At 41.6% G+C, this 71,507-nt stretch overlaps 2 protein-coding genes across 3 annotated transcripts; both read right to left on the bottom strand.

Moving 5' to 3' along the window:
* Positions 1 to 20,004: 20,004 nt before the first annotated feature.
* NACA (nascent polypeptide associated complex subunit alpha) lies at positions 20,005 to 34,202 on the bottom strand. Of its 2 annotated transcripts, none has more exons than XM_044677317.1 (8): positions 34,124 to 34,202; positions 33,740 to 33,811; positions 24,828 to 24,913; positions 21,716 to 21,793; positions 21,180 to 21,326; positions 20,958 to 21,086; positions 20,399 to 20,521; positions 20,005 to 20,130 (listed from the first exon to the last, which is right to left on the bottom strand). In XM_044677317.1, exons 2-8 carry the CDS (start codon positions 33,807 to 33,809, stop codon positions 20,116 to 20,118), a joined length of 648 nt encoding a protein of 215 aa, XP_044533252.1. In that variant the 5' UTR covers positions 33,810 to 33,811; positions 34,124 to 34,202; the 3' UTR covers positions 20,005 to 20,115. The 2 variants fall into 2 exon arrangements, with proteins under 2 accessions (XP_044533252.1, XP_044533251.1); XM_044677316.1 differs by lacking the exons at positions 33,740 to 33,811; positions 34,124 to 34,202 and adding exons at positions 26,157 to 27,169; positions 27,296 to 30,811.
* Positions 34,203 to 50,033: 15,831 nt separating this feature from the next.
* Positions 50,034 to 64,214, bottom strand: PRIM1 (DNA primase subunit 1). Its single transcript, XM_044678268.1, has 14 exons — positions 64,112 to 64,214; positions 61,764 to 61,921; positions 58,196 to 58,302; positions 58,048 to 58,121; positions 57,504 to 57,640; positions 57,044 to 57,102; positions 56,590 to 56,699; positions 55,892 to 55,983; positions 55,829 to 55,831; positions 55,366 to 55,504; positions 54,022 to 54,091; positions 53,753 to 53,847; positions 51,064 to 51,162; positions 50,034 to 50,505 (listed from the first exon to the last, which is right to left on the bottom strand). Exons 1-14 carry the CDS (start codon positions 64,212 to 64,214, stop codon positions 50,486 to 50,488), a joined length of 1,266 nt encoding a protein of 421 aa, XP_044534203.1. The 3' UTR covers positions 50,034 to 50,485.
* Between the last annotated feature and the right edge of the window lie 7,293 nt (positions 64,215 to 71,507).

Raw genomic sequence — 71,507 nt, 5'->3', positions numbered from 1 at the left:
TGTACAATGTTCTCCTGGTTCTGCTTATTTCACTCCTCATCAGTTCAGGTAGGTCTTTCAAGTTCTTTCTGAAATCATCCTGTTCATTATTCCTTAGAGCACAATAACATTCCATCACCATCATATGCCACATTTTATTCAGCCATTCCCCAATTGAAGAACATCTTTTTAGTTTCCAATTCTTTGCCACCACAAAAAGAGCAGCTATATTTCTTTTTTTTTTTTTTTTTTCCCATCACTTTGGGATACATACCTAGTAGTGATATTACTGGATCAAAGAGTTTGCCTTCTTTTATTTAAATTTGAATTCTTTTTTATTTGCATTCCTTTGGGCATAATTCTAAATTGCCTAGGAGTCCAGTTGTACCTGGAATCAACAGTTCAGAGAGAGATTAATGTGAGATGATTTTCAGGTTGTTGAGTTTGGAACTGCTGCGGTTACATGGGCACTGTGTTTTTGTACGGGGTTAGCTTAAGGCTCCCTAATTCCCAGCTGAAGTATGGTAAGCTCTCTACCAGCCCCACTTTTCTTCCTACTTGGCTGGGGATAGATGGGGCAGAAAGAGAGTCTGAGGTTTGTTCCTCCTGGCTGTTAGCTAAAATTGATCAGTTCTCTCTTGTTTTCTATACTTCCTGAAACTCCATCTATATTCTTTTGCAAGTCTACATGTCAGATGAATGCAAGATTGTGTGTTTAATGCCAGTTCAGATAAAAATCTGAGAAGAAGTTTTGACTCTTTTAAAGAGAAGGGAGACATTATTCCTCTTTTTGTGTGAGCTGAAGAAAAAGTAGAGAAGGGCGTAGATGTGAATTTCCTGGCTGTTGATCTAAGTGGGAAGATGTAAAAACAGAAGCCATAATTTATAACCTATATCTCTAATCTAGATAATTTGAAGCAAACAAAACCTTAGAAAAGCCAGGTTTCATATGGGATGACATCGAAGAATCTTGAGGGATATCTACCTACCTGAATTGCTATTCCTCCAGGATGTTGATGAAACAAGCCCTTTTTGAATGTAAGAGATTTTATCTATTATACAGGTTTCTTTGTATTTTTCATACTTGCTTCTTATACTACACTGAGATTTCATCATATTTATATGTCACAATTTGCTTATTGATTTCCCAAGTGATAGACATCGAGCTTTATTTCGACTTATTTGATATCATGAAAAGTACTGCTACAAGTATTTTCACATCTATGGGAACTTTAACCTTTTTGGGACATGGCCAGCTCTGGGTTACCTGGGGCAGTAGCTATGAACTATATTAGTCATTTTCTTAGCATAATTCTGAATTGTTTCATAGAATGGTTGGATGGTGGAACCATTTACAACCCACCCAGAATTGCTAGCTAATTGATTTTAAAATGCCCTGATCAACAGGTCTGAAAGTTACAGTAAAATTGATTATAGATTGAAAAAGATAAGCAAGCTGACCATGAAAGGGGCAGCAAGGTGGTACAGTGGATAGAGGGCCAGGCCTGGAGTCGAGTCTATCCTATAATATAAAGCTACCAAAAGAGGAAAATAGCCCTGAAAAGGGCTTGGCAAGCCCTCACCTTAGAGGTTTCCTAAATAACTTGTATGCTCCAATGGCTAAGCTACTCAACATACTCTGTATAACCTTCCAACCCCTACTCTACCACATATACAAACATCAAACCCTTCCAACGAATATAAATACTTATGCAAAATCAATTATTGTGTTTTTTAATGTATTTCAAATGTAAAAAACAATTTGGATTATTTACCATTTCCCTGAGCACTGACTATAGTCCAAAAGTACCATGCTGATTTTTCTGGCACATTTTGTACCCCAGCCACTCTAGATTTCCAGTTCTTTCTTCAATAGCTGGAAGCTTTTCTTACCAAAGCCAAAGCCCAATTTTCTTGTGGCAGGGTGTATACGTATATGCCTGAGAACCTGTTTTCCCAGTTGGTTCAATTCCAACAGATGTGGGAAGATAGACTCAGGACAAGATGAGACACATTGGTGTTTTCGGGCTGGCAACTCCTGGGAAACAAATCCATAGTGAATGAGCAAAAAAGGATCTTTGAGTTTTGAGTTTTCCATTTCACTAGCTCTAGGGGAAAAGAACCCCTGGATTGAATTATCTAAGATGAATTAAAATCAGCCTGATCTCTTACCATCACAGCTTCTTTCAAGTGATAACCTCTCCCAGCAAAAAATACTTCCATGTTTCTGTCATTCCCTTGTGCTCTATGGCTTCTGGCTTTCTTAGGAAATAATTTCCAGGAGATCAAGAACCATGTCTTTCTTGAATTTGTATTATTCCTTACATCAACTACATTAATCTGTGGGAATTAAGCACTTAATAAATATTTGATGAGATAAATGGAATTCGGAGAACAGTGGAGGGACAGCTAGATGGTACAGTAGATAGAGAGCTAGGCTGGATTTGGAAGAACCTGGATTCCAATCCGTCCTCAGATACTTCCTAGCTGTGTAACTCTAGGCAAGTCACTTAACCCTATTTTCCTAGCTTTTACTCTTTTGTCAAAGTTATCATTAAGACAGAAAGTAAAGATTTTTAAAAAAAGGGAGAAATAGAACCAGGGACTGCAGAGTCAAAGATATCTAAATGAAACTAATAATCATTATGTAACATTTTAAGATTTGCAAATTTGCAAAATGCTATATATATTATCTTTTTAAAAAATGTTTCTATTAATGATAATTTTGATAATTTTTGCATCAGCTGATGCAAAAAAAAAAAAAAGCCTGGGTAGCAATCATGATCTCAGATAAAATTCAAGCTAAAATAGATTTAATTAAAAGATATAAGCAGGGTAACTACATGTTAAAAGGTACCATAGATAATGAAGTAATATCAATACTAATCCTATTTGTACCAAATATTACACCATCCACATTTTTAAAGGAAAAGCTAAATGAAATACAGTTAGAAATAGAGAGCAAAACTATAAGTGAGAGACTTTAACCTTCCCCTCTCAGAACTAGATAAATCTAACCAAAAAAAAAAAATAATAAGTCAATAAAAAAAGTCATTGAAACATTGACATTTCCTAAAGGCTTCATTTCCATGAGAACTTTGTCTTATAGCAAAATACTATACTGCCAAGGAAAAACGTCTAATATATTGGCCATGTCAACCAACATATGTTCCTCATTCCTCACCTATAATCTGTTGCCTCTTTGTCAAGAAGAGAAGGACATCCTTCAAAATCATTTCTCTGAAATCAAGATTAGTCATTGCATTTTTTAAAACTTACTTTCTGCCTTAGAATCAAAACGTAGTATTGGTTCTAAGGTAGAAGAGTGGTAAGGGCTAGGCAAGGGGGGTTAAGTGACTGCCCAGGGTCACACTAATAAGAAGAAGTCACTGCATTCTTGAGAGTCTGGATGTCTTTAAATGTTTTCTTCACAGTATTGTGACCATCTTGTATTTCTCTACTTTGAATCTGTTAATACAAATCTTCATAAGTATAAGGTGCTGAGGTTCCACCCTCACATAATTAAATGTAAGCCTCACAAGTCCAGAATGTAATCACAAGCTTTACATGTAAGGGTAGTCACACAGAACAAAAGTTCAACATGTAAAAAAGATGAGTCTACCTCCTGTGATCTCTTTGTGAGATGCAAATCTATTTGGGTGAAGAAGTAAAAACAATTCATGACTGAAGACAAATAGATAACTATGCCTTTGAGGTCTTTAAATAGGTATAGGAATTTCATCAGTTAGCAAATGCAGTGATGGACCATTCCAGATTTGGAAAAGTTCCAATTCAGAATTCAGAGTCATCAGTGTGAAAATTAGATCGGAAGAATAAGAAAATCAAGTGTGGAAGGATGGACTTTCTTCCCTCTTCCTTCTCTCCATATTTACCATATTTGAGAAAAAAAACTTTTCAGTTTTATATAATAAAAAATTGTCCATCTAATTTGCTGTGAATCTGTCTATTCCTTGTTTGATAAAGAACAAAGTTTGACTAATAATAATAATCTAAGATAATGAATAGGCAGCAAGGTGGAGAAGGGAAGAGAGCACAAAGCCTAGAGTCAGGAAGATCTGAATTCAAATCTAGACTCAGACACTTATTTATAATTACTTAACCCGTTTGCCTCAGTTTCCTCAAGTGCAAAATGGTGATAATAACAGCCTCTATCTCATAGGGTCAAATGATATAATATTTGCAAAATGCTTAGCATGCTTAGCACGGTGGCCAATACATAGTGATATACAAATGTTTATTACTTTCTTTTTCTCCATCATAAATAGCAAATATTGAACAAATCTAATTATCTAAGCCAACAGAAACTGGAGAAATTAATGCAGATTAGAATATACCAAGTAATACATAAGAGAATAAGCTCTTTAGATGGGAGAGATAGAAGAACTTGGTTCAAACCAGGAGAAAATAAATAACTTCCTCCAGCGAGGGTCTCTTCTAGTAGATTCTAGAATTTCAAGCAAGTCCAGAAACATGAAGAGTCCACTTCCCATGTTCTCTCCCATTCCAGAGTCTATTTTTCTCTACTCCCCAGTGTGTCCTTTTGTTCCTGTGTCCCAAAGAAGCTCAGGAAGCCATTCTGCAAGCCTTTCATGCAGGTATACAGAATTGAGCTCATCATTCTCTGGTCCTCTCTAGGGTTTCCTCCACATACACAAGAGAATGTGAAATGCCCCAGGTTTGGGAAGAGACTAGGTTACTCAAGAAAAACAAAAAAACCATCTGTAGCCTCCAGTGCTCTAATCCCTCCACCCACTGCTTTCTCACATTCTGTGGCATCAGTTCTTGGGAATAGTCCTATTACTACTGGCCCCAATTTCCAAGTTTAGTCCCTCCCAATCTGTATTTTAGTACCCTAGTAAGAAGAGTGAAAGATTAAATGACTGAAGAAACAAAGGTTTGAGCCTCCAGGCATATCAATTTCTTAAGCAAAGTATGCCAATTGTCCAACAAATCAAGACTAGTTTCCTTCTAAAGCTTTGGCACTGGACCTCAAATACAGAGGAAGGCAGGTTTTTCTACATTAAAAACAACTAAAGACCAAGTAATTAAAATGAAACAATTAACCAGAATACAATATTAGGTAATCTGATTTGTGAGAATTTATTTTTCATATTCTGTATATTAAAGAGAATTTCAGTGTCAGGGTCCTGAAAAAGGAGCTCCCTCTGGTCTACTGCTTTTCACATATCCTTTGTTCTTAGGAATTCCAAGGAATGTGCTTTCCTTTTAACAAAATCTGGTTTATAGAAAAGGGAGACAATGATTCTTTTGCTGCCTGTGTGACCTCCAATACTACAGTGTGGAGAAGGGGTCAGAGTTTGATGGAGCACCTCCTAATTAGCTATTTACAAATTAGAGATGTCAGTGGAGGGGCTGAACAAAGAGCTTCTAAAATTGTATTTATAGATCTGTCCGGAGGAGCTTCAGGGTCTTTGGACTTCAAAGGAGTCACTGACCTATCAACCTATTGGTTATAATACTACCCTAGTCAATAAATTGTTATTCTTATGCATAAAATGATCTCTCAAAATAATTTTCATTATAACAAATTTCGAATTGGAGTAAAGATTAGGGACTTTTCAAATTGGGAGAGGGAGAGTTAATAGAAGCAATTCCTTGAAATCAGAAAAATCGATTTCCCACCAAGTGGCTCTATATGATCAAAGGAACATGAAAATGATAGTTGATTCACCAGTATGTGACCAATTTTTCTTTTCTTTTCTTTTCTTTTTTTTTTTTTTTTTTTTTAACCCCCTACCTTCTGTCTTAGAATCAATACAAGTATTGGTTCCAAGGCAGAAGAGTAGTAAAGGCTAGGCAATTGGGGTTAAATGACTTGCCCAAGAACACACAGCTAAAATGTGTTGGAGACCAGATTTGAACCCAAGACCTTGTGACACCTAGCTTTTCACTATTTCCATTGAGCCACCTAGCTGCCCCACGGGCATAAGACTATGAGATAATACAATTGTGAAAAAACTTACATTCAGTCTTTGGGTCTGACTGGGTTTCTGGTCAGCATAAACTAGACTCCCTAAACAGCTGAGAGAGGTGTTCCAGTTTCTTAGCCATGCAGGGCTAAATTTAGACAATGCAATAAAATTTTCTCCCAATAAAGTTCTCTCATAAGACAGAGATTAGACTAGATCCATAAATGAATAGAGAGGGAACTGAGCTACCTCTAGAAATAAGTCACAATTTGTAGTAAGGGTTGTTTCAGCTGATGCAAAAAAAAAAAAAAAAAAAAAAAAGCCTGGGTAGCAATCATGATCTCAGATAAAATTCAAGCTAAAATAGATTTAATTAAAAGAGATAAACAGGGTAACTACATGTTAAAAGGTACCGTCGACATGGAATCTAGAGTCCCCAAACTTGTGGCTTAGTGAGACCTAATGAACCCCAAGTTTTAGAAATAGCTTGTAGGTGGGAGACCCCAAAGCTTGTACTTGTTCCCAGTTCCCGTGAGAATCCACCCAGAAGGGAATCTCAGACTAGCAGTTGCAGACTGAATAATGGACCCTAGGGTAAATGCTAAATACCCTTTTGTCTTGGGTAGTCTTCCCCATTGTATCAGGGACCCTTACCCAGGAGGAAACCCCAGGGCAGGGACCATCCTTTAGTATCCATTGTGTAAGCAGCCCCTTCCCTTACACCCTAGCCTCTAGCTATGATTCCTTTCCCAAGCTTGATTGTACCCTGTCAGTATAATGTCAATCATCTCTCCTAGACCCTGGATCTTCCCAAATGGTATATAAGTTCCCCAATTTCCTTTGTTCCTTGGAGTCAGCATCTTCTACAATTTCCTTTGTTCCTTGGAGTCAGCATCGGGAGTCAGGGAGCAGAGTGAAGCAGTGTTCAATTTTTAGACTCTGCACAAGGCGCAGCTCTGCCAAAGAGGCCAGGTAGCCCTAATCCCCCTTTTTCCCTTGATTAAAGAGTGATTTTATGACTATTTAATAGTTCTGCATTTTTTCTAAGTTAACAGTACCATAGATAATGAAGTAATATCAATACTAAACCTATTTGTATCAATTATTATTATTTGTATCAATTATTATTTTTTTTTATCCTGGGACTCCATTCTAGGAACATAGGGCCACAACCAGTAGGCAATGTAATATCAATACTAAACCTATTTGTATCAATTATTATTATTTTTTTTATCCTGGGACTCCATTCTAGGAGAATAGGGCCACAACCAGTAGGCAATGGGACACAGCTGGGAAGTGTCTGAGCCCGGACTTGAACCTAGGACCTTTTGTCTCTAGGCCTGGCTCTCAATCCACTGAGCTAGCCCAGCTGCCCCTACTTTAGGTTGCAGTTTCTTTAGCAGATGTAGTTTTTACAGGGTGGGGTTGCTAGCCCTACGCCCAACCCTCCTCCTTTTTTCATCTGGGCTAGGGACCAGTCCTTGTCCCAGGAGTGGTAAGGTATCAATTATACCATCTGCATTTTTAAAGGAAAAGCTAAATGAATTATAGTTGGAAATAGAGAACAAAACTATAATAGTGGGGGACTTAACCTTCCCCTTTCAGAACTAGATAAATCTAACCAAAAAAACAAAAAATAAGTCAAGAAGATAATTAGAATCTTAGATAAGCTAGATGTGATAAATATTTGGATAAAAACAAATGGAAATAGAGAGGAACAGACCTTTTTCTCAGCAATACATGGTATCAGTTTACAAAAATTGACCACATATTAAGGTATAAAACTTTAAAGTTAAATGCAGAAATATTAAATGTATTCATAAAATCATACTGAATAAAGAATTATGTAAACACAGATTAAAAACTACTTGGGGACTAAACAACTTAATCTTAAAGAATGAGTGTCATAGACACTAAATAATTTCATTAAATAATATAGCTAGAATATCTATGATAGATATAATAACTATAAAAATTTACCTATCTATAAAAATAATAGAATGATAATGAGATAACATACAAAACTTACAGGGTATAGCAAAAGCAGTAATCAGAGGAAAAATTATCTCTAAATCTCTAAATATTTATATAAGTAAAATAAAGAACAGATCAATGAATTATTATGCACTTTTTAAAAAAGACTAGAAAAAAGCAAATTAAAAATTCCCAATTAAAGTCTAAATGGATTCTCAATCTAGAAATTGACTGATATTTAATCTAGAAAAGATGACACCATAAACAAATTAGGGAAACAGAAAAGTTTGCCTGTCAGAGTTATGGAAAAGGAAAGAATTTATGACCAAACAAGACATAGAGAACATTACCAAAAATGCAACAGGTAATTTTGAATACATTAAATTTAAAAGGATTTGTACAAATAAAATCAATGCAACTGAGATTAGAAAGGAAACAACAAATTGTGTGTGTGTGTGTGTGTGTGTGTGAGTGAATTTTAGAGCATGAGCCTCTGACAAAAGCATAATTTCTCAAGTATATAGAGAACTGAGTCAAATTTATAGGAGTAGAAAACATTTTCCAAATGAAAAATGGCCAAAGTCATTGAAAAGGAAGTTCTCAGAGGAAGAAATTAAAACCATTCATAGTGTTAACTGGGAAAAAACACAGAACTGTTAAATAGTCAGAAAAACCACTTTTTAATCAAGGAAAAGGGTTCAGTACTAAATTAAACCTCCACACAGAGCTACTTGCCACACACCCACATAGAGTTCTGAGGATTGAAATTCTGGATGCTATGGTCAATGACCCCAGAGAAAGCCAACCTCCGAAGAGCCATTAAATTGGGAAGATTAAATACTTTTCTAGGGGGAACATGGGAGCTAAGGATGAATGGAATAGTTGATTGACTTTACCATGGTAACAAAGGAAAATGAGGAGTCCCAGACAGGAATAACCTAGAGGGCCGGATTTACAATGGACACAAAAGGGAAATATCCATCCAAGTGCCATCTAGGTAAAGGGCTTTGGCCTAAGGGGAGAAACCATTGGGACAAAAGAGATACTTAATACCTGATGGGATTAGCCATCCCCACCTAAACTACTTTAAGGTCTGTTGTTAGTCTGAGACTCCCAAAGTTGGACTTCTCCCCAGAGAGGAACTCTCATGTGACAAGGTCAAACTGGAAGCTTTCACCTTCAAGCTAACTAAACTGGGGATCCTCAAATCTTATTAGGCTACAAATTTGGGGGCTTCTAGATTCCACAATGACAATAGTCATATAAAAAAATACTCCAAATCACTATTGATTTAGAGAAATGCAAATTAAAACAATTCTTAAAAACCACCTCACACCAATCAGATTGGCTAACATGACCAAAAAGGAAAATGATAAATGTTGCAGGGGATGTGGGAACATTGAGACACTGATACACTGTTGGTGGAACTACGAACTGATATAACCATTCTGGAGAGCAATATGGAACCAGGCTCAAAGATTCATAAAACTATGCATATTCTTTGAACCAACAATACCACCACTGGGTCTGTATCCCAAATTGATCAGAGAGAAGGGAAAAGGATCTACCTATAAGAAAATATTTTTAGCAGCCCTTTTTATAGGCAAAGAATTGGAAACTGAGGAGGTGTCCATCATTTGGAGAATTTGGATGAACCAAGTTGTGGTTTATTGTTGAAATGGAATATAATTGTGCCCTAAGAAATGATGAACAAGATGAGTACAGAAAAAACTGGAAAGACTTATATGAATGGATGCAAAGTGAAGTAAGCAGAACCAGGAGAACAGTATCAGAAACATTATCCAATGATCACTTATGAAGTTCTAAACCATTATCAGTAAAGCAAGTATCCAAGATAGCCACAATGGACTCATGGTGAAAATATCATCCACAGCCAAAGAAGGAACTACTGGGGTCTGGTTATAGATCAAAGCATGCCATCTTCCACTTTATTTCCTTCGTGAGATTTCTATTATATTTGTGATATGTGTCTTCTATCATGACATGAACAATATGGAAATATGTATTGCATGAAAGTACTGGTATGATCTATGTCAGACTATTTATTACCTCTGGAAGTGGGGGAGGGTTTTGAGGGAGAAAATCTGAATTCTAAAATGTCAAAAAAGAATTGTCAAAAACTGTTTCTACATGTAACAAAAAAATTTTTTTAATTATTAAAAAAAAAACAACAAAAACAGAAATTGGACGGGCCATAAGTAAGCTTTCCAAGAAAAAAACCATAGGGACCAGATGGATTTACAAGTCAATTCTATCACATATTTAATTATCAGCTTATTCCAATATTAAATACATTATTTAGAATAATAGGCAAAGAGGGAGTCCTACCAAACTCCTTTTATAAAACAAATATGGTGCTGATAACTAAACCAGGTAGGATAAAAACAGAGAAAGAAAATTATAGACCAATTTCACTAATGAGTAATTAATAAAAGTTCTAGCTAGGAGACTACTACAATCTATCACAAAGATTATACATTGTGACCAAGTGAGATTTATTGCAAGAATGTAGAGATGAGGGGGCAGCTGGGTAGCTCAGTGGATTGAGAGCCAGGCCTAGAGCCAGGAGGTCCTAGGTTCAAATTTGATCTCAGACACTTCCTAGCTGTGACCCTGGGCAAGTCACTTGACCCCCATTATCTAGCTCTTACTGCTCTTCTGCCTTGAAGTCAATATTGACTCCAAGAGAGAAGGTAAGGGTCTAAAAAAAAAAAGCAGGGATGGTTTAATATAAGGAAAACTATTTACATAATTGATTATATAAATAACAAAATGAACAAAAATCATACAATTATATCAACTGATGCAGAAAAAGTTTTGACAAAATACAACTCTCGTTCTTATTGAAAAACTTTAAAAAACATTTAAAAGAATTTATTTACAAGTGTTTCAGTTCCTCTCTCCCCTCCCCAAATCATAAAAGGGTTAGAAAGCAATCTGGCAGAAAGCAGGTATAAGCCAATATCTTACACAATTTACCAAGATAAAGTCAAAGTGATTACATTAACTAGACATAAAGGAAGCTATCATAAGTAAATTAGAAGAACAGGGAAGATATTGCCTATCAGATTTATGATAAGGAGAATTTATGAATGAACAAATGATAGCATTGTGAGATTTAAAATGAATAATTTTGATTTGTTAAAAAGATTCTGAGGGGCAGCTGGGTAGCTCAGTGGATTGAGAGCCAGGCCTAGAGACTAGGTTCTAGGAGGTCCTAGGTTCAAATGTGACCTCAGACACTTTCCAGCTGTGTGACCCTGGGCAAGTCACTTGACCCTCATTGCCTATCCTTACCACTCTTCTGCCTTGGAGCCAATACACAGGATTGACTACAAGATGGAAGGTCAGGGTTTAAAAAAATAAAAAAAGAATGAAAGAAAGTAATATGTAGAATTTATTATTTAAAAAAGCAAGCTGTAAGAAACAGATTCAGTTTCATATGTAATCCTCTATGTTCTGTATGGAAAGGCTCATTTTTTGGGGGGTGTTTTAAGTTAAAAGGTTCCATGTGCTGTTTAAAATTAATTGTGGGGGACAGCTAGGTGGCTCAGTGGTTCAAATATGGCCTCAGACACGTCCCAGCTGTGGGACCCTGGGCAAGTCACTTAACCCCCATTGCCCACCCTTACCACTCTTCTGCCTTGGAGCCAATACACAGGATTGACTACAAGATGGAAGGTCAGGGTTTAAAAAAATAAAAAGATTTTGTACAAATAAAACCAACATAGCCAATATTAGAAGGAAAGCAGAAAATTGATGTGGGAGGAGATTTATAGATAGTTTCTCAGATCAAGGTCTCATATCTTAAATATACAAAGAACTAGGCCAAATTTATAAGAATATGAGTCATTTCCCAATTGATAAATGGTCAAAGGATACTCTTTGAATTTTATACTAATCACAGTTAAAACCTATATACAACTACATTCAATTAAAGAAATAATAAATCAACATTTAGGTAATACTTAACATATTCTAGTCACTGTGTTAAGCACCTCACAATCATCATCGTACCATTCATTTGGATCCTCACAACAATGTGGAGAAGTTTTATTCTTATTTTCCTATTTATTTTATTATTTTTCCTCTTATTATAATTATTTTTCATTATTTTTTTCCTTCTTACAGTTCAGGAAACAGAGGCAAAAGAGATAAGATAATTTGCTTAAGATCATTCAAACTAGGGGCAGCTAGGCGACTCAAGCTAGACTTGGTTTGAGAGGCAAGTCTAGAGATGGGAGGTCCTAGATTCAAATTTCACCTCAGACACTTCCTAGCTGTGTGACTTTGGACAAGCCAGTTAACCACATTGCCTAGTCCTTACCTCTCTTTTGCTTTGGAACCAATACACAGCATTGATTCTAAGATGAAAGGTAAGGGTTTAAAAAAAAGGCTACTCAACTAATAACATTTCTGAGACTGGAATGTGACTCAGGTTTCCCTGTGTTTTCTCATTTTTTTTGATTGTCATTCAATGCTTTTCTTTGGGAACCTGATCTGAGATGAGAGGGGTAAAAGGGTCAGATAGGGAGGGTCCCTGAACTAGAGTAGGAGTCAGGGAAAACTGTTGGGATAGAAATCAGCTTTCCTGGCATTGAGGGACTCAGAGGGTCTCTGACCTGGGATAGAGGTTCTTGTTCCCCTTCTCTGAACTTTCTTTCTCTAGTGTCAATGTTCTTCTAAATTTAGTATTCAGGTCATTCATTCATGAATTCTTTTAACAAGCACTTATTAAGTACCTGTTGTATACCAGGCAATGGTGCTAGGTATTAGACAGCAAAGAAAAAAGCAAAAAAATCAGTAACGGTCCCTAAACTTAAGAAGCCTATGTTCTATTACAGATACAGGACAAAATGGAGTATTTTATTCATCTGGGGATGAGGAAGAGTGAAACATAATGGTAGAGTTCCAATTGTTATGACTGGTATGCAGTCAGCATTAACTTGATTTGAGGATAAAACACCTTTAAAATCCAATCTGTTTCCCTTCTCCACCAAAACAAAACAAAGCAAAGCTAGGTTCCTGCTGATAGGGCCAGGAAAGTATCCTTCCATTCAGTTTATCAGTATGTGTGGCTGGGGGTTGACTGAACCAACGATTTTTAAAATTGAAAACATATTATTTATCCCTTTGAAAAGAAAGATTAAAAATTAATCTGAGACCATTCATTGATTCTTGGGAGAAAAAGAAACAACACTAATATTTTTCAGTTGTGTCTTACTCTTCTTGACTGCATTTGGAGTTTTCTTGACAAGGATACTGGAGTGGTTTGCCATCTCCTCCAGTTCATTTTTTAGATGAGGAAACTGAGGCAAACAGGGTTAAGTGACTTGTCCAGGGTAGTAAGTATCTGAAGCCAGATTCGACTCAAAAAGATGAGTCTTTTTGACCCCAGACCGGGCACGTTATCCACTATACCACCTAGCCACCAAATGGTAGTCTTAGGGAAAATTAAGTAGTCACTAGTTTAGTGGCCTCATTGTCCTATTTCTCTTGGCTGGTTGAAGGAAAGTGTTTTAGGGATCAAGAACCATTAAACAGAAGAATTGAGAAAGAATATGAAGGTCAGAATCAGAAAGAAAGAGAAGACTGGTCTCTTGTAATTCAACACCTCTACCTTCAGCCATAGTTTTTTCTATGTATCTACATATCTGTCTGTCTCTCTATATTTTTCTCTGTCTGTCTATCTATATATCTACCTATCTATCCATCCATCTGTTTATCCATCCATCCATCTGTCCATCCATCTACCTATCTATCTAATCTTTCTGTGTATCTATTTTTTTATCTCTGCCTATCTCTCCTATCTATCTGTCCGTCTGCCTGTCTCAGACAGAATAGAATGAAGGAGCTCTCCCATTGGGATTAAGGTAACTCAGCTCAACCAAACGTCCCAGATCTCACCACGGGGAAATTCCCTGAAGGGTCCAGGGTGCCAAGCTGAGGACAAGGACATAATGGAGGTGCCGGCTCTGCTCCCTTCATGCTGGTTCTTTCTCAGAGTCTTTTCTTTCAGAGATTTAAAGTGGGGTTGGCTTTGTCCATTCTCCCTGACCCTCAGGCAGCCTCAAAGCATTGGTTTCCACCAAGGAGGAGAGAGTCCTATACCAATGGGCTTTGGGCCTGGTGTTACAAAAACAAATGACTCTGGACTTCTTCCTGACAAAATCTAGGAAATGATTTGGATTTTGGAAATAAAGAGATCAAAGTCTTCAAAGCAGGGCATTCGAATGGACCCAGAAAGGACTTCAGAGTGCGATGTTACGTCCTGATATTTTCCTCAAGATTTAAAACCAGAAAGGGGAGGGTTAATCAGCTTTCACATCTATAATCTCCACGAGTCGAAGTCATTCCCTTTTTCAAGGCTCAACTACCTCTGTATCTCTCAATCCTCCGAACCCCTTGGCTGTCTCCTATGTGTATATTCTTTCTGCCCTCAAGGAGTTCACGGTTTAGTATAGAACAAGTCCCAAGTCGCTCTCATTATATTTGGTAACCATATAACCTAACTGTAAGAACATAATGCTTCCGGTTAAAGAACTAGATATTGATGGGGGGGCTGAAGAGGAAACCAGAAAGAGAATTCTGAGGGAGAAAGTGCATAGAACCAAGTGGAAACCAGGCTGGGTTTAGTTTCTGGAAAACTGCCCTGGAGATCAACAAAGGTTTTCTCCCGCAGCCTCTAAGGAAGAGAGGGAGGGGAGGTACAGAAGCTTCCAAGGCCCATGTTCTAACGGCTACAGCTTGGGCCTCTCCACTGTTTATTCTGCTTAGGACATTCTGTTCTCCTGCCAGTGACCAGAATGATGGAGTTCCTCAGGGTTAACCACACATCCTCCTCCTCCCTCCCCTCCTTCTCCCTCTAGTTGGACGTTCTTGGCTTCCATCTGCCATTGCTGCTCCAAGGGTGAGGATGGCCTCTCTAGACTTGGCTGCTGAGCAAAGCCCAGGGGAAAAGGTTTTCCTCCTTTATCTTTTCAGAGACTGTGATCAGGAGCCATGATTCCATGAAGCTCAGGCGGCAGAAAGCAAGTGAACTCAGAGAACTGGCTTAGGAGGAGGAGAAGGGTTGTCTAGTCCAGTCCTATTTGTCCAACAAGGAGCCTACCTGTTTGGGTCAGTTAGGTGGGATGTGCTCCCTCTGGCATCTGGAAAGAGCTGAATTCAAATCTGACCCTATTAGACACTAGGGAAGGAAATAGCAAAGCATTCCAGCATCTTTGCTAAGAAAACCCCATGGAAAGCATTGGTGTGCTACAGTCATAGGGTCATGAAGAGTTTGACATGACGGAAAGACTGAAAAACAACAAAACTGCATAACTCTGAGCAAGTCACTTAACCTCTGCCTGCCTCAGTTTCTTCAACTATAAAATAGGGATAATAAAAGCAGCTACTTCTTTTTTCTCTAGTTAAATTTAACTTATTTTCCCCCAATTACATGTAAAAAGGTTCTAACATTTTCCCATATTGTTCAGTTTTGTAAGTGAATAGTCTTATAAAGACAAAATTCCAAAATGTATACCCCCCCCAAAATAAAACAAAATAAACAATTGAAAAATTGTCTGCTTTCATCTGCGTTCCAATAGTTCTTTCTCTGAAGGTGGAAAGCATTCTTTGTCCCAAGTCCCTCAGAATTGTCCTGATTTGCTGAGAGAAGCTAAATCTATCACAGTTGATCATTCTAACGTTTTTCAGAGAATATTGAATCTCAGATAAGAATCTGAAAGATCCCTCCCACATCCCCATTGTGCTGATAAGCAATGTCATATAGATTTTATATGTGCAATCATGTGAAACATTTTCCTATATTAATCCTTTTCTGGAAGGAAAAGGACAAGAAAGAAAATGGAAAAAAAATTTGCTTCGGTCTGGATTCAGACTCCATTAGTTCCTTCTCTGGAAGCAGATGGCATTTTCTCTCACAGGTCCTTCGGGCTTCTGTCGGATCATTGTATTGCTGACAATAGCTGTTATCCACAGTTGTTCATCGTACAGTATTCCTATCACTGTGCACCGTGTTCCGGTTCTGCTCATTTCACTCTGCTTCTGTTTGAGAAAGTCTTTGCAGGTTTTTTGGAATTGCACCTACTTGTAGGGGTTGTTGTGCGGGTCAAAGGAGATATTTGTGAGGTGCTTGGCACAGTACCTGGCACAGAGCAGGCACTCTCTGAAGGGTTCTTATTACCTGCAGAGCTTCCAGGAACAGGAACGTGATAGCCCCTCTGTTTTGGTCCTTGGAGTACTGTGTTCGGTTCTGGGCATCCCAGTTAAAGGATAAGCTGGTCTGTGAGTGCTCAGGGGCAGCCAGGGTGAAGGACTTTGAATTTGGGGTTGGGTGAGGATTAATTGGGTGGGCACGTTTGGCCTGAAGAAAAGATTTGAGGGGAATATGATGTGAAATATGGAAGAACTGGACATTTTATGTGGCCCCAAAAAGCGAAGAATCAGGAGCCAAGTGTGTATGTGTGTAGGGGTGGGTATTGGGGGAGGGAGGAGTGGTTGCAAAAATGTATATGTAACTTCGATGTTGGGAAAAACTTTGTAACAATGAGAGCTGTTTAATTTTTTTTCCCATTTTTTTAAATTTAAACATTTATTAATAATCATTTTTAACATGGTTACATGATTCATGCTCCCTTCACCCCCCGCACTCCCCCCACCCATGGCCGACGCACATTTCCACTGGTTTTGTCATGTGTCCTTGTGATCAAGACCTATTTCCAAATTGTTGGTGGTTGCATTGGTGTGGTAGTTTCGAGTCCACATCCCCAATCATGTCCACTCAGACCCATGCGTTCAAGCAGTTGCTTTGTTTAATTTTTTTTAACCCTTACCTTCTGTCTTAGAATGGACACAAGTATTTTGGTATAAGGGCTAGGAAATTAGGGTTAGGTAACTTCTCCAGGGTCATACAGCTAGGAAGTGTCTGAGGTCAGGTTTGAACCCAGGACCTCCTGACTAGACTTTCAATTAGAGAGGCTCGTAGGATTAAAAATCTAGAGCTGGAAGAGACTGTGAGGCCATTCCGCCCAATCTTCCCCATTTTACAGGTTGAAGACCAGGAAGGTAAGTGATTTGCCCAAGATCACAGGTTTGAACTTAAGTCTTCTGATTCTAGTCCTTCAAGGAGCCAAATGACTTAAGAGCATATCACTAAGTAGACAGAACTAGATGAGAATGTATTCTGGGATAGTGCAAGATCTTTTTATTCCCCTTTGTACCCTCAATCAGACTTCGTTCAAGTTTTACAAAGGAATCCTCTGCTGGATAGAAAATCCCAGTGTTTGTTGGGACCATCTCCTTTATAAACTTCTTTTGCCCCAAGGACAGAGGTGGAAAAACCAGCCTTTTATTGCATCCAGAAGGTCTCCACCAAAGACTAAGTCCTGGAGTGGTTTGCAACCTTCATAGTAATAGAGTATTTATAATGACTGGGTTAGGGGTAGGTGATCGCTGAGTTTCGTCTGGAAACTGACTCATTTAGGGATTATTTGATAATTGCTATCAATTATATAGCACCTACCATGTGCCAGGCACTGTGCAAAGCCTTTACAAACATTACCTACCTCATTTGATCCTCAGAACTCTGGGAGGGAGGTGCTATTATCATCCTCATTTTACAGCTGAGGAAAACTGAAATCTGAGGTGAAAGGTCCAAGGTGATATTTTAATTTGGTTCATTCTGACTCCACCTATTGTCACCCAGCTGCCTTACTAGCTTATTTAATTAAAATAATAATTTAATTAAAAGTCTAGTACTACGGGCATGGTTGGCTCTGGACTCAGAGGAGCCTCTTGAGCTCTCTATTTACGGCAATGTTACAGTCCTAAGGAGTCTGGTTATCTTGATTCTAAAATTAAGTCGGGGTGGCGGTGGGAGAGTTGGGGGGTAACTGTGCCAGGGCCCCTCTGTGCTGCAGAATGGCTAATATTTTCTCTGGAGCGTTTAAAGATTTGCTCCTTGCAGAAACACAAGATTATGAAGGACAATAACAATGACCCTGTCTCATCAAGGAAAGGTTCAATTCTAGAAATTTTATTTATGAACAGCAGACATTTACATAGCACTTTTTAAGGTTTGCAAAGCCTGTTACATATTTCAGACAGGAAAGCAGATAAGACAATTATAAAATTTGTGTATCATGGGCTAAATCTTCAGCGGTTTCATAAACTCAGCTGGCCAGAATATCTCTTGAGATTTCCAAGTGTTTGAGGCCCTCTTTGACTTATCTGAAAAATAATTTTGATGCTTCTGTCTTTACAGTATATTAAATGAAAACAGTTCTCTTGTACTGAGATCTCATGGAACAGAGATTAAAAAAAAAAACCAGAAAAATGGTCATTTATGCATTTTCCTTCTCCCTCATTCCCCCAATTGTGTGTATAAGGGATGGCTCATTGTGTACAGGATGGGATATACGTGGAAATGTAACATCAATAAAAGTTTAAAACAAGTTCAGTAAAATCCAATGCCTCAAAGCATATGTACTATTAAACATCCATAATCCCCCACTTTGGCAGTAAGGGGAAGAGAATTCTTACCTCTTCTCCAGGACCAGACTTTGCCATCTTTTTTGTACATGGTTTACCCAATTAGACTTCATTTTGCATTGTTTTGTCTGTGCTTTCAAAATTCTTCACATTCATTATTTAAGAGATCAAGATTTTTATTACTTCATATGCCTTTTGCTTAGCTGTTCCCTAAGTGACAGACATCTTGTTTCTAGCCCTTTGCAGCTATGTTTTGATATTTATCTCATACCTTTGACCCTCCCTTTGGGTCTAGCAGGATTGGGCATTAAAGTCATTTTCTAAACAAATGGTTCCAGGGGGCAGCTCAGTGGATTGAGAACCAGGTCTAGAGAAAGGAGGTCCTGGATTCAAATTTGGCCTGAGGCACTTCCCAGCTGTATGACCCTGGGCAAGTCACTTAACCCCCCTTACCACTACCCTTACCACTCTTCTGCCTTGGAACCAAGACACAGTATTGATTCCAAGGTGCTGACATTGATTAGCCCCAGCTTTTGATATCTGCAAATTTGCCGATTGTGAAATCTCACATGTGGATTTCCATTTGCCTTATTAGTAACTGGGATGATTTCACATGGTTTGCAAATTCTTTAGAACTTTAGGATTCTTGCTAGTTAGTAGGGTTATCAGATCATTTAAGAGTCTTGATGCAAAAATTTCTTCCCAGTGACAGCTTCCCTGCTTCTCCTTTTTCATGCAAAAGCCTTTACAGTTCTGGTAGACAAAATTCTCCATTCTCCGTAATGCCTTCTTTGTGTGCTTAAGAATCCTCTCCCCCGCCATAGCTTCTTTGAAAGTTAACTATGATGGGGCTATTTTTTAAAATAGCGGGACCCTTACAATTCAGACTTCATTTCCATTTTGAGATTACCTAAGGTATAGCTAGTGTAAACCCAATTTCTGCAAAACTGACTTCTAGTTTTCCTACTAGTCAAAGAGGGAGTTCTTCCTCAGTTCATTTATATTCTCAAATGTATGGCACTTCTGACTGAGAACGATTGTTTTTTATTCAGTTGCTGGCTCTTATTAAGTGATTTATATAGTCTAGTTAGTATGTTCCCAAAGACCATTTTAGCTTTACTGTATAATCCCTCTAAGCTCCTTCCCTCCACCACAGCACCAACATAGCCCTTTGTCTTCAGAGGATGAGACCATCAAAGAATTGTTCACAAGACAAAACAGGGAAGAATTTACAAGATCTTTTAAGACTATGTATGCCACACACCCCCCCCCCCTGGAACTGAGATGATGATGATGTAGGTAGGGCAGCATTCACCGGCAAGACATTTAACTAGGAGCAACAAAACTGAGTCGGCAGAGGAAAAACACGTCTAGTAAGAAGATGTGTTCACAAGAAAAGACCCCCTCTCAACCTCCCCAGGTATCTTACAGAAAGCAGGAGGGCCTACGACATGAACAAAGAAATTCAAGTCTGCATTTCTCCAACTGGGGCGGATTCAAGTACTGGTACTAAAGTAATCTGTATTTTAGGCTCCTGACATCTCCACACTCTTGGGGGGTGCGCGCAGAACAAGCAGCTACTGGGTTCATCCAACAAGAAGCCACAACTTTATTGATAGAAACAGTACAAATTTCAAATCAGGTTGCATTTAATCTTCTCTGAAACACTGAAAAAAATGTCTTCGTCTCCAGATTGTTACATCGTTAATTCCTGCAAAAGAAAAAAAGATAATCAGAGGGAGGCCAATTTTGAAGACTAGAACAACAGAAAGGAATGGGTTTGAGAATGAATGTCTTCCTGATCAAGCATGGAGGCAAAAAAGCAACATGGGAATTGATAAGGACCCCTGTTGTAAAGGTGGTTCAATGGCTCAAAACCTGCATTTAAGGTTAATGGTAGAATATCTAGATTTCTACAAGAAACCTGCCACTGAAGTTCAAGGCAGAGGGAACAAGAAAGGTCACACATACATACTCACCATAATAGCATTTACAATATCATTACTGTTGTTCTTTAGGGCTCGGACAGCCTTTGCTCTGGATACGTTTGCTTGGGACATGACCAGTTCTATGTCTTTCACCTCCACACCTGTTTCATCAACCTGAGAAGAAAAGAGAAAACTCAGGGTAGGACAAAACCTGAGGACTAGAACCACCCCTGGTCTCCCAGGCAGATCCCATACCCAAATTCCTGCCAGCAGCAAACAGTAGCTAGGTGGAATAGAATATTTCTAATGAGGGCAGTTATTCACATAATATGAATCAAATTAATGCTAGATGATCATAAATGTAGAACAGGAACGATTTCAGACCTCATCTAGTCCACTATCTCCTCCCTCCATCTTACAAGTAAGAAACTGAGGCCCAGAGGTTAAGTGACCTGCCAATCTGATGTTCTATGCACTGAGGTATTCTGAGCCTAGGTCAAGTGTTTGGGAAAGAAATTCTGAGAACTGTCACCACCAATTATGACCCAGAAGCCCACCAAATAAGCCTTTTTACAATAAGATCTTTACAAAGACACCCCCCCCCCAATACCTCTTCTTCTTCACTTTCTTCTTGTACGGTTGGAGTCTGTGTATTTTCCTGTATGTTTGAGACGGCTTCACCCTGAACTTTGAATTTTTCAGCAGCAGCTAACTGTGCCTGCTGAGAGAGATCTTCAATCTGCAAAATGAGAAACCAGGTAGATACTCATCAGCTCGGGACATCAGGCTAGATCAGCCAGGGAGTCTAAGACAAGCCCAAGTACCAGCTCACCTTGGCTTCCCCAAAGACGATGTAGGTATCTGAAGCTGGGCTCTTGTAGACATCTGGCTTTGTGATGACAAAGAGGATATTCTTAGATTTCCGGATGGTGACTCTAGTAACACCTGTCACTTGTCGAAGTCCCAGTTTGGACATAGCCTACAAAGTGATGGGAAATGAATGGAAAATGTATCAGCACCTCCGGGCTCTTTGGTCATCTTTGATGTACATCAAGTTAGGAATGTTGGAGAAGGAAGTTAACTGGAGAGAAATATCCCAGGGCTGTGATGGTGAACCTATGGCACACATGCCAGAGGGGGCTCCATTGCCTCAGCACAGAGTTCACCAGAGTTTGTTACTAGGAAACCAGAGGGATGCTGGGCCAGAGCTGCTCCCCACCCTGCCCTGTATAGGCACCTGAGGACATTTTGCATATCGCCTACCCCCTAGAAGGTTCACCATCACTGCCCTAGGAAATCAGGTTTGCTAACATCATTCTCCAAAATAATTTCAAGAAAAGTCCCAGTTCCCTCCTGGCTCCCTCATACCTTTCGTGCTTTCTTTTCACTTCGACTCTGTTTTGCTTTACTGACTGGTTCCTCATCGATCTCAGCGGCTGCTGCCAGCTGGTGAGAGATAAGTAAGAGTTGAGTGGACTCCACATGAGCAATCACATTCCCTCACAGGGTTGATGGTCAATTCTTTCATTTGAGGATCCTGCTTCCCAACAGGATTCTCTGAAGTTGATTCTAAAATGACTCTCTTCTTCTAAGGGGACAACTTAAAAATAAGTTTCTATCGATAGTTTCAGTTTCTTAAATCACTCTAGTATCCTATGTATTCCTCCCTGCCCCCTTCCAGAAAGCCATCCTATATGACATCATAAATAGTATTTTGGGGGGAGGAAAAAAAAAGGTAGCACCATTGATTGATGCATTGAAAAAGTCTGAAAAGATGTGCATTATGTAATACCTATCTTGGGATGTCTTCTTGTATCATTTTAATAAAGTCGGCTCCATCTTTGCAATTGTGTTGCAATTACTTTTGATTTTTTTGTGTATTTATTGTGTATATTGGTTTCTTTCTTGGCTCTGCTTTCTTCACTCTTCATCAGTTCATACAGATTTTTCCATGCTTTTTTGGGTATTTATTACGCACATCATTTCTCATAGTATCCCATTACATTCATGTACCACAATTTATTTAGCCATTCTCCAGTCCATGGGCATCTACTCTGTTTCTAATACTTAGCTACTGCAAAAAGTGCTATAATAAATATTTTCAAGAATATGGGTACTTTATTCTTATCGATGACTTCCATGGGATATAAACCCAGAACTTGAGCCTTGTCAAAAAGGCATGGATCTATATATTTCCAACACATCACAGCAGCAAGAGGTAGAAAGAGAAACGCCATTTAAAATCACCCTAGACAATATAAAATACTTAGGAATCTATCTACCAAAACACAGGAATTATATGAACACAACTACAAAACATTTCCAAACAATTAAAACTAGATCTAAACAATTGGAAAAACATTAATTATTCATGGGTAGGACGAGCTAACATAATAAAAATGACCATTCTATCCAAATTAATTTACCTATTTAGTGCCATACCTATCAAACTACCAAAAAAAACCTTTTTACTGAATTAGAAAAACCTATAACAAAATTCATTTGGAAGAACAAAAGATCAAGAATATCAAGGGAAATAATGAAAAAAAAAAATTGTGAAGCAAGGTGGCCTAGCAGTACCAGATATTAAACTATACTATAAAGCAGCAGTCATCAAAACAATATGGTAGGGGGGCAGCTGGGTAGCTCAGTGGAGTGAGAGTCAGGCCTAGAGACAGGAGGTCCTAGGTTCAAACCTGGCCTCAGCCACTTCCCAGCTGTGTGACCCTGGGCAAGTCACTTGACCCCCATTGCCCACCCTTACCAATCTTCCACCCATGAGACAATACACCAAAGTACAAGGGTTAAAAAAACAAACAAAAAACAAACAAACAAAAAATATGGTACTGGCTAAGAGACAGAAGGAAGGATAAGTGGAATAGACTTGGGGTAAGTGACATCAGCAAGACTATCTATAATAAACCCAAAGAGCCCATTTTTTGGGGACTAAAACTGTTGGGAAAACTGGAAAACAACATGGGAGAGATTAGGCTTAGATCAACATCTCACACCCTACACCAAGATAATTTCAGAATGGGTGAATGACTTGAATATCTTTAAAGAAGGAAACTATAAGAAAATTAGGTGAACATAGAATAGTATTACCTGTCAGATCTATGGGAAAGGGAAAATTTTAAAACCAAGCAAGAGCTAGAAAAAATTACAAAATGTAAAATAATTTTGATTATATTAAATTAAAAAGTTTTTGTGCAAACAAAAACAATGCAACCAAAATCAGAAGGGAAACAACAAAGTGGGAAAAAAATCTTTATAACAAAAAACTCTGACAAGAGGCCTAATTACTCAAATATACAAGGAGCTAAATCAATTATATAAAATGATAGAAGGGGAGAGTAATGAATGTTGGAGGGGATGTGGCAAAATTGGGACATTAATGCATTGCTGGTACAGTTGTGAACTGATCCAACCATTCTGGCTGGCAATTTGGAACTATGCTCAAAGGGCTATAAAAGAATGTCTGCCTTTTGATGCAGCCATACCACTGCTGGGTTTGTACCCCAAAGAGATTGTAAGATAAACAGACTTGTACGAAAATATCTATAGCTGCGCTTTTTGTGGTAGCAAAAAACTGGAAAAGGAGGGTATGCCCTTCAATTGGGGAATGGCTGAACAAATTGTGGTATCTGCTGGTGATGGGAATACTATTGTGCTCAAAGGAATAACAAACTGGAGGAATTCCATGTGAACTGGAAAGACCTCCAGGAATTGATGCAGAGTGAAAGGAGCAGAGCCAGAAGAACATTGTACACAGAGACTGATATACTATGGTAAAATAGAATGTAATGGACTTCTGTACCAGCAGCAATGCAATGACCCAGGACAATTCTGAGTTACTTATGGAAAAGAACGCTCCCCACATTCAGAAGAACTACAGGAGTGGAAACACAGTCGAAAAACAACTGCTTGAACACATGAGTTGATGCGGGCACAGTTGGGGATGTAGACACTAAAAGACGACAGCAATGCAACTATCAATAATATGTAAATAAGTCTTGATTGATCACACATGTTAAAACCAGTGGAAATGGGGGGGGGGGCCGCCATGGGCATGAAGGGGAAAGTAAAAACAAGAATCATGTAACCATGGAAATTTTTTTCTAAAAATATTAAATATTAAAAAAAAACACTTAAAAAAAAAGGTATGGACATTTTAATCATTTTATTTGCACAATTCAAAATTGTTTTCCAAAATGATCGTACCATTTCATAGTACCACCAAAAAGGTATTGTGTGCCTATCTTTCCACAACCCCTCCCACATTGACTGTTAACATTTTTGCAAATTTGCAGGGTTTAAGGTATTCTCGGTGTTATTGTGATTTACATTTCTTATTGCTGGTGATTTGAAGCATTTTTCATGTGATTGTGAATACCTTGCAATCCTTTTGAGACCTTTTTGTTCTCATCTTTTGACTATTTAACTATTACCAAGAGGGAATTTATAAGAGAAATATGCTGACCTGGGCCTGTTGCGTGGTTGCCTGGGTAGAATCCTGTTCTTCAAGCTCTGGTACTGATTCATCACTGTCAGATTCTGTGCCAGACCCTGTGAAGGTAAGAAAAAAACATTCATTTTTTAATAGTTACTTTGCATAAAGTGCAAAGAGGAGGTGGAGGCAAGGGTAGCAGAAGCCACTTACCATACCCCAGACCACAGACTAGCATATTATGCTGTTTCTTTTGCTAGAAGCCAACTCCAAAGGAGATTTCTATGAAGCCAGCTAGGCAGGCCCTAACTTAAGGGTGACTGTGGGTATGTACACACAATTTTTATTTAAAGGATTCAACCCCAGAGAGGAAGGCAATCTGATGGATGCAAATTGCTTTCCACCCTTTTAGATTTCTCACTTGGCAAAGCCCACTTGCTGCTGATCTGGTCAACTCCAACCTCATTGCATCCTTCCAATCGTCCTGGAACAACCTTTGCAAGCAAGGCATGGTATATATAACCCGTGACCTAATGACCCATGGGAAGCAAATTTAAACTAGCTACACAGTAAAGGGCAGCAAGCCAGGCAGGGCATTTTCTCCCTCTCTTCAAACAGGCAAGGAAGCATAAATAGCTGGTACAGGAGTTTGACAACTTGAAACAACTTTCCCCAGGAAGTTTGTACTAGTTTAGTTAAAATTTCTCAGCAATGCCAAATCACAGCCTAATTAGTAACACTTGCACTAATATGGAAGCAATTCTATTCTTTCTCTTATGACCCCTCTGAAACCCCTGGTATTTTAAAGATAAAAATTTTCCCAACAGAAAGGCAAGCACGATGGAAACTACTGGAGAGCAAATCTGCTGTACCATCTTACAAAGGGAAAGAGAACACAGACCCAAAGTCCTAAACCCACTATGGATTTACGAGGGTCCCTGGGCCATAGTCACTGAGCAATCTTAATGTGACATGGTACTAGCTGGAGACCCCAAACTGTCATACAACCCTAGGCCCAGGGACGTGTTAGTGACACGGGCAGAGATTAAAAGCAAGTGACAGTGTTGTGGGTCTTGGTTTTCAAAGTCAGACTAGGTAGGCAGGGAAAGGAGTTAGGAAAGGCACATTCAAGAGTCTATTTTAGTGACCATGAAGTTGCACACAGGGCAAGTCCGAGGTGATGAAAACCAAGAACCCACACTATTTTCCCAAGTCTTCGCATTTTAGAATCTCATTCTATGATCTATGTTCAAACACAAGCAAGGATAGGGGACGGTGGCACGTCCTAAGGTTAGTATTGGTGGGTGGCCCTGAGAGGGGTGCGGGCGACACACCATGCACACGGCAAACCAAGGCGAATACCCTTGTTGTTCTTCAAAACGGGCTGCTTGACAGGAGGGACCGGGGCAGGGACCCCAGCAGGTTTGGGGGTGGGTATGTCCACCAGGACCGGCTGGAATGGCACTCCCCCTGAGGGTGGTTCCGGGGGGATCAGAGGCGGCAGCTCGTCCTCATCAGCTGGGGCTTGGGGCTTAGAGGGTGCTTCGGGCACCAGCCCAGGTGAGGACGGCAGAAGAGGCTGCTGTTTAGGGAGCAAAGGGGAAGGGGCTGGGGAGGGAACGAGAAGCAAAGAAACTGGTGGGATGGGAGCTGGAGAGAGAGAAGCTGACTCAGCCTTAGTAAGGTTGGATTCAGAGGCAGCAGCTACTGAAGGAGAGGATGGGGCTGGAGCAGGCACCATGAGATCCTTTGAAGAGGAAAAAGGTCCTTCTGCCCTTTCAGTAAGAATTGGGGGACCTTTAGGGGTCTGGGGGGAAGCACCTTTTTGGCTTAGAGGTGCTCCTGTAGTGCCAATCTTAGCTGAGGGAGCAGAGGAAGCTGCTGGGGAAACAGGAGTTGCATGGTCTTTTTTGCCCAATGGGCCTTTTGGAGTTGGGACAATAGGTGTACCCTTGGGAGCTATAGGAGCCACAGTTGAAGCAGTGGAACCCTTCTTGGCTGGGAGCCCTTTAGGAGCTGGAGGAGAGGCAGTGGCCTCTAAAGGAGAGACTCCTTCAGATGTGTAATCACTGGCCCCTTTTGGGGTCATAGTCAACACTGTGGAAGGAGAAGCTGATTTGGGAGATGGAGGAATGGGGCCATCTTTGAGGGGTAGAATCACATCTGAAGGAGTTTCTTTGTGAGCCAAGTCAGAGAGAGCAGCAGAGCTCTTTTGGGGTACAGACCCTTTAGGAGTTTGAGGCGAGAGAGTTGCTTCTTTAGGGGATAGAGGAGTGGGGGCATCTTTAGGAGCTGCAGGGGAAGTAACAGAGCCCTTCTTGGCTGGAGGTCCTTTAGGAGCAAGAGGAGAGACAGTGGCCTCCAAAGGAGAAGAGACTGGGGGAGTGGGGGCACCTTTAGGAGCTGCGGGGGAAGCAGCAGAACCTTTTTTGTTTGGGGGTCTTTTAGGAGCAGGAGGAGAGTCAGTAGCCTCCAAAGGAGAAGAGACTAGGGGAGTGGGGGCACCTTTAGGAGCTGCAGGGGAAACAGCAGAGCCCTTTTTGTTTGGAGGTCCTTTAGGAGCAGGAGGAGAGTCAGTAGCCTCCAAAGGAGAAGAGATTGGGGGAGTGGGGGCATCTTTAGGAGCTGCAGGGGAAGTAGCAGAGCCCTTCTTGGCTGGAGGTCCTTTAGGAGCAGGAGGAGAGTCAGTAGCCTCCAAAGGAGAAGAGATTGGGGGAGTGGGGGCATCTTTAGGAGCTGCAGGGGAAGTAGCAGAGCCCTTCTTGGCTGGAGGTCCTTTAGGAGCAGGAGGAGAGTCAGTAGCCTCCAAAGGAGAAGAGATTGGGGGAGTGGGGGCATCTTTAGGAGCTGCAGGGGAAGTAGCAGAGCCCTTCTTGGCTGGAGGTCCTTTAGGAGCAGGAGGAGAGTCAGTAGCCTCCAAAGGAGAAGAGATTGGGGGAGTGGGGGCATCTTTAGGAGCTGCAGGGGAAGTAGCAGAGCCCTTCTTGGCTGGAGGTCCTTTAGGAGCAGGAGGAGAGTCAGTAGCCTCCAAAGGAGAAGAGATTGGGGGAGTGGGGGCACCTTTAGGAGCTGCAGGGGAAACAGCAGAGCCCTTTTTGTTTGGAGGTCCTTTAGGAGCAGGAGGAGAGTCAGTAGCCTCCAAAGGAGAAGAGATTGGGGGAGTGGGGGCATCTTTAGGAGCTGCAGGGGAAGTAGCAGAGCCCTTCTTGGCTGGAGGTCCTTTAGGAGCAGGAGGAGAGTCAGTAGCCTCCAAAGGAGAAGAGATTGGGGGAGTGGGGGCATCTTTAGGAGCTGCGGGGGAAGTAGCAGAGCCCTTTTTGTTTGGGGGTCCTTTAGGAGCAGGAGGAGTGTCAGTGGCCTCCAAAGGAGAAGAGGCTTGAGGAGTGGGGGCATCTTTAGGAGCTGCAGGGGAAGTAGCAGAGCCCTTTTTGGTTGGGGGTCCTTTAGGAGTAGGAGGAGAGCCAGTGACTTCCAAAGGAGAGGTTGCCACAGATGAAGAATCAGAAGTGACTGTGGGGGTCAGAGGAGTAGAGACTAGAGAAGTGGGGGTACCTTTAGGAATTGTAGGGGAAGTAGCAGAGCCCTTCTTGGTTGGGGGCCCTTTAGGAGCTGGAGGAGAGGCAATGGCCTCGAAAGGAGAAGAGGCTGGGGGAGTGGGGGCACCTTTAGGAATTGCAGGGGAAGTAACAGAGCCCTTCTTGGCTGAAGACCCTTTAGGAGTTTGAGGAGAGCCCGGTACAGCTGGAGCAGGGCCCCCTTTAGGGGATGGAGAAGGAACAGCTGGTGGAGTGGTGGGGACCCCATTGGAGGATAGAGAAGGCACAGCTGGTGAAATAGGGGCCCCTTTGGGGGGTGGAGTAGCAACTTGTGGAGCAGGAAGCCCTTTAGGGAGTGGAGTTGTAGCTGATGGAGCAGTGGGGGCCTCTTTGGGGGATGGTGGAGCTGTGAGGACTTCTTTGGGGGCTGGAGGAGCAGTGGGGGCTAGAGGCACAGCTGGTGAAGTAGTGGGGGCCCCTTTGGGAGCTGGTGGAACTGCAGCTGGTATAGTGGCAGGGGTCCCTTTGGGAGCTGGAGGAGGCACAGCTGGTATAGCAGTGGGGGTTCCTTTGGGGGCTGGAGGCAGCACAACTAGGGTTGTAGGTGACCCTTTAGGAGATGGTGTGGTTATGGCCAGATCAGAAGCAAGGAAGGAAATAGAGTCCTTTTCAGTTGAGATACTGTTAGGAGGGATGGTGGCCTCTAAAGGAGAAGTGGCTACTTCTGGGGAATCAGGAGTCTTTTTGGGAGATAGAGCTGTAGGAGCTGCTAAAACGGATGGAATTGGTACACTCTGAAGAATAGTGGAAGCTAGAGTCAAGGAAGTGGGGATCGCAGTAGAACTCATCTTATCTGGGAGCACCTCTGTAGTCTGAGGAGTGACTGAGGTCCCCAAAGGAGAAATGGCTACAACCGAAGGAATATGGGAACTTTCAGGAGATGATGGGGTCAAAGGCAAAGAAGTAGGTGCAGCTGCAGGGTCCTTTTTAGCCTTATGCCCTTTTGGAGCTGCAGCCGAGAGAGAGGGTGGAGTAGCAGGATCTTTCTTTGTTGTGGAGCCCATCTGAGCTGGAGAAGGGGGACCCTGAGGAGAGGCAGGAGAAAGATCCATTTTGGATACAGGGACTTTTGGAGGGGCTGAGACAGGAAGAGGGGATCCTACAAGATCCTTTTTTACTGGGGTGGTTTCTTGACATGGAGAAGCAGGTGAGGATTTCAAAGAACAAGAGGAGGGACTTTGGGAAGCCACGTGGGCCAAAGGTAATGTAATAGGAACTTTCTGGTTTGGAGAATCTGTTTGGATTGGAGCTGAGACTCTGAGAGGAGCTAAAGGGACATCTTGGGAATCTTTGAGATCTTTCAGAGCTGGAGAGATAGGAGCCTTGAGAGAAGGAACTGTAACCTGGGCAACAGAAGGATCCTTAGGGACTACAGCAGATAAAGGCAAGGTTGTGGGGAGAATATTGAAATCTCTCTTAGCTTTGGGGTCTGCTGAATCTGAAGGAATAACAGGTTTACTCAAGTTGCTTTCCTCAAGAGAAATGGACACAGTAGCAGTTCCAGTAGGGGGAGTAAGCATGGCTACCTGTGTGGTTGTTACAACAGGAGTAGGGGTTCCTTTTAGGGATGGATTCCCAAAGGGGGGGGCTTTGGGTCCTAAAGATGGAACAGGAGGGGACAAGGGATACGTAGGGGATACTGGTGGAGAAGGGGCAACAAATGGGGATCCAGAAGATATTTTAGGGACTATGCTTATAGAAGAGGGATCTTTTTGAACAGAAGGAATTGATAAGGAAAATGGGCTCCCCACAGGAGAACCAGACATAGCACGAGAAACCAAAGGGTCTTTAGGAAAAAGAGGAGTGCCAGGGGATCCTAGGATGGTAGAGGAGCTTGAAGATACCTGGGGAGAGATATCTAGAGGAATGGTGGTTGGGGTAGGGCTTTTAGGTTTTAAAGAAGTTTCAGAAGGCATCTGAACTGTAGCTCCAGAGTCAAGAGAAACAATCTGCTCTGCAGGTAATACAGGAGGACCCAGAAGAGGCATGAAGGCAGAAGAGGGAGGTTTGGGAGCCATGCTTGCCAGATTAGGGGTGGACCCAGCAGCAGCTTGGGCTGTTTGGTGAATAGGGTTTGCCTTAGAGTGAACAGTGCCTCCACCAGGAGGTGTGGGAGTGCCTTTTAGGTCAGGAGACTTAACAGTGGCAGAGGTGGAAGCCCCTTTGGGGTTTGGAATTCTGGGATTAGGAGGAGTTGGCAGAGATGCGACTATCCCAGGTGTAGTTGGGCTCACAAAATTGGGTGAAGCATCCAGGCCCTTTTGAGCAGAAGGAGGGGCCAGGGCCACCAGAGACAAAGGAGCTGAAGAAGAGGGGGTTCCCTTCAGAGCTGGGGAAATCATGGGGGAAGCCAGAGCTAAGGCAGCTGGGGAGATGGGAGGTCCTATTAGATCTGGGAGAAAGGCTGGTGTGGCTATGGAGGAGGAAGGTGGCAAAGCATGAGTGGCTGGAGCTTGGGGAGGTCCAACCCCTAAAGGCAAGGTTGTCAAAGGGGATGACTGGGTAAAGGGTGCTACAGAAGGCCAGGAGGTTCCTGTGGTTAAGCCAGGGGCTGAAGGAAGAGAGAATGGGGAGGGTTGGTCAGGCGTAGTGGAAGGACAAAGAGGCTGGGGAATGGGAGAGAAAGGGGAGAGGGTGGGAGGAGGAGGAAGGGGAGGAACAGGTCCAGGCTGTCCCAAAGCAGCACTATAAGACACAGAGGGCATAGCTGGAAGAGAAACAAGGGAAGAGAGAATAAAAGAGGGAGGGGAAAGGAAAAAACAAAGTTGAGTTATCCAATCCCATTCAGTGAAACATGCCTCAGAGAAAATACTTTTTGTTTTACCCAAGTATCAAAACACTTTACACGAAAGCTCACCTAGTGTTATGGGAGCAACATACATCAACTTTCTCTAACACAGAGCACCACAGGGATTTCCCACAAGGATTTTGCCAAGCTCCCACAACAGAAATTCTAAGTCTTAGGAGAGGGAAGAGCCCCTAAAAAGTGTTTTCTCCCCAAAGGAAGTGCTGGGACCCCAAAATTCAAATGGCCTCTATTCTCCATTTCTAAGGGCTTCTGCATAAAAAAGATCCTTTTCTCACCTGCACTTTCTTTGATGTTGCCTAACCAAAAATAATAAACAAAACCAGGTTCAAGTACCTGCCACTTGGGTGATGATAAACCAAATGAGCAAGAATATAGTTCAGCCTAAATCTAAGGATGCTACCAGATCAAGGAACCATCCTGTCACTCGTTCCAGGGCACAGATCTCCAAGTTAGCAAAACAAGAAGCCTAGAATCTTCTCTATCCTCACTTCAGTTCAGAGAAGTGTGGCTTCACAGCAACAACATGGGTTCTAGTTAGCTGACACCATATGAGCCTGGACAAACATTCTGGGCTCATTTCCTCATTTGTACCAGAATGACCCCATGTCTTACCCTTCAGTCTCTAGGATTCTATAGTTATAGGGATATATGCTGGAAGAGCTATATGCCCTTATTTCGGCAATGTTTGGCTCTTTACAGAGGAATGAAGATTAATCATATATTCAAGGGATCTAATCTTCCGTCATCAGGGTGTAGACTGTCATACAACTGTGGCTCAACTTGTCCAACCAGGCAGACTTCACTTTGGAAATAGGGGAGGATATGGAAGGTGGGGGGAAGGAAAGAGGTGGAAATGGAACTCCATACCCCTTACATAATCATGTTTTGATCTCCAGCCTTGAAATGAGGAATTAGGGTGAATATTAGGGACAAAGTAAGGTTCAGTCAAAGGGTTTTCTCTCAATATTGGACCAGCATGTCCAATTCAGCAATTCTGGGAAGTATCAAATTTGGACTAACAAGTGATAATCCCTGGAAGGGAATCCACTATCCAGAAGCCACAGTATTATCCACATAAATTCAACGTAATCCCAAAGCGCCTCTACCAAGTCAGGGTCCCAACTAGCCCTCAAGGCTCATAATTGGGATATATGCACATCCGACAGGAATGCAGGTCAGAAATGGAACAAGAAAGTGCACAATTCCTACTTTAGCTTGAAATCTGGCCAGCATTTTGTCTCTGGCTACCTGGGTTATTCACTCCAGTGATTCCGGCTGCATTGTTTAGTCATACAAAGTCCACAAATCGTAGGCATCCTTCATCATTGAGAACTACTGTTCTAACTCAAGTCTCATGGAAGCCTGTCAGGAATAAGAACAAATGGGACAAAAAATCCTGGCCATGGACAAGAAAATCAGAAGAATTGGAGTCAGACCAATAAAAAAATTTAAGGAACAAACTGAACTTGACAGCTCAGATTCAAACAGTGCCTTCATCATATGCTTCCCTGGTGCTATCTTAAGGAAAGCAGAAAATTGTACTACTGATTCTTTGGAGAAATTCAGAAGTCATTTTCTCTTCTTGTAGGCTTTCCTGTCTGTCCCCTTTCCAACCAAGGGCCCAGCTTTTTTTCCCTGGCATGGTGGCAGCTGCATTTAATCCCTTCAGCTGTTAAAAGGCAGCCTGGAGGGGAGGGAGACTTTTACCAAACCCCTTATACTTTGGGGTTCTCGGGCTGGAGGGCTATAGAAGTATATATATTTTTTAACCAAAAAGAAAGGTCCATTGTAAAGCAGGGAATGGGAAGGAAGAAGTTGTAAGGATGAGAAGGAGCATATATGTTACTCGGCCTGATCACAAAACACTCATTCCTATTTCTTCCCTTTTTTTAACCCTTACCATCATCTTAGAATCGATACTGTGTATTGGTTCCAAGGCAGAAGAGGAGCAATGGGGGATCAGTGACTCACCCAGGGCCACTCAGCTAGGAAGCGTTTGCAGCCACATTTGAACCTCAAACCCCTGAGCCATCTAGCTCCCCCTAGTCCTATTTTAGCCTTCACCTCCCATATAGTAACTAGCACATTTGCCTTTACGAGTCTGAAGACCAAAGAAAAAAGCAACTTGATCCGACATCCGGGCCCAAACAAAGTTCCATTAGGTAACGTCTGCGGGAGAGCTGCTGCAACCCAGTAAGCCCGACGTCGGCCAGGGACACCTCCTCCCGGGGGAGAGCTCCAAGCCCCACTGGAGAGCGTCTAATCCCGACATGTGATGCAGGCCCCAAGCCAAAGGACATCTAAAACTTTGCAGCCACTTCCTGGCTGGGGCTTCCTCGGCCTACCCGGGTGTCCGCCGCTTCCAGCAGGGGGAGAAGCCCCGGACACGCTCGGCCACCGCAGAGCCCGGGGAACCAGGCAGAAAGAAACCACACGAGCTTCATCCACGAGACGTGCCCGGGACCGGGCCCACTCCCCGCCTCAAGCCCCTCCCCCGTCACGCGAGCCTCCAGGGCTCCTCCCGGACCTCGGGCACCTACCTGTCTCAGCCTGGGGCTGGGGCAACTCTTGCTCTGTGGCTGGGACGGTTTCTGTCGCTTCGCCGGGCATTTCTGGGGGGACAGAGAAGATCCTGAGTTACCAGGGGGCTGCGTCTCCGGGGGCCTCCCCGCGGTTCCGAGACCCGCCGGGCCGCCGCGGGGGGCCTACAACGGCCTCGGTCCCCTCCTCCAGCTCGGCTAGCTGACCCCATCTTGTCTGGGGGACCCCGGGTTCCCCTCTTCCCGAGGGTCCCCGTGTCCCCTAGGGGCCCCGCTGGCCTCCCTGGCCCCCTTGCTCCGTCCCAGGCGGCACGGGATGGAGGCCTGGCCCTCGTAGGGGGCGGATGGCGGCGGATAGAGAGCGGAGGGAGAGGCGGCACTTACTGTGAGAGGAACGCGGTTCCAAGATGGCTGCAGAAAGAGATCTGGAGCGAGCGTGACCGGCCCCTTCTGCGGCGGAAGCTCGGAGCCAAGAGGGGCGGGGCTAGCGCGAGCGCTTCCGGTTCAGCTCCCGGAGTGGGGCACCCGGCTGACGGGGAGTGGCTGCAGGCTGTACCTGTCACTCAGAGCCTCGGAGCGGATGTGTTCTTTGAGCTCCTACTATGCTCCAGGCTGTGAGCGCCGGAAACGGGCTTGGAGAGGTACAAAACCTCAGCCTCTTGGCGGCGCAAATGGACGAACCGTTGGGCACAGGCTTGCTTCCCACAGGAAACTAGAATTCTAGGCACTAGAGTTAAGAGGGTCAGAGAGGGGTCTCAGGGGATAGAGAGCCACGAGATCTTGGATTCGAATATGACCTCAGACTCTTCCTAGGATTGATTCTGCGAGTGAAGGGAAGGGCTTAAAACCCCCAACAAAAACCTAGGGATTGAGGAAGGCTTCCTGTAGAAGGCCGGATTTTAGACATAAAGGAAGCCAGGAAGTTCAGTAGTTGGAGCAGGGGAGGGAAGCGCATTGCCAGAATGGGGGACGGTCAGAGAAATGCCCCCAGTCTGGGCGTGAAAGGAATGAGGGGGCTGGTAAATGAAGGCTTTGAATGCCAAACAGAGCATTTTGCATTTGCTTCTGGAGGCAGTAAGAAGCGCTGGAGTTTACTGAGTGTTGGGTGTGTATGTGCTTTAAGAAAATCACTTTAGTGGCTGAATGGAGGATACATGGGAACAGGGAGAGACTTGCGGTGAGCAGACCCACCAGCAGGCAATTTGCAGGTGTGAGCAGATGGTAATGTACACTAAGCTGGTGGCAGTGTCAGAGGGAACTTATTAGAGAGCTATTAGAGAGGTGAAGTTGATGGGCTTTAGTAACAGATTGGGTGTGTGTGTGAGCAAGAGGACTTGGGGATGATTCCTAGGTTTCCAGCTTCAGGGACTGGGAAGATGGTATTTCCCTTGACAGTTGGAAGGGGGAAAGGTCTGGGGAAAAGATAATGAGGTCAGTTTTGGAAATTTTGAGTTTGCAATGTCTATTGGACATCCAGTTTCAAGAAATCTTATGGACAATTAGAGATGTGAGTGAGGGGGGTGTCAGGAGAGAAGTCTGCATAGTGAAGATAATTAATTAAATCCATAGAAGCTAAGATCACTAAGTTAAATAACATATATAGAATAAAAAGAGGGCCCAGGTAAGAGCCTTGAAAGATATAAGCAGTTAGAAGGTGTGAATGAGAGGAAGGAGAGTGAGGAACAGTAAGATAAGTGGGAGAACTGAGACAGAGTGATGTAAGGAAAACCTGGAAAGAAAAGTTTATTGAGTAGAAGAGACTGTGGTTGATAGTCTAGTGAAAGATCAAGAAGGAGGAGAGCTGAGAAAAGGCCATTAGACCTGGCAATTAAAAGATGATTAATATCTTGGGAGAGGGCAGTTCCAGTTGAATGGTGAGTTTGGAACATTTTAAGTGGATAAGAGAATAAGAGGAAAGGAAGTGGAGGTGCAGATTGTGAGGACAGTCTTGTTGAGGAATTTAGTCACAAAAGGAAAGAGAACTAGAAGACAATGGTTGATGGACATAGATGGATCTAATGAGGTTTTTGATGAGGAGGGACAATTGGATATATTATGGACATGTTTGTAAGTAATAGGAAAGTTGTTGTTTATCCTTAATTTTAAAAGAGGACCAATGACATCATGAGGTGATGTCTTGGCTTGTTAAGTCAGGCAGATTTGTTCAAGGTCAGCAGCTTCACTCTCTCTTCCAGAGTCATTTAAAGTCCAGTGCTGAGTCAAAAGTCAGGACAACTATTGATGGCCCAAAACACAGTGGAGGACATTGGCATCTTCCATGTCTCACATTGGAACAAATTGTTCTTACTCACCTATTCCATCCAAGAGAACTCTTCACATGTTTGGGGTAGATGTCCTCTCAACCCCTGATGGATTTGAAGCCTGTTGATTACCCTCAAACTGATTAAGTCCTTCTCCAGAGATGGTTTTACTTGTGAATGCTGCCACAGGTGACAAATGGACAAAGATGGATGAGCAGCTCTGTTCTAAACCAGCAGTATTAGCTCAGCAGACCATAGCAATTCATTAAATTGTATGTGAGAGTAGCGCTTTGATAAGACTGCCAATAACTCCTTCCCTTCAAACAAGCGGATTTTCTGTCTATTGCAGTCTCTCATACCCTCTCACTTTCCCTTGGTTTCTGGAATTGTAGGAAATACTAACTAGTCTTGACCTTTTCTCCCTTGATGGACAGAAACAATATTCTTTTTTCCCTAACCTAGAAAGATGGCAATCTCTCCCTTGAAATGCTTCTTAATGAGAGCCTCATGTCTCAGTGGCATATTTGCTAGGTAGATATATATCTCATCTTAGGAATTTTTATTATTCCTTTATAGATGAGAAGACAGAGAGTGATAAAGTGACTTGCCCCACGGTCACACAGCTAGTTAGTATCTGAGGCAGCATTTAAACTCAGCTCTTCCTGACCATAATTTTTGATGTTCTCATATGTTATAAAAGGCTCAAATATTAAGGAAACAACTCTGCGTTCCCTTTTTGATCCACATTTGTGTTACTGGAAGAAAACCAGAGATGTGGATAATCTTATCTCTGCTGGATGGCAGAGAGTGTTTCTATCTTTGTATCATATCCAGTGCTTTCTTAGCATGATGTTAAGATACATCACGACTGCTAAATGTTTGTTGAATGAACGACTCTTCTATAAATGTGGGTACTCCTCTTGGTGAAGAAAGCAAAGGAGCCTATCTCTTCCCACTCCCCTTCTCCAAATACCCCTACCCACTCTGCCTACTTGAAGCTAGGCCTAACTCAGGTTAGGACTGCAGTGAAATAAGACACCTCAGATAACCAAGAAGCTACATCTAGGGCCTTAGAGCCTTACTGCCCTGGACCAATTAAGCCCCCAGGACAGTTTCATTGCCTTTTTGGGAAAAAGACTAATCTCTGTGGCAGGGCTTTCCAGTCTTACTACCATAGATCCCAGCCCCTTGTTGCTCTTATTATACTAGTCCATCTATGTGCTATCATTCAGGTAATATACAGTATTTTGCATTCACTGTGTTTTTGCAGTATGAATGATCAGACAGGATGTCTTTTGATCAGTTATGGTCTCATTGAAGAGACTATATTCTTTGGACCAAAAATATTTAAGGAAATATTACATTCAGAAATATCCTTTAGGAGTCATAGCCACCCACATCCCTTCCTTGAGGCTACCAAGTAACTGTGTTCTTTGATAGGAAAGAATACCTAAAATGACTATCACATTTTTTCCTAGAGCAAAGAGCTCCCTTGGGGAAAAGAAATGTTTTTGGTCTGTCATTTTTGTATAGTGAAGCTAAGGCTCATCCATAATGATAAGTTTTAAAATTCTCCCTCTAGAGATGAGGATAGTTGCTAATTCTCTAGTTAAACAAAAATCTAAGCTTTCAATGAAACTGTTGTGGTTGGAGTAACAGAATAGGGACTAAAGTCTGCACCATGTAGGAGCGGCTATTTTTTCCCTAAAAATATAGTGAAATGGTCCTTGAGACTTCACTGCTCCAGTAAACTAGGGCTCTGGCTGTTGTGACATGATTTCTTGGTGGCCTAAATACTAAATTGAGCCCATAAGGAATTAGAGGCTCTTCCCTTAGGCTTAGCCAGTGTGCTTGCAAGGCCAACCCTGAGGCAGAGGATTCAAGCTTGCCTGAATCAGTACTCTATCCTTGCTGAAATCAGTCTTTTCTGGGCTATGGTTAAGTAAACCTCTCTTTGTTAACTGTTAGATAATCTATGAGTATTCCATTTTTTTAAACATTTATTAATATTCATTTTTAACATGGTTACATGACTGATGCTCCTACTTTCCCCTTTGCCCCCCGCACTCCCCCCACCCATGGCCGATGCACATTTCCACTAATTTTGTCATGTGTCCTTGATCAAGACCTATTTCCAAATTGTTGGTAGTTGCATTGGTGTGGTAGTTTCGAGTCCACACCCTCAATCATGTCCACCCCAACCCATGAGTATTCCATTTTGTTCCAATCCTGAACACGAATGATTAGACAGATCTGAGACCAGCCTGACTTACAATGTGTGCCATTTTAGCTAAAAATACATACATATATATATATATATATATATATATATATAAATTTTTCCCCTTTTAATCTTCAGAGAGGGAAAAGGCCATAGATACTTCCTTTTCCCCCATCCCATAACTCAAAATTCATCAAAATCATCTCATTCTCTCCTCTTTTGATGCATTCTCTAATGTTGACAAAGCTTTTCTTCTCAACAAGGCAACTCCTATCTGTGCTTTTTATTCTATCCCTTCCAAAAGCTTGCCTCTTCCATTATCTACTATCCTTTTCCCCCAATCTCTAATATCTATTGGCTCTTTCGTTAATATCTAAAGACATAACCAGGTTTCCCCCATACTTAAATCCTTTTTCTTTTACATTATCATGCTCTCAAATTCCCATACCACAATTTGTGTAACTATTCCCCAGTTGAAGTGTACTCACCTTGTTTTCAGTTCTTTGCTAAAACAAAAAAATGCTGATATAAATCTTTTTTGTACTTATGAGTTCTTTCCCTGTCTTTGATCCCTGTAGAGTCTATGCCTAGAGTGAAAACTGATTTTCTTTGTATGGTTCAAATTATTTTCCAGAATAGTTGGACAGATTCTATCAACAGTGTGTTAGTGTGTTGGTGCTCCCATCCTGCAACAATGATAATTTTTCAAATGTAACCAGTAAAATCATTGTTTTAATTGATGAATAAGTTCACAATAAAAAAAGAAAAAATTTAAAATGTGGGTGCTGTTCTTTAGATCATACAAATTGTAGTAAATGTAACAGGAATAGAATGTTAGAAGAAATGGGAAAATATGAAGAATTCTGAAACTTGGGAAGATTTTCATGAACTGATGCAGAATGAAATGAGCCAGACTAAGGAAACAATTTACATGAAAAACCACAATAATATCTTTTAAAAATTCTTATCTTAGTGTCTTAGAGTTACTTCTAAGAGAAGACTGGCAAGGGCTAGGCAATTGGGGTTAAGTGACTTACCCAGGATAATACAGCCAGGAAGTATCTGAGGGCCAGATTTGAAGCCAGGTCTTTCTGATTCCAGGGCTGGCAGTTTATCCATGGTGCTATTTAACTGCCCCGCAAACCATAATAATTTAAAAGAAAACAACATAGAAGGACACTAGAGCATCTGATCAATGCAATGACCAATTAGTTTTAGAGGAATAAGGTAAAAAATGCCTTTTGTCTTGGCAGAGAGGTGGGACATCCCACTTCTCAAAGGTTGCTATTTAACAAAAACCTCCTTGATTACAGAAAATTGTGAAATGTTTTTGCTTTTCCAAAGTGTTTCCTTTCCCTTTTTTAAATTAAAAAATTTTTTTTACAATTACAGATAATAACAAATTTCCATATGTTTTCCAAAGTTATATGATGATCCAAACTGTTTCCTTCTCTCCTGTCCTCCCCCACCCTGGAGCTTGCAAGCAATATGATTTGGGTTATACATGTATTATCATGCAAAACATATTTTCATATTGTTAATTTTTGTAAGTGAATCATGTTATAAAACCAAAATCCCCAAACGTAAATCCAAATTAGCAAGTGAAAAATCATAAGCTTTTATCTGCATTTCTATTCCAATAGTTCTTTCTCTGGAGGTAGATAGCTTGTCCTAAGCCCCTCAGAATTGTCCCAGATCATTGTATTACTGTTAGTAGCAAAGTCTTTCATAGTTGATCATTCCACGACATTGCTGTTATTGTGTATAGTACTGCTGTACTGTGTTTTCCTGGTTCTGCTTATTTCACTCTGCATCCATTCATGAAGGTCTTCCCATCTCTTTCTGAAATCATCTTGTTCATCATTCCTTACAGCACACTAGTATTCCATCATCCTCATATACCACAATTTGTCCAGCCATTCTCTCATAGATGGACATCCCTTTAATTTCCAATTCTTTGCCACCAATGAGCAGCTGAGGTGAGACATTATTGGTGCCAAATGAGACAGTTCATCCTCCACACACCTATTCATTCATAAGTGATCACTTCTTGGATGTTTCCTTATTGCTTCTTAGCTTGTAGAGTCTTTGTTGGAGCCCTTATTTCACATCACCCTTCATGCATTATGTTTTTTGTTCTTTTTAGATGAGGAAATAGAGGCAAACAGTATTAAGTGACTTGTCCAGGGTCACAGAGTTAGGCCTGATTTGAAGGCAAGATGAGTCTTTCTGACTCCCAGCCCAGCATTCTATCTATCCACTGAATCACCTGACTACCCTCATGCGTTGTTTCAGTTGAACTGGCCTCCTTACTGATACCCAAACTTATGCTTCCATTGATTCCCACTGTACCTTTGCCTAGGATTTTCCTGCATGTCTCAAATGCAGTCCTTTTTCACTTCTCCCCGAGTCCTCGCTTTCTTTAGGGCTCAGCTTGTGTGCAACCTTTTATAATCCCTCTATCCTTTCTTTAGCTTTCTCTCATTCTACAGGTAATTATGGATATCCTTCTCTGTTTGTAAGTTCTTTGAGTGCAGCAGGGACTGTTTTTCATTATATCACCAGCACTTAGCACAACTGCTCATCCACAATGGGATGTGGATGTACTGGGTTGGACAGACAGCCCGTCTAAGCAAAAAGCCTCAACCCACAAGAGGACTCTCTGATTCTGTTCATCCTTCATTTCGAAGAGGACCAATGGCATATTGGGGTGACATTTTGACTTGCTCGTGATTTGGATTTAAGGGAGGCAGAGTTGTATGAGGTTGTCAGCCTCCATCTTTTTTCCAGAGTCACCTTGGGACGACTGGTAATAGCCCAGGAATGGTGTGGATAACCTTGGTGTCTTCGGGGTCTGACCCAGCTGGAGGCATTGCCTTCATGGCCGTTGGAATAAATCACTCTCATTCTCTCATTCTTGCTAGGGGAAGGCTCCAGATGCCCCCCTAACTCTCCGATGGATTTGAGGCCTGTCAATGACCCTCAACCTGGTTTAGCCTGTCAAAGTTTTACCAGGATGTGGCTGCTGTGCATGCTGAGGCTTCTTGGAGCCACAGGTAAGATTTGGGCAAAAGGTAGATATACCAAAGGTGAAAGAGAAACCCTGAAAAGGGCTCTGCGCCTCCAGGATGCCAGAGGTGCTAGTCCTCTCTGACCTCCCCATGCACCCTTCTCTGATTCATCGATTAAATGGATAGCCAAGGATATTCAATTTCTTTTTTTTTTTTTTTGAGTCTCCTTAGCACCTAGTATGTACCAAGCATAGTGCTAAGGGCTGGCAGATTAAAAAAAAAAAAAGTAAAAACTGTTTCTTCCCTCAAGAAGCTTGCCTTCTAATGGGGGGAGAGGGCAGGCCTGGGGAGTGGTGGTCAAAGAAGGGCACTTTTGGCCTGAAAGTTTCAGGGATAGTCACTGGGGCCAGGGTGAAATAGACTGACATACCCTATCCAGTAACAAAGGCACAGTTGAGTGGATCTTGGATGGGGGAATGAAGGGAAGAAACACCAAATAATAAAGAACTTTCCAAAAAGATTAGGAGAGGGAAAGAAAGGATACCTGTTGTCATTACTATTATTTAATATAGTTTTAGAAGTGCTATAGCAATAATACTATATATTACATATATTACTTAATAGAATACTATATACTATATAATACTATATACTACATAATACTATAGCAGCAATACCAGAAAAAGAAATTTAGGGACTATGCCAAAGCAAAGAAGAAACAAAAGTATTGAATTTGGTGGTTTTACTTACAGAACCCTAGAGATTCAATTACAAATTAATTGAAAACAATGCCTTCTGCAAAGTAGCAGGATTTTACAAAATCCACACAAATCAATAGCCTTTCCATTTATTATGTACAAAACCCAGTAGGCAGAAATAGAAAAAAAAAGGACCATTCAAAACAGGTATAGGATATATAAATGATTGTATCTGGTAGCCCATCAACCAAGACAGCTGGAGACATATAAAAAGCCAGTTAATTAACATTTATTAAGTGTCTCTTGTGTGCTGGTGCTACAAAAGCAGAAATCAGTTCCTCCTCTCAAAGAAAGAGCTCACAGGCCAGGGGGTGAGAGGGCAGGAAAGCATCCATATACAAATAAGCAACCAATGACAGGATAAACTGGTGGTCATCTGAGGGGGAAGCATGAAGCTAAAGGAGTGAGAAAGGATCCTTGCAGAAGGGAAGACTTTAGCTGAGACTAAAGGAAGCCAGATGAGTACAGATGATGAGGAGGGTGTTCCAGGCCTAGGGGACAGCCCGTGAAAACATTCAAGAGTCGAGAGGTGATGGAACATCACAGAGAACATGGGGGTGCCTGGAAAGTAGGAAGGTGCTGGCATACGAAGGCTTTGGAAATCAGAGGTTGTTATATTTGATCTTGGAGGGAATAGGGAGCCACTGGAGTTTACTGAATAGGGGGTGATGGGGTCAGATCTGTACATTTGACAGTTAAGTGGGCATTTGATTAGTAGGCAGAGACTTGAGGTAGAGGACTAAGTAGTGAGCTATTGTAATAGTCCAGGAATGAGGTGATGAGGGCCTGCATCTAGGTGCTCACAGTGCCAGAGAAAGAAAGGGGTACATATATAAAGTATGTTATGAAGGTAAAATAGAAAAGATTTGCCAAAAGATTGTATATGGGGTTTGAGTTTTGTTTGTACAAAAATAAAGGAAGACTTAAATTAGTGAAGAATTATTAATCGCTTGAAGCTCGGCTGCCAATATAATAAAAATTATAGCATTAAGTAGTTGCCAAATTAGTTTACAGATTTGGTATAAAACCAATTAAATGATTTGTAGAGCTAGACAAAATAGCAAAATTGATCTGAAGGAACAAAAAGTCAAATATCTCAAGAGAAATAATGAAAAAAGTGAGAATAAAGGAAGCCTAGCAGTACCAGATCTCAAAACAATTTTGTGCTAACCAGTACCAAAGAAAGAAAAGTTGGTCAATGGAACAAACTGAGGAACTAAGACTTAAAACCAAATGGATATAGGGCAGCTGGGTAGCTCAGTGGATTGAGAGTCAGGCCTAGAGATGGGAGGTCCTAGGTTCAAGTCTGGCCTCAGATACTTCCCAGCTGTGTGACCCTGGGCAAGTCACTTGACCCCCATTGCCCACCCTTACCACTCTTCTGCCTTGGAGCCAATACACAGAAGTTAAGGGCTTAAAAAAAAACCCAAATGGATATAGACTATGTTATGATGATAATAACAGAGAATTGGAGAAGCAGATAATGTGTCAGGGCCAATATTAGAGATTCAAATCAAAAGCCAGGCTTCAGTAAGGAAAGGAGGGGGCTAAACACTTCTGGCTCTCAAACCCCTCCCCCTCTAACTGCTACTGCTTCAGTTGGTAATGAAGACAGGAATAGGATTCTTCTGGTAAGTTTCTGTTATGGCTGAAACCCCAATGATGTTCCTTTTCGTTAATTTATATTCCTCTCAGGTCAGTTAGAGGAGTATATAGAAGCTAGCTATCTAACTTGAGGACAGAGAAGATCTTCTTAAACTGGCAACAGACAGGATTTAAAAACTAGATGTCCAGACTGAGTTGTGAGTATTCCCCCAAATAATTATCAGGCACAGATCTGAAGGTAAAGGTTATATTAAGTAATAACAAGGAAACCTAGAGAGATTAATGAAGGTTTTAGGATAATGAAAGGAGACCCTGAACTGTTAAGTCGATGCTGCCCTTCCCCCTCCCCACAGGAGGGGATGAAGGCATTTAACTAAAACTGGCACTCTTGCTATTAATGAATATCTTTACTCTCTAATCACTAAGTAATTATATATTAATATTAATGAAGAATAGTAATAACAAACAGGCTAACCCTATGAGTAGAAACCACTGGCTTATGCTATAATGGCCACCTCAGGTGAACCCTCAAGTCTGGAGAAGTAAACAAGGTGTCTGCTCACTTCAACCTCCACCAAATAACTGACTCAACCCCTTCTCAACTGCCCCCTCACCCAAAGTTCTCCAGGGGGGTCCCCTGGAATTCTGGGTGAGGCTCTCCCTGTACCTTTGCAGGGATTCCATGCTTTGCATCTCCACACAACAACTATAGTGTTCAATAAACTCAGACACTAACTGCTGGACTAAGGAGTACCCAGTCCCCATTTGACAAAAATTACTGAGAAAATGAGATAGTATTCTGACAAAAATTAGGTTCAGACTAGTGCCAAATGCCATCTATTACAACAAATTCTAAATGGATAAATGACCTAATTATAAAAAGTCATATCATAAAAAAATTTGAGAAAAAAGGAAGGGGATATGTCACAACCATAAAAAGGAAAATTCTTCAATAGGCAAAGGATAGTGATTATCATAAAAGATAAAATGAACAATTTTGATCACAATAATATTGAAAGCCTGCATTAGAAAATAAATGCACTTATAATCAGAAGGAAAAAAATTGGGAAAAAATCTTCATAACAAATGTATTCAACGAAAGTCTAATATCTAGAGTACTAAAGAGCTGACACAGATATATAAGAATCATTCCTTACTAGATAAGTGGTCAAAAAAGTCATTTCTAAAATGAAGGAATACAAGATATCAGCAACCAAATTATAAAAAAATGGTCCAAATGACTAATAATGAAGAACAAGATGACTCCGAGGATCTGCCTCAGACCCATCAGATTGGCAAAGATGACAAGAGGAAAATAGCAATTGTTGGAGCAGTGGTGGGAGGACAGGCACAGTTTGTTACGTTGTTAGTGGCTTTGTGAATTGGTTTAAGCATTCATATATGTTTACATTTATAGAATGTTTTTATGTTATATATTTGTGAGCTCTCTCTATACGCTTATAAGCATCTTCTATGTACCAGGCAGAATGCGAGGTGGTAGGAATACCCTCTCTCGGTAATATCTCCTCATTTCCCATCTGGCTGCACTCATTGTGGACAAGTTTGGCTTTTCCACCAAGCTTTCAGTAAAATACTCACTGGGAAATCTCACAATCTCGCAAGATCCAACCAGCCTCGTTTCTCACATCTCCATCAGTACGTCCTGACCCTCTGATTAAAGGGTAGAATCATGAATTCCTCCATTGAAGGAGGGGAAGAAGACTGGCACTTCTTCAGACAACTCATTTCTCACTCACCTGCATTCACTGCGGGCTTCTTTGGCTACCTCACCATCCCATGTAGCATTTCCTCCTCATCTGCCCCTATCCTCCTTTCAGTTTTCTTTTGTATGGTTTTCCCTATTAAATTGTAAGCTCCTTAATATCAGGAGCTTTTTTATATTTGTGTCCCCAGCACTTAGCACAATGCCTGTAAGCACTTAAAAAAAGCTTAATGACTATTTATTGATTTACAGACATAGCAGAGAAGTGGAGAACAGAGGTCTAGAACCAGACGTGCATTTTTGGATATGGACAGTATCTTGATGTTTTGTAGGATTACATATATTTGTTATAATGGAGGGTTTCTATTTGAGGAGGGAAGAGAGAGGTGAGTTGAGAGGATGCATTAATATGAAAAAAGAGCATTAATAAAGCATTTTAAAAGTTTGATAGTGGGCAAGGAAATTTGTCACTTGGATCAATAATGTTCAACTCACAAGTAAGGCTAAAATTTTAAACATGAACTTGTATTTTGGAGTTTTGAATTGCAACTCCTACACGTGTAGTTTAAGGATTGTAACCTTGGTGGTCCAATAGATAGAGGGCTAGACTTGGAGTCAAATTTGGCCTCAGACACTTATTAGTTGTGTGACCCTGCCTAAGTCATTTAATCTCAGATTTCCTGACAAAAGGCTCCACTGGAGAAGAAAATGGTAAACCATTCCATTATCTTTGCCAAGAAAGTCCCAAAGACAGTAGTGGTATGTGGGTCCTTAGGGAACAAATGAATGACTGAACAGCAATGTAGACACATGAGAAAATTTTAGCCAAGATGGTGGCCCAGAGATTGCCCTGTTCCTAGCTCATACCTCCCAGTCTTTTTAGAAAAACTGATATTTGCACTAGACTGAATAATGATCAAGAAATCCAATGGGATACAGTAACTGATATCTTTTGTTCCAGAATTGCACAAAAAATCAGCCTTCAAGCAATCAGAAAAGGGCTGTCAGCAAAGTCAGGGCCATGCAGGTCAACAATCAGCAGTTCTTCAGAGAAGGGATAGAGATAAAGATGGCCTACAAGACTGCCCAAGGTGGAGAAGGTTCTCTAAGAAAATCTAGGATGGTCAGAAACCTCCAAGGTTATCGTAAATCCACAGATCCAATACTCTTAACTTCAAATACAAAGAGGGACCGAACTCTGGGAGATATAGGTCCACAAAAAAAACTCAAGACGGAACAAGGTCAACTACACCAACGGGGGCAGATCCTGACCCTGATACAAAGCCTCAATTCAGGAACTAAAACTGGGTAGATGAGTAAACAAAAGACAGCAGCCAATATAAAATTTTTAGACCTAGAGATCTGCTAATAGAAGGAAAGAGTAATTCTACACAACTGCAAACTCAAAGGAAAAAAACTGATTTTCTATGAGTAATACCTATAAGAAATGAATATCTATAAGAAATGGAGATAAAAAAGTGAAAAAATCTTTGTAGGAAAGAATTGGAAGGAGAATAAGTAGCTTAGACGAGAAAGAGACAAACTTTATTCAACTTATGAATTCTGAAAGCTAGAACAGACCAAACAGAAATCACTGACTACATGAGGGCAATAAATATTAGAACTAAATCAAAAGATGAAAATGTAAGGTCTGATATAAAAAACTGCTGGAAAACAAGTAAAGGAGAAATAATTTAGGGATCATTAAATTTACCATTAGTAAGAAAGTTCCTATTTACATCAAAATATTTAAAGCAGCATTTCAAAAAATTTTATTTTATTTAAAAAACTCTTACCTTCTATCTTGGAACTAATAATCCAAGGCAGAAGAGAAGTAAGGGCTGAGCAATGGGGATTAAAGTGACTTGTCCAGAGTCACATAGCTAGGAAGTATCTGAGGCCAGATTTGAGCCCATGACTTCCTGTTTCTCCATTTACTGAGCTCCCTAAGTTGCCCCATAAAGCAGCACTTTTGTGATAGCTAAGAATTGTATAATTATATAATAGTAAATGCCCATCTACTGGGATGACTGAACAATTGTGGTACATGAATGCAATGGAATTTTACTGTTCTGTAAGAATGAAGATGATGAATAGAGAAACATGGAATCTACATGAACTAATGCAGTCAAGAAAATAGTATATAAAATTACTACAATGCAAATGGAAAGACTTGCATAAAAAATTAAGTGAATGTTTGCAAAATTATAAGGAATAAGCATGGCTCCAAGAAAGAGATATGAGAAGACACACTCTACCATTTTACAGAAGTGGAAGGTCCAAAATTATGACATATATCTTCAGATTTTGGGGATGTATTGATCAGTTTTGCTGATTTTCCTCTCTCTCTCTCTCTCTCTCTCTATCTTCTTTTGGTATATTGGATGGCTCTCTGGGAAGGGGGAAAGAGATGGATACTGGGAGAAATTTTGTTTTGTTAAAAAACAAATGACATTAAATTATTTTGAAAGTGAATTATGGGAGTTTCTGAAAACGATGATAAAAACAAAACAAAACTGAACAGTATAAATAAAAGTTAATTAATCATTTTTATATTAAATTCAATTTCGGTTCCAGATTCTCTTCCTTCCCCTTCCCTCTGTTGAAAAAGCAAGAAAAATAAAATCTACATTACATATATAATCAAGAAAAACAAATTTTGGGATTGGCTACCTGCGTACTATATTTCAAGAAATCTTAAATCAAAATATTCAACCTTATTAGAACCAGAGGGCAAAGTGAAGATAGAAAGATAATCTAAAAAGAAAAGTCTCAGGAATGTCATAGCCAAAATCCAGAGTTTCTATGTCAAAGGAAAAAATACTTCAAGCATTCACAAAGATGTGGTTCAAGTGTCAAAGAACCAGTCAGGATCACTAGATCTGGAATCTTCTGGTATAAATGAGATCACATTGTGGAACACGATATTCCAAAAGCAAAAGATGTTTATAATCAAGAATAATTTAACCTGCCAAGCCAAGTCCACTCTCATTAGGAGAAAAAATGGATCTTTAATGCAAGAGATCTTTTAAGCATATGTGAAGAAAAGACCATTACTGCATAGAAACACTGAAGTGAAAACTCAGAGATAAGAGAAAACTAGAAAAAGGTCTTTATGATCATGGAGTGTTAACATCCTAATAGAAGTAAATTAAGAGATGTGACCCTTCAGAACCCTAATGTCTTCAAAGGGTATTAACGGAATTATGTGGCCTTATGATGAACCAGTTTTGTTATACAGCCTTTAAGAAAGGAAAGAGTGTGTAATAGGAGGAAAGAAAGGGATAGAATTTGCTATTTATCATGATTAGAATACACGAGGGGAAAAAGTATAGAAATATGAAAGGAGGAGTTGCTATTAAATGAACTTTTCTAAAATGGATAAAAGAAAGTTCAACACACAAACTCAATTGGTTTGGTGTAGAAATACAATAGACTCAGCAAAGAAACAAGCAAGGATCCAGAAAGGGTGGGAGGGAAAAAATGAGCATAAGGCTGGGAAGGAAATAGCCTTAATCAAAACAAATACTCTGATCCTGAAGGGTAAACGCAAAAGGAAAAAAAAAAGCAGATAATAAGAATTTCAAGGGGTGTCTTGGATTGCCTTTTGGCTAATTGTGGTTTATTAATGTAGTAGTATATTATTAGTCCCTAAGAAATTCCAAAAGGGACCATTTTAGAGAACCCTACGTTGCACAAACTGATGTGGAGTGGTCAGAAGAACCAGAATAATTCATACAACAATAGTACAGTAAGAGAGGCTGTTGAATTTTCTAATAAACTAAAGGACAAACCTTTTCTCCATCAGGAAATTCTTCTGGCTGTTTCCAGCGAAATGAAAAATAACTTTGAAACGCCTAAGAACTCTGATCAGTGCAATGAGCAGGCACGTCTCCAGAGGACCTATTCGGCGAGGCGGGCTACCCACCTTCTGAAAGAAGTGAAGGAAACAGATCTATTTCTGGACTTTGCCACTATGGAGATTCATTTGACTTGACTTAGGCATTACAGGTTTGTTTGCTTTTTCCCTTTTTCTCTTTTTAATGGGAGGTGGTGGTGGTGGTGAAACTGGAATTAATGGGGTGAGAGAGAAATTGGGAAGAAGGCAGATTAGCAATAACAATGCCCCAAAAAGCAGGTCTTTGAAAAATTTTTTTAAAATGCATAGGGGAGAATAGAAGCATAGACAAGCAGGTTAGTTTAGAAAGTAATATGTATGGGGGCAGCTGGGTAGCTCAGTGGAGTGAGAGCCAGGCCTAGAGACAGGAGGTCCTTGGTTCAAACCTGGCCTCAGACACTTCCCAGCTGTGTGTGACCCTGGGCAAGTCACTTGACCCCCATCACTCTTCTGCCTTGGAGCCAATACACAGTATTGACTCCAAGATAGAAGGTGAGGGTTTAAAAAAAAAGAAAGAAAGAAATATGTAGAATTTATTATTTAAAAAAACAAGCTGTAAGAAACAGATTCAGTTTCATGTGTAATCTTCTATGTTCTGTATGGAAAGGCTCATTTTTTTTGGGGGGGTGTTTTAAGTTAAAAGGTTCCATGTGCTGTTTAAAATTAATTGTGGGGGACAGCTAGGTGGCTCAGTGGTTCAAATATGGCCTCAGACACTTCTAGCTGTGGGATCCTGGGCAAATCACTTGGCCCATATTGCTTACCCCTTACCACTCTTGGAACCAATACATAGTATTGATTCTAAGAGAAGGTGAGGGTTAAAAAGAATTAATTGTGAAGACTAGGCACAGGGACTGGTCAACAGAAACCCATTAAAGTTCTGTCGTGACTCAGAACAATCATGAGGACAATAAATTTAACTAGCTGAGACTTAAGGAAAAACCCTTCCTCTACCAGGAAAATCTTCTGGCTGTTTCCAGTGAATTGAAATTAAGACCTTTGGAAACCTTTGTTTTATTATTAAAGGCAGCTGGGCAATAAACTTTTTTGTTACCAAAAAATATTATTAAAGGGGCCCACATGGAAAGCTAATGATCTGGAATCTTTGAAAGCCAGATTCCTACTCTATCCCAAATTCTCTTTCTGCTATGCCTTGTTTGCAGATTTTCTTTTTTCTTAAATGGCATTGTGTATGGTCCAGTATATTATTACACGGTTGGATGTTGGAGGTCAGAGGAATCCACGTGGGTATAGAGGGAGCCGTTGTCTTCAGAAATCTCTCTGTGTATCTAAAAGAGAAAGTTACAGATACTTTTTTTTAGCAAGGAAAGCATTATCAAAGTACAGCAAGAACCCATCATTCCGCCATTTAAATGCTAATGCTTTCACAGAATTCTCAGTCCTGTTAAGACTTGCTCTTATGTTTACTGAAACCCACATTGTAGGTTGGTGCAGCAAAGCAGGAATACCTAAAGCTTAATACTAATAGTGGGTCACGATGGGAATTAATGTGGCTTTCTAATTTTAAGTCACAACAGTGTGTTCATTCTCAACAAATATTTTTTGATGGCCTACTATGAATGAGGCATTATACTGGGCTTGTTCCTTAAATTTTCAGAGATGATTCAAAAGGAAGGAAGAAATTGCCATCTTCCTACAGAAAGGGATTACAACTTTCAAAAGCACTTTAAGGATATCAAATACAAGTCAGCAAGTTTGGAAGAGTGCTGAGGTTTAAAGCCTAAATGTCTTCCTTTTTCCTACACTTTACTCCTTCCGCACACTTTGTTCCAGAGAGATTAGAAGGGAAAGGTCATGGAAAACTAGGCTCATTTCTGAATGCTTACCACTCTTCCTCAGAAGTTCTCCTTTTCTGGACTTATCCAGTTCTTCCAAAAATTGTTCAAAACTTCTCACATAGGGAGCTAGACTGGTCTTCTTATAATCTGAGGAACAAATAAAATGTGGTCAACTCCACCTTTTAGCATCAAAGGCATCACAACTGTGGTTGGGGAGCCTATGAATGTTCTTTAATATATGTTACTCCTGTTTGGTTGGCTGCTTTCATAGTCATTCTAGTAACAGGCAAAAATCAAATGACTATTTATTAAAGGTTCTTCCTCTTAGAAACTCTGGATTCCAATAATAGGTTTCCTAAAATAGCAATATGTTTAATTTTATTTGTTTTTGAACCCTTACCTTCTGCCTTAGAATCAATACTAAATATTATGTCCAAGGCAGAAGAGCAGTAAGGGCTGGGCAGTTGGGGTTAAGTGACTTTCCCAGCGTCACGCAGCTAGAAAATGGCTGAGGTCATATTTGAACCCGAGACCTCCAGATCCAGGCCTGGCTCTCTATCCACTGTGTTGTCTAGCTGCCCCCAATATATTTTAGAATAGTCAGGCCTCTGAGTTTTGGAGACATTAAGACTCGTGTGATGCATTTTTTTCCCAAAGTATTTTAAGCAAAGGTTTTGTGTTGAATTCTCTTCTCCCTTTTAAAGTATTATAATATCTGAGTTGTACACCTGCATGGAAAAGTCTACTTTGGAAACTTTTGGCAAGGAAGCAATTAACATGCGCTGCGGGTCCATCACATATTGGATTTTAGGGTAGTCTGGAGGTTCTTATCCTCACTTATGCAGGTTTGGCATAAAACAAAATCTAAAACATTCACAAAATGTTAGCAGAACCCTCATTTATTCATCTACTAGATATCCTTGCTGCTGTTACTTTGGACTGACGGCATAGGCAAAATACCTCTTCCTAATAAACAAAATAGGACACCATAGGACATAAGGTCATAAAATACAATAAGGACTTTGTACCCTTCCCCTCACTCCCAAAAAAACTTGTTCTGAATTTTTCTGATCTTGGTTGATGTGCCATAGGAAATAGTTGTTTATCATGAATTTTACAGCAAACAAAACAACCCTTTAAAACAATGTTTTAAGGCTCCCAAAAGCACTTTCCAGTTACCAACTCTGTGTTGAAGCCAAGGAAAGGTTTTCCTTTAACCGTTATGCCCAAAGCCTCGACTCGAGATGCCTTTCTTGAATGGCCACTTGGCATCCAGAAGGACGCTGGCCATAAAGTCTTCCTGAGGCACGCAGGGGCTGGGCAGGCCTGGGAAGGTCACGAGTGTCCTTTGCCGTGAAGTGGGGACAGCCCCTGCCCCCCAGCCATCAGTGGGAAGGTAAGGCTTCTCCCGGGCCACCTCGTGGGTGCCATCCATCTTCTGGTGGAGAAGCCGAGGCCCACAGAGATGAAGTGACTTGGGAAGGGCCTCCCACCCCAGGCCTCTCTCCCGTGTTCGGGCTGCGTCCATAACTCGCTGTCTAGGTCGTGCTCTGAGATCATTGGAGTCTTCTTGAAAGCAAGAATTCTTTTTATGGCACTTGACAAGCGGACGCCAGAGCTCGGTCCCCAAGTGTCCCAGAGGGGTATCTGCACCCAAATGAGGTCTTTGGAGCCCCTCCAGGGCCAGCCGGGCCTGTGGCTGCCTTGCCAGTGCCGTGGGCCGCTCGGGCCTCTCTTCAGGGGCGCTGCAGGAGATTCGCTCCACCTCCCAGCCCATAAGGCGGCCCTTCCCCGGCGTCCGCATCCCCTCCTCCACGCTCTCTTCAGCCCCGCTGTGATTCCTCCCGCCCGGCTGCTGATGTCATTTTTAATGAAACAAAATGAGGTCGCCTCTGGAACGGCCATAATAAAAGTCTGGATAGCTGGAAGAGGCGGGCCGCAGCCGCTGGCCCATTTACAAGTCTTCCTTCTTCGCCACGTGCCACGATGCGTGACGGGCACCAAAGCGGCCTCGCCGAGGCCTACGTGGGGCCTGGGGGAAGAGCTATTGTTAACCAGGAGGAAGAAGGGAAGATTTTACAGGAAATATTGTATTATGTGAACATAGTGTGTTCCTGGAGTTGGGCTTTGAAGGATGACCAAGAATCGCAAACGTGCAGGTGAGCTATTCCAGGCGGGGGGATGCCATCAAAGAAGACAGGAAGGAGGCAGAAACAGGAGTCATCCATGAGGCTCCAGTGCTGGGCGCAAGGAAGGCACGAGGTAAGCCTGGCTAGGCAGGAAGCTGAATAGCTTGGAAATTATTTGGTGGGGAGTAGGGAGCCACCGAGGATTTTTGAGGAGTGAGATAATCACAGATCTTTGAAAACACACATTTATTTTAAAAGTGACATCCAAGGACAGCTGGTGGCAGCATGGGTAGGCCTGGGTTCAAAGCTGGCCTCAGACGAGTCACTTCACTCTGTGTTCTAGCCCCCGGCCTTCTGTCTTGGAGTTGTTACTAAGATGGAAGGTAAAAGGGCTAAGAAAAAACCAAGATAGATTGAAAAGGGAGAGTGCAGGGAGGAAGGCTCATTAGGAAGCGGCTCCGACATGCTGGCAGACGTGACGACACACTTACTTTGTACTTATGGCGCTGGTGGCGCAGAGCAGGCACTACGAATGAGCACGGATGCCAGGATACTCTTATTATGATGGGAGATCCTGGACGTGGCGAGTCACGGCCTCGTCCACCTACCTCTTGTGCGACGCTTGACTTCGGCCTCGGCTTCGTTCTCCTTGTTCCCTTCCTCTTCGTTAGTGGACGCCGTATCTAATTCGTGGCAGATCTGGCTACAAAGAAGAGGACTCCAAAGGTGAGTCCAGGCTGTCGTTACCAGGTAAGCACTTAATTAACAGCCCCGTCACCAACCACGCTGCTCCCAAACAGCTATGAACACATTTTGGGAAGGGGCCCGAGGGAGGCTACTCAGAACGAAAGTTTCTAAGAAAAGTTAAATAACACACCTTATGGTAGGAACAGCAAAAGGGTCAAACTGATCCACTTTCTGCAAATCAATAGGAACAGAAATACGACCTACAAGAACCAAAATAAGCAAATGACTCTCTTTACTGATAACAGAGGGCAAATCATTTCAATTTGCCTGGTATTTGAAGTAATGCTTATTGTCAGAATTTATAAGTTTAAAACTTTTCTCTTAAAAATACAGAGGTGGGGCTTCTATCTCTAGATAAAATCATGAACAACAGAGAGCATAGTTACGCAAATAGCCCCAAATCTTTGAGGCCAAATCTAAGAAGGAAAACGATATCCCACTATAACCTATTTGATAATGCCTCGGTCAGAGGCAGAGCATTGCACTGGGTAGGCCATGACCATTCCTCAGTACTGTAAATTTTATTTTTGTCTTAAATTTATACTTTGGACTTATTAACAGTGGACAATTAACTTAGTATCTCTAGGATTCCTTCCAACTTATGAATTCTGATGTTAATATTGCGAATAACAGACCCATTTAGAAAGTACCTAGTTAGTGGCAACTGTATAGTATAGTGGACAGAGCCTGGCCCATTGTAGGTGCATGAAAATTTTTTTTAAATTTTAATTTGAATTAATGGATACAAACTCTTTAATCTTTCTTTCTGAGTAGAGGAAACTCTACCCATAAGACTTTCTTGCTAAAATAAACTCTTAAGAACTTCCATTTCTGATATATAAGTACTTCAAAATTTTGTCTCATTATTAGTTCCCAGGTATATGCCTACCACCTTTCTTGGCATCCCGTGTATCTTTATATTTGTTATATACTCGATACCCATGATAGAAGGCCCACAAACACTTTGTTTTATTTTTTATTTTATTTTTTTTTTACCCTTAACTTCTGTCTATTGGTTCATAGGTGGAAGATTAGTAAGGGTGGGCAATGGGGGTCAAGTGACTTGCCCAGGGTCACACACAGCTGGGAAGTGTCTGAGGCCGGATTTGAACCTAGGACCTTCTGTCTCTAGGCCTGGCTCTCAATCCACTGAGCTACCCAGCTGCCCCCTTTGTTTTATTTTTTGAAACAAGTCTGTAATAAATTGTACGTCTCAAAAAAGCAATCAACTACCACACCAATGCAACTACCAACAATTTGGAAATAGGTCTTGATCAAGGACACATGACAAAACTAGTGGAAATGTGCGTCAGCCATGGGTGGGGGGAGTGCGGGGGGCGAAGGGGAAAGTAGGAGCATCAATCATGTAACCATGTTAAAAATGATTATTAATAAATGTTTAAATTTTAAAAAAAGCAATCAATTTTTAAAAATTTCATTTCCTACTTGTTTTCCTTTATTATTTAAATTGTACCTGTTTTAGGATGAACACTGAATGGACTCTTCAGTAAATGATTGATTCCTTTGCTAACATTAATATCCAGGCGAGGAAAACAGTATTGCAGCATGATCTCATACTCTACGAAGGCTCCAAATTTCTCATTTCTGACAGGCTTTTGAAAACAAACAGAAATCCAATGTGACAAGCAGCAGAGAGCCTTTAAAAGGACTGATGATCCCCCCCCCCCTTTTTTTGTCTGGCTTTGTGATTTTGTTGGTGTAGCAAACTCCTGACAAGGAACCTCCCTGTGCCCATGCACCCGGGTATCCATTCTACGACTTGCTCGGGGCCCTCAGAGCTGCGCTTAGGAAGGTCCCCCATGAAGGCCACATAGGCTGTGGGAAAAGGAGGGCTCCAACCCGAGTCAGTGAGACCAGGTTGCAATTCTAAATCTTTTTACAAGAATGACCAGTAAAAATGACCAATTCTTTTCAACATTCTAAGAAAAAAAAAATGAGTACTCAATAAATCATATTCTTTCCCTTTTTGTGGAACCTACCCGATTTTTGCTCACTATTTTCTTCAAATATTCCCAGCGCTGGACTGAATTGTGACACTTTTGGAATCCTAGCTGAAGATCAGCATGAAGGGGTGACAGGCAGTTAAGAAAACAGGACACTAGCACAGGGCACAAATAAGGCAAATTCTAAAGTTCACTTATGCATGGATCCTTTCATGAGGATTTAGCCATTTCATGATGGCTAAAAGTTGCAGATATTTTGGGGGGTAAATACCAAATTTTCTTAGACTTATAATTTAAAAAACAAACAAATAGACAACAACTTTAACCATTAAAAAAACCATAATGGCAAGAAGAGCTTAGGATAAATTCTCCTGGCTCTACATATTTTATGACTTCATTTAGTTATTTGGAAGAAGTAATATCCCTAGCTCTAAATTCTGGAAGAGGGTCAACTTCCAAAGCAGTTGACCATTCCAAATGTATAAATGCAACACAAAAGCATAATGCTTTTTAAATTGATAGGTTTTCTGAATGCCAATTCTTTGTTCCTACTCTTGCAGTTCATTAGGAAATGTGCACAGACAATAATAATTCATAGGAAAAAAATCCTTAGGGTAAAAAAAATTACATTAATAGAGGTGAAGGATAAAAAAAGACTAAAAGAGGGCAGAAAACATTATTCACAGAATTACAGATAAAGACATCTAGTTTAATAATTTTTGTAGAAAGGATATATTCAGGAATAAGAGTTAAAATCTTATCCCAGTTCTCTTTGTTTTCAAGAATATCTTGACCAGCCAGGGCATATTCTTCAAAATATTTTTCTACTATGTCTATTGATTTTCTGTAGGAACAAAAATGACAAATCCATTATCAGCAACATACTCACATAAGGCTTCTATTATTTAGTGGGATCAGTTATTCAATTCATCTGTTATTCAATTTTCACTGAATTGATATTTAGATGTGCAAATTTTAATTAAAGCCTGAGATACTGTAGTGTCAGAGTAGCTTTAGCTAGGACGAAGAATCTCATAACATTTTAAAAGGAGAAATTGGCCCAAAACAAAAAAACACCCAACAACAACAATAACAACAATACATATGAGGTATGTTTTGATGAAGTTTAGCCTTAGAGAAGATGAAGAAAATCTTGCATTACATTAGTAACTTTTTTTTTGAACAGACCTGACAAAAGGGTGAATCTTTGTACCGAGATGAACCTTCTTTTTCATGTCTTCTCCTCCCTGAAAAAGTCAAGAGCTGTTTGTGTATTAAATAAGACAAGCAAATTTTAAAAAATTATTGAAGTTACTTTGTTATTTGTAACCACAAGGTTATAAAAAGACACGAAATGTTGATTATATTCTTTCTTTAAATATGGATGCTTGGGAGCTATTTAATATGCTGTTCCAACCATTGGATTTTATACGGTAATTTCCACGGACACAAAGGAATAGGAAGAACAATTTAACTTCCCTTTGTGTTATAATGGTAAAAGTGAACATGCAGGTTTGAAATATCAAACTGTCCCTTCAGGGTTTCCAGGTAAGATCTCTATCGTCCTTAGAGCCACTCTCGAGGGGATGCTGCGAAGGATGCAGCTACCAGGATGAAGATGGTGCCGAGCTTCCATCCTGGCCGTTACCTTCACAAGACTCAGATATTCTACTATCCCAGAGCGAACGGCTGACGACAGTTTCCTGACGGCTTCATCACAGACCCAACAGTGAACACCTCTCCTTCCCGAGTATACCCAGAGGCAATGTCTAAATCCAAAGTCCTCTGTGGAGAGAAAAAGGAGGTGTTTTTTTCTTTCCTAATAAAGCTACTCATACCTCCTAAAACAGAAATACGCAGACGGCAGTTCCCTATAAGACTCCATTTCTCTGCCCCACGCTTACGAATAATACATGAGGGCGCCTTGAGGACTCTAGTGGTACAGACCAATGCTCAGAATAAAGCCATCGCTCTCAGAAGAGCTCCTTTGGGTAATGGGGGGAACCTTCCCCCATAGGGCCTGGTTTCCGGGGCTCTGCGGAATCGGCCTCATGACTCTTCCCTGGAACAGGCTTTGCATTTGTGCCTCTCCTCCAGGCCACACTCTGGAGTCCTCTCGCTCTGCGGCTCTCGCTTCCCGGCAGGCGCTACAGCTCGCCAACGTCCCTTCTACAACGGGGGCCGGACTTTACCTTTCAGGGCTCTGTCTAGGATGCGGACGGCCATCGTCATGAGGGTCCAGCATTTGGAACAGATATCTGCAGAACTGAAGCAGAGGGACCATCAGGGGCCTGGCCGGCCTTCGAGCCCTCTGCCCGGCGGGGAGACGCGTGGCCTCACCTACAGCACCTCCTCACGTCGTCATAGTCCGTCATGTCGATGTCAAACACCAGCTCTTTCTCCTGCGCCTGAAAAGCCCCCAGCTTCACCGTACTGTGCTGGATGGGCTGTGGACGAGACGGAAAAGAACTGTGAATTTCCAAGCAAGCATTCACATTCGCTCTACACCAGGGGTTCCCAAACTTTTTTGGCCTGCCGCCCCCTTTCCAGAAAATAATATTACTTAGTGCCCCCTAGAAATTAATTTTTAAAAAATTTTAATAGCAACGAATAGGAAAGATAAATGTATTAATGTTTCTACCTTTTCTGTAAAATATAGTAAAGAAAGGTGTAAATTAGAAACACTGAACTTTGAAATTATGAAACTATTTCTTGAACTCAGAATAGAATGTAATACAAAAAAAGTTAAAACATTCGAAATCATCTTAATGAGAAGGATGAACCTCGTGTGCTGCTACCAATTTAGTCATCCTCGACTCTATTTTCGTCAGCAGTAACCTTAAGTCACCACGATTGACTATCTGCAATTGGTTTCTTTTTTGTTTGTTAATAAATTGGTTACGGCACTGAGTCCACGTTCCACTAAATATGAAGGAAATGCAATTAAGAACTTTTGAATTACAGCCTATATTTCAGGATAAGCCAGAGGGACCTCCTTTTGCAGCCAGAATTGTTGGTAGCCACTTTTGAATTTAAATTTCAATTCATTTGTAGTTACTTCCATCAGTTCTTCTTGTAACTGTGGAGATTCTTCGGTGTTTGCACTTGAAAAAGGATCCAAAATCCAATCAGGTATGTTCATTTTCAAAATATCATCAAATCGTTGATTAAAATCTGTGGCCATCACCGCCCCCCTGGATCGCCGCAGCACCCACCAGGGGGCAGTGGCGCCCACTTTGGGAATCACTGCCTAATCACCACATGCAGAATAGCAGCCAAGATGAAGAAGACACAAATGTCTGGGCAAAAATCGGTGAAATCGAGTTCTTCTGGATCTTACAAATGAGGACTTCATGATCATTTACTACAGGTTGGGCCGGTTTACTTCTTTACGCCCAATAAAAAGAAGGTGCTCAATAGATAATGACTGCTAGAATGTTTAACCTTGAGGTAAATACTTTATAAGCAAATATTGTAATATAAAAATGTGCTAATTACAAATAATTCTAAGGATTTCTGTGAGAATCCTCGGCTAAGTCTGGAGGGATGTGCTTTACAGACAGTTCGTGCCCTCAGAGGCCTCAGAACCCAGCAGCTACACCAGATAATGACTTACACATCCACAACTCTTTAAGGCTTACAAGTGTTTCCTAAAGGCAATCCTGTAAAGGAGATGCCGCCTGGAGCGTAATTTCCATTTTACTAATGAGAAAACGGAGGCTCTGAGAGACAGCACGGTGTGACGGAAAGAAACCTGTTTTAAAGGCAGAAAACCTGGCTTTGGTGCTGTCTGCGGAGCGGCGAAGGGGCCCTGAGGGGCTCAGACTAGCGCAGCCACATAGGGGGGCAGAAAGGGACAGGGGAGGGGAGGGGGCGGGATGCGACTGAGCGCACAACGTTTGGGGCTGGCTGAGCTCTTGGAGTCGTGACACAGTAATTGGTCTTACTCCGTCTCCAAACTATCTTCTATCTAACTTGCAAAAAAAATCTTAAAACAGAGAAAGCAAATATTTTTCTCTTGAGAATAAAATGGTTCCTGCTTGTTTTTCCAGTCTCATTTTTTCTTATTTTCCTTTACCCAATATCTGTTCCAGCCAAACTGTATCACTAGCTGATCCTGGGCACATTCTATATCTCTTGCCTCTGTGTCCTCACTCAAGGAGCTCCCAATGTTCAGGATGCCCCTCTTTCCTCACCTCTGCCTTCAGGAATCCCTAGATTTCCCCAAAATACAGCTGAGGTGTCGCCTCCTAGGTGATGCATTTCCTGATTCTCAATTATTGGCACCCCCTCCCTCCTGAAATTATTCTGTATTTACTCTCTTATGTAGAATAACTTTTATTGTTTCAGTAAAATGTAAGCTTCTTGAGTGTAATGGTGGTTTTGTTTTTGTATCCTGAGCCTCTAGCACAGTGCCTTACACATAGTAGGCCCTTAATAAAGGTTTTGTTTTGTTTTTTAAACCCTTAACCTTCCATCTTGGAATCCACACTAAGTACTGGAGGCAGAAGAGCAGTAAGGCCTAGGCAAGGGTTAAATCACACAGCTAGGAAGTGTCTGAGGTTAGGATGGAACCCAGGACCTCCCATTTCTAGGCCTCATTCTTTATTCACTGGGCCACCCACAATGTTAGTGCACTAAAGAGATGTAAAATGCTAAAATCTCTCCAAGGGCAGAGAGAGCTCAGTCTAATGACCAGGGACCAGGGAAGGGTGTGCGTGGGAGGGGAGGGGATGCTTGAGTTAGACCTATTTGGTTACTGTATATGATCGTAATCAAATGCCATTTCTTTAAAGGTATTTTATATTTCAGTTTTTTACCTGTTCAGATTTAGTCTTTTTAGTTTTAGAGTTTCTTTTATGGTTCTCCTCTAATCGTACATCTTCCCAAACCCTCCTAGTCAACTTTATTAGACAAGCGTTGTGTGAGGATCTGCTACGGGAGCCCGAGCCTCCGTGGAATGTGACCCATCTGGCCCTCAGCTCCAAAGAAGCCAGGGCTCAGGGCCTTGGCAGTGTCCAGAGGGGCCTGAAGGCTGGCCTGTGGGCAGGGAGGGGGCCTGTCACCCTCAGGGTTCATCCCCAACCTACCACAGTCTCTGCACAGCATCTGCCCCTCCCTCAGCTCACAAAGCATCGCCTCTTGCCCCCTGGTTTGGAGCAAGATCCTAACTGAACTCCTGTCTCCATGGTGTAACCCACCTTCTACACAGCTGCCAATGTGATGACCTTAAAATTTGGGCCTGGGGCAGCTGGGTAGCTCAGTGGATTGAGAGCCAGACCTAGAGATGGGAGGTCCTAGGTTCAAATCTTACCTCAGACACTTCCCAGCTGTGTGACCATGGCGAAGTCACTTAACCCCCATTGCCTACCCTTACCACTCTTCCACCTATGAGTCAATACACAGAAGTTAAGGGCTAAAACCAAAAAAAAACAACAAAACTTGGGCCTGACCATGTCACTCTCCTACTCAATCAATTCCAGTTTGCTCCACTTAGAAAACTCACAGTGTAGGCAGGTGTGTGGCTCAGTGCTTAGAGCCCTGGAGGCAGGAAGACAGAGTTCCAATCCAGCCTCAGGCACTTCCTAGCTGTATGACCCTGGGCAAGTCACTTCCCCTCCGCATGCCTAGAAGGCAGCTAGATAGCTCAGTGGAAACAGTACTAGGCTTGGAGTCAGGAAGACCTTAGTTCAGATCTGGCTTCAGACACTTCCTTGCTAGGGGACCCTGGGCAAAACCTATAACCCCAGACTGCCCTGAAAAAGGATCTGCTGGAGAAGGAAATGACAAACCACTCCAGCTTCCTTGCCGAGAAAACCCCAGCATAGCCCGGTACTTGGGGTGTGTGGGGCTCCTCTTGCCTCATGGTCTACCTCGAGAAGCCTAGGGAAGTTGAGCAGATACTTACTCTGTGCGAATATACTGCTCCGATATCAATTTTGTAGGGATTCAACTTCTGTATCTCCTTTTCCATTTCACTTTGGTTGTTGAAAGACTGGTAGCGAATGTATATATCATCTTTCAGAGTGAATGAAAACTCCCGGTGCTGAAAATAATTCTTCACCACTGTAAGATACAAGGTACATTTTAAATTCACACAGTTCTTTTCATCTTCCAGCTGAAGGCAGGCATGATAATAATCCACCAATACATATTGAGGACTTACTATTTAATTTAATTCACTAAGTATCACTTAGGTGCAAAGAATTTTGTGAGATGTGGTAGAAACAATGAAAAATTAAAAAAATCTCCCTGAATGTGCCCTTCTGGAAGGCATCAATCACACTCTCTGGATCTCTCCTTTGATCTTAGCAAATTGATCACATACGTGTGATACAGAACTGTAGCTGCCTTGTTCCTTATTGAGGAGGGGGGAAGAGAAGGGGGAAAGGACATTCAAAACAAGGGAATATTCCAGGAAGAGCTACTTATAAGCAATAATATAGGCAAGTGTTCCAGTAGTATGGTTACTGCAGTCTGCCTACCTCTATATTTTAAACAGTAGGCATAGTAAATAAACAAACAAATAAACACAACTCTTATCTTCCGCAAATACATGATACTGTGTATTGGTTCCAAGGCAGAAGAGCTGTGAGGGCTAGGCAGTGGGGGTTAAGTGACTTGCCCAGGGTCACACAGCTAGGAAGTGTCTGAGGCCACATTTGAACTCAGGACCTTCTGTCTTTACAATGGCTCTCCAACTACTAAGCCACCTAGCTACCCCCAGACCTAGTAAATTAACAGAAACTTATTCCATCAGACATAGATTTCTATTAACATTAATTCCTTAAGCAGGTAGAATGCAATCTCACATACAAAGTGCTTCCCACTGGCCACTTGTCAAAGTCAGGCTCTGTCTAGTCTCAGGGTTTGTTTGCTGAAAACCTGATGGTCAGGATGTGACAATGACAAAGGCATATGTGACAATGGAATGACACTGAAGCTTTTCCCTGATCTTTGCCAGATGGTCAGGAGGCATTACAACAGCCAGTGAAGGGTAGGAATTCTAAGCTGCAGAGCGGTTGACAATGTGTTCCTTCACTTTCAGGAGACTGCAACTTAATTGTAGCCTCAACAAGTACTAAACCCTGATTTCTAAAAATAATGAAGCATATTTAATCATACTGCTCTGACTGAAAATGTTTTTTATGAGAGCAAAAAGATTTTATGAACTAATAACAAAATTAAAATGATATAAAATATGATTTCTTCTTTACCTTCAAAGGCAGGCTATTACTTTTGGAAAAATTCAGTTGTTAAGAAATGCTTTCATTGGGGCAGTTAGGTAGCATAGTGGACAGAATGCTAGGCTTGGAGTTGGGAGATCCTGGCCTCAGACACTTCCTAGCTGTGCAACCCTGGACAACTCACTCAAACCTCATTGCCTAACTCTTACTACTCTTTAATTCTAAGACATCAGGTAAGAGGTTTTTTTTCCTTTTTTTTTTTTAAAGTGCTTTTCTTTCATTCATGCACAATTTTCACCTAGTTGCTCCTAGTTTAGCACTTTGGAGGCAAGCAGGGCAAGTTTAATCCAATCCAATCTAACCAGAACTCATAAACTACAACGTGGTAGATGTGAGAGGCATCAATGAATAGTGAGCATGGATTAAGCTGGCCCCAGAGTACAGAAGATCTGGTTTCAAGTCCTGCCTCAAATACCGACTGGCTGTGTGACCCTAGGCAAGTCACTTAAACTCACTGTCGGTAACAATAATGATGTTAGCTGACATTAATATAGCGCTTCAACAAAAGTGATAGGTTATATTTTATAGCACTTCGACAATGATTATGGTAGCTGCGCTTCAACCACAATAATGATGATGCCTAACATTAATACAGAGCTTTAACAATACCAGTAATAAAAATGATGATAGTTAACATTTACATAGCGCTTCGGCATGATGATAATAATGACGACGGCAAATATTAATAGAGCGCTTCAACAAAAGTCATAGCTAATATTTTGATGCACTTCAACAATAATGATGCTGCAGCTGCGCCTCAATAACAGCCATGATGGCTAACATTTACACAGCGCTTCAACACCAACATAATGATAACTACGGCGGCTAACATTTATAAAGCGCTTCCTACGTGCCAGGCTCAAGCCACCCTCAGAAGTGGGTCACTGACACCGGTCGGTCCCACCCCTATCCCTGGCTCCCCAGACGCCCTCCCTTTTCCCTCCCCCAGGGCGGCCCTTCCGGGTTCCCAGCTCAGTCCACCCCAATGAGGAGCCCGGTCCAAGTTCACCTCCGCCATAGTTGAGCCAGCGATAGTATTGGGAGAAGGGGAAGAGCCTCCGGTAATACAGCTTGAGCAGCTCAGGCAGCTCGGCGGGGTTAAACGCCTCCATGGGCTCGGGGGTTGTGCCTGACAGCCCCACTGGCGGGAAGTCACCCTAACCTCACAGTTTGGCGGGAAATGGGAATCCCTGAAACTGATCCACTACGCAGGCGCAGGCAGGGCGCAACGTGAAAGTCTTCCGCAGGGCCCGCTGGGAATTGTAGTTTCTGGCTTTGTAATTTGAGTTGAGAAGCTCATGGTCCAGCAAGGGAGGGAGAGAAGAGAAAGGAGGGATGGGGAGACTGGTTAGAGATAGAAAGGATGTGAGAGATTACGCAGCCCTGTCCCACCATTTTGCTGAGAAGTGAAACCAGTTCCAAGAATCATTAACCTGAATGTGCAAATAAATTTTGCAGGACTTACTTAACTTGTATAATTGATATATTTCTTGCTTTCTCAATGGGTGGGGAAGGGGATGGAAGGAGGGAATTTGGAACTCAAAATGTTATAAAATGAATGTTAAAATAAAGTATAATTATTCTTTTTTTTTTAAGGATAATTATTCTTAAAAAAAAAAAAGAATCATTCGTTTGCCTGGCCTTTGAGATGAGTTAGATCTTGAAAAAACAACATCAAAGGAGAGAGATTGAAAAGAAAAAAAATATTTATTATGCTCTTACTGTGTACAAGGTACCATGCTAGGCAGTAGGGATTTCAAGATGAAAAGAAAACTGCCCCTGCCTTTAAGCAGCCAGTGTTCTAGTGATAGACAGCACAAAAGTGAATACCATATCGGAGGAGGAAGAGGCAGCGTTGTGCTGGTGAATGTTTAACCACTGGCTGGGGGGTGGTGTGGGGAAGGGATGTAGATTGGACTCAATTAAATTTAATCAGAATTGGGGCAGCTAAGTGGTTCAGTGGGTTGAGAGCTAGGCCTAGAGATGGGAAGTCCTGGGTTCAAATTTGGCCTCAGACACTAGCTGTGTGACCCAGGGTAAGTCACTTAACCCCCATTGCCTACCCTTACCACTCTTCTGCCTTGGAGCCAATACACAGTATTGATTCCAAGATGGAAGGTAAGAGTTAATTTTTTTTTTTAAAATCAGAATTATTAACATTTTCTCCATAATTTCCTGTAAACTCCCTATTTTCTTAAATCTGGTCTCAATTATCAACAAAACAACACAAACAGCCCTAACTTATAGCTTCTGAGATGTAAATTCTCACTTTGAAAATTTAACCACTGACTCTCCCAAAGCAGTTCTCTAGTCTGCCCCAAGGAAAGCAATAATTGTTTGGGGTGGGAGTTGGAGGGGCATCAGAGGAGACTTATTTATAGAGTATTTATATTTATATATATTTATATATAGAGTATTTGAGCTGAACCTTGAAAGAAAATGTCTGATAATGAGCAAGTAATTGTGACCCTGGGTATCTCTCTGACAGGGAGAAATATAGCTTCTGAGCCGAGGGATGTCTGGCTCAGGCTGATTGAGCTGCTGGCAGCATGTCTGGGGAAGGTCTAGAGACAGTAATTGGACCTTTGGATGTTCTGAGCTATTCTTTCAATTTCTCTCAAAATATTTCCAATGAACTTTTCCTATTTAAAAAAAAAGGAAAGAGGAAGATGGATACATTCACAAAGGGTTGGGAGATGTGGGGCACCCATTTTTGTTCTAATAATTTACACCTCAGTCTCTGCCAGGACTGGAAGAAAGTTGACACTATGCCTTAAAGGCAAAGCCCTACTTTTATCTGTAGATCATGACGAATCTGAAGCTTCCCTTTCAGTGAATAGAATTTCATCTTCTCTTAACTGATTTCTCCCATTCAGAGAGGTACTCAGGTTACAGAATTTTGGGAAGTAGCCTGAAAAACTGATCTCCAGATGTAGTCCCTGAACTCTCCTTATGTCTGACTTCCACAACTTATAATTGCATATTGTTTAAGCTAGTCAGGATCTGACAGAATGTAAAAAGTCTTTGTCATTCTCCCAAGATCAATAGTTCCCTCCCAAGTTATCATTTTTTTTTTTTAATCCCTTACCTTCTGTCTTGGAGTCAGTACTGTGTATTGGCTCCAAGGCAGAAGAGTGGTAAGGGCTAGGCCATGGGGGTCAAGTGACTTGCCCAGGGTCACACAGCTGGGAAGTGTCTGAGGCCGGATTTGAACCCAGGACATTTCTAGGCCTGGCTCTCAATCCACTGAGATACCCAGCTGCCCCATCAATCTTTTAACTGCTAAATTTAATAGCCTTTTCTTCACTCTTCATTCTACTCCTTTATAACTTAAAAGCAAAAGCAAAAACCCTTACCTTGCATCTTAGAATCAATACTATGCATTGGTTACAAGGCAAAAGAGTGGAAAAGGTTAGGCAATAGGGGTTAAGTGAGTTGCCCAAGGTCACACAGCTAGGAAGTGTCTGAGGTCAGATTGGAACCCAGAACCTCCCATCTCCAGGCCTGGCTCTTAATCCACTGAGTCATCCAGCTGCCTGTGTCTTTGTAACTTTTGAAGCCCTGCCTTAACCTTTTTTTTGTGTCCTGAATCCATGAAGCCTCAGAATAATATTTTTAAATGCATGAAATAAAAAAAATGAAAACCAATTATGTTCAAATATGGCTAACAAAATTATTAAAAGTCCCAATGTCTCCTAAAATCTATGCAAGAACCCCTGAAGGATACTTGAGCCTTAGGTTAAGAATCTATCTAGAGCAAACCTTTCTAGAAATTCCATCTTCCCTTTTCTTCTGTGAAAGAAGTCTCTCCCGACTCTTCTTCCACTTGTTTGATAATTTCTTTTCAGTCTAATTCATTAGATAATCATTCCCTTCCTTCCTCCTAAGTGTGGTTGTCTTCCAAGGCAATGCTCTGGGCCCTCTTCTTCCTCTCTATGCTGTCCCTTAATCATCTCAACAACTCTGAGAGATTTAATTATCTAGAGGCATATTTAATTTACATTCCAGGCTGTCCCCTTAATTTCCTTCAGTGATTTTTGGCTGGCATAAATTGGGTCCAATCCTGGAGGCTTTTCTCTCTCTCTTTTTAAAATTTTTAAAATTTAAATTTATTTATTTATTCATTTGTTCATTCATTTACTTATTTATTTTTTAAACTCTTACCTTCTGTCTTGCAGGCAGAAGAGTGGTAAGGGTGGGCAATGGAGGTCAAGTGACTTGCCCAGGGTCACACAGCTGGGAAGTGTCTGAGGCCAGATTTGAACCTAGGACCTCCCATCTCTAGGCCTGGCTCTCAATCCTCTGAGCTACCCAGCTGCCCCCAGGCTTTTCTCTCTTTGACTCATTGCCTTCTCCAAAACTTTATCCAGAAAGTCTTCCCCTGGAAGTGGCTAAAAGGCTTTCTAACCCTCATACAAGCTACCTATCAGGACATCCTTTTTAAATTTAAATTTAAATTTAAATTTATTTTTTATTCCTAGGAAATGCAAAAGAAGCAAAAACTCAGAGGAACTCAAAAGCAAATCGGGAAACATACAGGACACCCGGAGAATCTGGCCTGGGGCTTCTCTCCAGGCCACGCTGACACTCTCCCGAGTTCCTCTTTCCCACCAAGTTCGTGCCAGACGCTCAGGGATGCTGCGATGAAGGCTGGCCCTGCTCCGCAGCCAATCCCTTTCCCTGCTGCCTGGACTTGCACCCTCTGAGTAAGCCCGGGCTGGGTTAAGTGGGACCCGCTGCTTAGGACTTCAGATGGGGCTACCTCAGGGATCCATTGTTCTCTCCAGAATGGGAGCTCTCTGGATTCTTGGGCAAGCCTCCAAGTTGGGGGGGGTCAGGGTTTGTGGTAGCTCCCCGTTTTTCTTTAAAGACAACAACAACAACAGTAACAACCCCCCCCTACCCCCCCCAAACACACCTATTAAGCAACTGGCAAAACATCAGAATTGGAAGAGTTGACAGTAAAGGAGTTTCCATCTGTTGGGAATGACTGCACAAATGATAGTTTGGGAAGGTAATAGAATGCTTAAAAAAATTAAGCCCTCTCTTCTTTCTTAGAATCGATAGTAAGTACTTGTTCCAAGGCAGAAGAACGGGAAGGGGTAGACCACGGGTGTTAGATGACTTGTCCACACTCCCTGGCTGTGTGATCCTGGGCAAGTCACTAGCCCTTTTCCGCTCTTCAGCCTAGGGAGCCCATACGCAATTCTAAGACGGAAGGTGAGGGTTTAAACAAATCCTATCCATGCACAAGTCAAGACGCCCCTTTTCCCCCTATCCCCCCCTCCCCCGGACGAGGCTGGTCCTTCTTGAAAACGAAGGACAAAATAGCCGCTTTCTGATCTCGAGCAGCGGCTGTATCAAAGCCGAGATTCTCTCGTGACCCGCGTCAGCGCGAGTTTTCCTTGTGGGAACCTCTGAAGTTCTCTCTTGGAGGGGGCGAGCAGCGAGAGTCTCTTTTGCTCCGGCATCGGGGGATCTGGACCAGGCGGCTGCCCTGGCGGCTGGGGGAGAGCGCCATCTGGCGGGAAAAACGAGAAACGACACTCCCGACCGGCTCGTGGGAGAGGGACAGACATTTTGTCTTTCTGTGGGCTTCCGGGAGGCGGGACGTGCCAAACCTTCGGAGAAGCTCGCGTCCCCCGATCGCCCACGAGAGACGATGCGAGGCGATTCTTCGAGCACGATTGGCCCTTTGCTTCTCTGTGGGCAGTCTGTAGCCTCAACCGAAAGGAGAGTGTCTCCAGGTCAAGGGCTGATCATTGCGGTCCCTAGCAGAGTGCCCAGTAAATACTTAATGATTGAGCTTTCCTCGCTATGTTATTTATTTATTTATTTACTTATCTACTTACTTACTCACTCACTCACTCACTCACTCATTCATTCATTCATTCATTCATTCATTTATTTATCCACTTATTTATTCATTCGTTCACTTATTTATTTATTTATTCATTCATTCATTCATTTATTCATTTTTTATTTATGAATGGACCCTCACCTTCCATCTTAGAATCAATACTGTGTATTGGTTCCAAGGCACAAGAGTGGTAAGGACTAAGCAATGGGGGTCAAGTGACTTGCCCAGGGTCACACAGCTGGGAAGTGTCTGAGGCTAGATTTGAACTCCAAACCTCAGGTCTCTGGGCCTGGCTCTCAATCTACTGAACCACTCAGCTATCTTAAGAAACTTATTTACAAATAAACAACAGGCTTTGTCTGCATTCTTATTCAACCAGAGGGTAGAGTAAGAAGCAGAGTTGTGATTTCAACCTTAATATTAAGCTGTTTTCCCTTTTTAAAATCCACAGTTTGTTTTGGGGTGACAAAGAAAGAGGTACAGGTTAGTGTTAAATTTTTCACATCACACACATCATTCCTTAGAGCACACTTCTCTAGTTCAAAGGGTATGGGTGTTGTAGTCACTTTATTTGCAAAATTCCAAAGGGCTTTTCCATTTTGCAGCTTCACCAACAATGTATTAGTGTACTTATCTTTCCACAACTCCTCTGATGCAGAATGTGGCCATTTGGGGGTCATTTTTTCCAATTTGAAGGCTGTGAGATGAAACCTCAGGGTTGTTTGGATCAATCATTTCTCTTATTATTAGTGATTCAGTTCATTCTTTTTTTATGATCGTGAATACTTTGCAGTTCTATTGAGAACCATTCGTTTATATCCTTTGACCACTAGTTATTCATATGTGTACATATATGTAGACTCATATATGTATATATATGTATACACGCATATATGTATCTATGTATTGTTTATATATCTTCAGATGTCAGTTTCTCCCAAGGGTTCCAATTTCCTTTCTCCCAGGACAAGAAGACTTTTCAAATACCAAATCCCCCAGGCCTCATTCAGTAGCAACCAACTCTCTTTGCACATAGGAGCATTCATCAGCAGAACTACCTCCTGCCAGTGTAGTAAGGCCTCCTTCCTTCCCCCTCCCCATTTCAATCTTTCCCCTCCTCCTCACCCATTCTCCTGTAGGTTCTTCTCTTTCTGAGACCACAGAAGTCATCTTTCTGTTATTGCAAGCCTTGATTTGACCCTCTCTGGCTCCCTGTTCCCCTCTCACCTTTTATGCATGCTCCCACACAAAACAGAATGAAACAAGACCATCAATTCACTGTAGACAAGGTGTTGCCAGGTTTTGTCCATAATGTCCCCTGTCTACCTCTTCAGGTTTGTCTCTACCAGATTTCCATATTTGCTTATGTCTTCGAGTGTACATTTAGAAAGCAGTCTCTTACTGGTATTTCAGTGGTCACTCTTGCTGTTTTTGCCTGCTGCATTCATTCACTCCACCTGTATCTCTGTTGTTTGAGGTGTCTGGGAAGCAAACAATCTTTTTGGTTCTGGTTTTCTTTCTAATAATGGTTCAAATGCTTCTTTATGATTGAAAATCCATCTCCTGTCTAGTTTGGTTAGATTCAGATTTGCAGAGTGGGTCACCCTGGGCTGCATTCTGAGCTCCAATGCTTTTCAGAACACATTATTCCTTTTCCTCCTTCTTTTTCTAGTGGCTTTGGAATAGTTAAGTTATTTGAATATTCTTGCCTTTATATTTGAAGGTCTTTCTCCTGATGGTGTTATGAAAAAAAAATAATGGTAGGGACTCTTCTTGACACTGTTATGCTCCTAAAGATATTGGTTAGGGAAGCTGTGCCTTTTGTATTCCCCTAGGTAGCTGGTGACTGGGAACACCCACTCAGTCACCTTAGTTTGATGGTATAAGTCCCTTTCTAAATATAACAGTGCCCAGGTAGGACCCTTAATGGTCAGGTAGAAGGGTAACCCTTTCAGGTCCCACCTGGGGTTGGATTGATTATTAAAATTGGGCTCTATTTAGCCTTAGATAACATTTTCATCTGACTGCGTTGCTATCCTCCCCAAGGGTGGTGATTCAATGACCACTCAGGAAGGTACTTAAACTTTATCTACAGATGTTAAATAGGGAAATGAATAATCAGGAATGGATTGGGGATAGGAGACCCTGTTATTATAGCTATTATCAATAATCCCTCAGGACTGTAGGCTGTTGTTTTAGTAAGCTGCTGGTAGCGGTTTCGTGCTCCTCTGGTTCAGCTTGGCCACTGCCAAATCAGAGGGCAATCTGCTCAGTTGGTACAGATACCGATGACCTTTCTCAGCTTTCTTAGTATCAAAGACCTCTCCCAGATCGCTGTGAGGGCTCTTTTTCTCCCTAGGCCAACAGACTTTCCCCTCTACCAACCGCCTAGGCGAACATTCCGAGGTCTCCAACTGTCTTCACCTGTCAATCAAGGTGAGACAAACCAACTCTCAGAGCTTGAATATAATAATGGTTTACAGAATATGTTGTTTCTGACTTGAAGTTAAATTTAACCACTATGTGTCTTGGAGTTTGCAACCTT

The sequence above is a fragment of the Gracilinanus agilis genome, chromosome 5, assembly GCF_016433145.1.
Source record: "Gracilinanus agilis isolate LMUSP501 chromosome 5, AgileGrace, whole genome shotgun sequence".
Taxonomy (NCBI): Eukaryota; Metazoa; Chordata; class Mammalia; order Didelphimorphia; family Didelphidae; genus Gracilinanus; species Gracilinanus agilis.
Note: the sequence above shows the minus strand (reverse complement) of the source record. Positions and strands in the feature narration are given on the sequence as shown.

Excerpts from the sequence above, each read along its gene's own strand:
- NACA (XM_044677316.1), bottom strand. The coding sequence starts at position 30,732 with ATGATTTCCCCAGCTCTGAAGGGAACCCCCTCTTCTTCAGCTCCTTTG. Across the intron at positions 27,170-27,295 it reads CCTGCAGCTCCTAAAGGTGC|CTCTTCTCCTTTGGAGGCCA; the intron begins CCCCACTCCCCT and ends CACTCCCCCAGT. Across the intron at positions 20,522-20,957 it reads AAGAAAGTGAAGAAGAAGAG|GTTGATGAAACAGGTGTGGA; the intron begins GTATTGGGGGGG and ends TTTTCTTCTCAG.
- PRIM1 (XM_044678268.1), bottom strand. The coding sequence starts at position 64,214 with ATGGAGGCGTTTAACCCCGCCGAGCTGCCTGAGCTGCTCAAGCTGTAT. Across the intron at positions 61,922-64,111 it reads CTGGCTCAACTATGGCGGAG|TGGTGAAGAATTATTTTCAG; the intron begins GTGAACTTGGAC and ends TGTATCTTACAG. Across the intron at positions 57,103-57,503 it reads AATATCTGAGTCTTGTGAAG|GGAGGAGAAGACATGAAAAA; the intron begins GTAACGGCCAGG and ends TGACTTTTTCAG.